This window comes from Camelus ferus, chromosome 10 (assembly GCF_009834535.1).
Source record: "Camelus ferus isolate YT-003-E chromosome 10, BCGSAC_Cfer_1.0, whole genome shotgun sequence".
In the NCBI taxonomy this organism is placed as follows: Eukaryota; Metazoa; Chordata; class Mammalia; order Artiodactyla; family Camelidae; genus Camelus; species Camelus ferus.
The window spans coordinates 12,916,108-12,988,196 of record NC_045705.1 but is presented as its reverse complement, the minus strand read 5'-3'; the positions used below and the strand labels follow the sequence as shown (position 1 = coordinate 12,988,196).

General features: G+C 38.9%; 1 protein-coding gene across 3 annotated transcripts; it reads right to left on the bottom strand.

Moving 5' to 3' along the window:
- Window positions 1-33,727: 33,727 nt before the first annotated feature.
- SLC17A6 (solute carrier family 17 member 6) lies at window positions 33,728-71,720 on the bottom strand. Of its 3 annotated transcripts, none has more exons than XM_006195094.3 (12): window positions 70,802-71,720; window positions 67,823-68,075; window positions 66,105-66,223; window positions 49,747-49,861; window positions 48,564-48,651; window positions 47,938-48,024; window positions 44,804-44,946; window positions 40,982-41,131; window positions 37,602-37,734; window positions 37,088-37,198; window positions 36,557-36,684; window positions 33,728-35,855 (listed from the first exon to the last, which is right to left on the bottom strand). In XM_006195094.3, exons 1-12 carry the CDS (start codon window positions 70,885-70,887, stop codon window positions 35,520-35,522), a joined length of 1,749 nt encoding a protein of 582 aa, XP_006195156.1. In that variant the 5' UTR covers window positions 70,888-71,720; the 3' UTR covers window positions 33,728-35,519. The 3 variants fall into 3 exon arrangements, with proteins under 3 accessions (XP_006195156.1, XP_032344263.1, XP_032344261.1); XM_032488372.1 differs by lacking the exon at window positions 70,802-71,720 and adding an exon at window positions 68,665-68,857 and having other exon boundaries at window positions 34,533-35,855; XM_032488370.1 differs by lacking the exon at window positions 70,802-71,720 and adding an exon at window positions 68,197-68,268 and having other exon boundaries at window positions 34,533-35,855.
- Window positions 71,721-72,089: the final 369 nt, after the last annotated feature.

The window sequence follows — 72,089 nt, the reverse complement described above, 5'->3', positions numbered from 1 at the left end:
ATTTTGTTCTTGTTCTCTGGCTCTAGAATTGCATATTGAAAAGCAGTTTTGTTGGTTTAAAATGGAATTTCATGAGTGATGATGAGGGGCCTGGCTCCCACACCAGAATGTGCTCAAAAAAGACTCCTTCAAAACAGCCTTCTCTGTGGTCCCAGGAGCCAGGCCACAGAACAGCAGCAAAGGGCCTGTCCTCTCATTCACATGCGATGACTTGATCTTTTATGGAAACTGCTCTCTTCTCACCCTGGGGAGAATAAATCTGGTGTTTGTCAAGCAACTTGTGAGAAGCCCCGCAGAAGTACACTCAAGGCACCTCATTTCTGAGGAAGAACCCAGGCCTGACCAACGATTGCAAAGAAACTGAGCCCTTTTAAGGCTTGAGAACTGCCCCTTGTAAATTATCCTGAGGAAAATAAATCATAGGCTGGGCAAAGATATAGTTATCAGAATGTTTGTTATTATACTATCTTATAACAGTGAAATTTTAGACTCCACATAAATGTCCAAGAGCTAAAGAAATTACATACAGCTGGATGATACAACTGTATGTTGCCATTAAGACTGAGGACAGAGAATAATATTCAGTGAGGCAGCAAAGTGCTCACAGTGTAGGGTTAAGTGAAAAGAAAGGCACATTAAATATAGAATGTGCAATGTGACCTCGTTCTTATAAAATATTTCATGTTACACACAATATTTAATGCATTACATACATAACTGAAAGTGTAAGCTCCAAAATTATGGGTTGCCAGTTATTTTTATTTTAACATCTTTCATAAATCCATTCATAATAAGCTATTCAAGGTTAAGGGATTATTTTTAAAGTATTAATGGGAAAAAATATGTTTTTATTAGAAGCTGGGGAAGGGTATTATAGCCTCTGATGACTTTTCAGATATGCATTTGCAGGTGCCTGGAAACACTTCCACAGCATACATTTTATTAGCTCAGCAATTAGAGGATGATACACCGCCCGGGTCACATCACCCACCTCACATATCCGTTCCTCTGGACTAAAGTTCTCAGACCCTGTCTCTCCAACCTAATTGTTAGAGCAGTTAAGACACCATTCGACTGACGACATCTGTTTGCACCATTGAAAAGATGAAGTTGAGCTAAAGGTCGCTGAGTAAGCACGTTCTGTGCGTGCTCAGAGTGCATTCGTGCTCTGGATTCTAGTCTGATTTTCCATAAACCTCTCTTTTATAAACAGAGAAACAAACGGTTGGCCATATGACTCTCTAATGGACAGTCCATAAGCGCTATCCCCTCAGGGTACAGGGCTAAGCTTTTCAGGCTTGAGAAGTGTTTATTGCCTGGTCCCTGCCCAACCAGTGGCACATCAAGTCCCTGCCCTGCCTTTCCCACTCCTGAGCTCAGCCACAGCGAGACTACAACAGCCAACCCAAATGGAGTCTTATTACCCCCTGGACATTGTCCTAGTTCTCCTAGCAAACCCATGGGCTAAATATTACTCTAAGAGTTCTCTTCCCATTTTACAGATGAAGAAACTAAGGCACAGAGAGGGTAACTAATCTCATCTTCCACAGCTCCCATCATCTGTGGTTAATGAGCATTAGGATGTAAACCCAGGAAGCCTGGCTCCAGCTCTTAACTGTTAAACCACCACCCGAATAACGAATAGAATGCGCCAAATGTCATTAGCTTCAGTGACTCTCTGCCTTTGTCTCACTTCTTCTCTCTGTGCAGATGGCCTCTCCACTTAGCCAAACTCTAACCCTTCTTTCACAACACAGATGTAGTGTATCGCCTCTGAAAACTTTTCCTCAATCATGTTAGGCAGACTTAAGGATTTTCCTCTATGCTCCCATATGTACCTCATTTATGGTGCTAATCACATTGCCGTAAGGCATGCTTGTTTAGCTGCTTCCCCCATTAATCTGGGAGCCCTTCAAAGTCAGGATTCCAATATCTGTTACTCTTTATGCTGCCAGTGTTGCTCTTTATTCTCCCCTAACGTATCTGACATGGAGGTTCTTAATAATTGATCTACGTATGAATGATGACCAAGAATACCACATAGTTCTGCCTGCCCAACTGTGTGGTCTTCAGTGTCTCACCATGACAGCCACCGTCCCTCCACTAGAGTAGGTGCTGTGTAGGTGAACACTGGCTAGTAGCCAGAAGACCGGTGCAACGTCAGCTTGGCTCCTAAAGTACAGTCTTTGTCTTGCTGGGGCTTCATGTTCACTGTGGATCTATCCTTAGGGAGGGAAGGGAGAACGTTAGGAGGACCTATTCAAATATTATCGGATTTTCATTTTGATACTTTTCAGCTAGTATATTAGGAAAGAGGACCCCAATAGTGTGGGACAGAGGATGCCTAAGTGATAAAGGGCTTAGGGCTCAGCATGTGGCCACAAGGGAGCTCACCTTGGTGAGACTCTGCACTTGGCCATCTGAAGACATCACCAGATCTTTCTGCTTTGGGCAGCTCCCTCTTCCCTTCCTCACAAGCTGCACCAACACAGGCATGAAACTCATGGTTTATCAATGTTAACGTTCGTGAATAATGAAAGATTATTCTTGCTGATTTCAGTCAGGCCACTAGTGGGATTGCTTGATGTAGAAAAAGTAACCAATATTTATGCATTAAAATCGAAGCATAATGAATATTTAACTTGACATATTTCAGTTTGCATCATTACTATTTGCATCATCTTAAAGTGGTGCCAGCATATTTTTTTAAAGCCATCTTAAATCTCTTTTGGAACAAACCTGGGAATAAATAACTACATAAGCTGAAAATAAACATCACTTTAAGTTCTGATTTGAACTTTGCTTGGAGTTTCTAGGTTTATTTGGACCACATTTCTCAGAGAATGTAGGATATCCTCACAGAAATCAAAAGATATGCTTTGAAAGAGAGGCTCAAAATCCCAGGAGCCTCTTCTCCACTCATGTGGAGAGAAATAAAATTAATTTCACCCCCAAATATTTCCTACCTTCTAATCATACATATTGAGGTTTGGCTATTTAGACGTTCATTTGACCATCATGGAAAACTAGCTTATGTTACAGTGTTATTGCATTTTTAACTAAGGGCTCTTTTTTGAAGTTTTGCAAAGTTCTCATAGATATCTAGTGACTCCTTGTGGAGTTTTCTTTCTACATGTAGCAAGTCACTAAAAAGTTCAGAAATCATAGAATTTCAGAATCGAAGTTGTCGTATAAGTATTTAATGCTAACTTCCACCCAGTTGGGAATCGATTTTGCAAAAACCATGGAAGAGGGTTGAAAATATCTGATGACAAAGAGGCATCTTTTGGATTGCTGCCTCTTCTCTTCTTCTCCAGTGGTAAAATAGCTTTGCAGACAATGTGGCAGTTTTCCTGGGGTTTTGCCACAGAAGTGCCCATTTCAAAAGGACCAGAATGAAGCCAAAAAAAAAGGGGGGGGGGGAGGAAAAGAAGGGAATTTCATACTGTCAGAGTCTATGATGCCCATTGTGATTCTATGGAGGAATTAGATTCTCAAGGTGGTTGGTCTTAGTCGGTGGCCAAGTAATCAATGTTCCAAGTACAACGAGATGTCTCTAAAATCCTCCACCCCCACATCCTCCCGATATTCCTCTTACTCTGAAATTTCGTCATTACCATATGTTTTGGGTATTTTATTAATATCCAACAATCTTGGTTGTAGGCATTAGTCATTTGGATCTCAGTACCTAGTCTCCTACCCCGATAGCACTCTATTTGTCTTTTGGGGAACAACTTTCTCCCACATCGTGTATAGTCTATGTGGGGGGGTAAAACTGGTTGCCCTCTTCTTACTCTCAAAGGCTTGATACAGCCAGGTGGTTGTTACAGCTGACTAGACAGTTCCTCCGAGACGCTGAACTCTGGGCAACGTAATTAAGACCCTGAGAAGCCCGTCTGAGACTGTCATGGCTGCAGTGGTGCCCTGCCACACTCTTCCAGCTCTGAGGCCATCTCTGCACCCTGCAGAGTTTTCTTGGATCTTGGCTAGCTCCAAGCCCAGTTCCATCATTTCATGGCATTCTTAATATATTTTTAATATGGCTTCCTTTTTTTTTTTTTAAAGTAAGCCAGATTCTAAAATTGACTGTAGTGATAGTTGCACTAATCTGTGAATATCCTCAAACAAACAAAAACATTGAATCATGCACTTTAAGCAGGTAAATTATTGCATACATAAGTTATATTTCAGTAAAGCTCTTCTCCCCTAAAAAAAGTCAACCAGAGTTGGTTTCCATAGCTCCATAACAAGATCTGACTGATATAATCTTCCTGTCAGAATGCAAATATCTAAGTGTAAAAGATTACACATTCTTGAATCTCTTTAATAGTGAATTTACCAAGAAAAAGAAATAGGGCACTAGTTTTTAATGAGGGTTGAACAAGGCTGGCAAATACGGTGCTATTCTGAGGGGGCCAGGCAATAATGAGGAATCACATGGGAGAGGTTTTGGATGCCCAGACTAGCACAAGGGCATTGAATGATGGGCGGTTGGTGTCAAAGGTGTGGACAAGTGTTGTGGTAGTCTGTGAGGGGAGGTAAGTTTTGCTGTTATTGGTCCTAAATCCATATTTATCTGAAGTCATGTACCGAGTGCCACGTTGATTACTCCTCCCCTGAAAAGCCTTTATTACCCACCCCATTATTTCTAATAACAAGTGTAGTATTTAAAGGTAAAGGGCACACATGTGAAAAACACATAATTAGCAATTCATGCACATTACAAACCCTGCAGTAAAATCTTTCTGTGTTTTATTTTATTTACAACTCATAACAAGTCTGTATTTCTACCAACAACAACTTGGTGGTTTTTCTCAAGGTGACAGGGCCAGGAAGTAAGGGAGGTGAAATGCAAACTGAGGCCCATCTGATTCCAAAGGACGCGCTCTCTCCTCGTGTCCCCCGTAAGCTTGCTCTTTCAGCCTTCTGAGGTGAGCCCTCAGCCGTCACTGAGGGCGAGAAGAACTAGACAACTATGTACATATATATAAATTCCAACCCATAGAATATTAATTTTCAATGAAGTGACGTGGTGAGGGATATTTTGTACTTTTTCACACACACCCCCCCCAAAACCCCCCCCCAGTTTCTAGGAATATAAGATTCATGTAATTTGTCCTTTGCTTACCGCTTAGCCTCATTTCTTCTTCCCTGCATCTGGTACACTCCATACGCCATGAATTATTTACATGCCATGCTTACTGTAGTTTACAGATACTTTCCTCTCTGCCCCAAATACCCTTTCTCAGCTGCCTCCATTTTTGCTTACTCATTTCAAGGAAAATGACTCAGTTCATTTTCCCTTAGCTAGCCCCTCACAGCAGATGAACTCAACACTTCCTACCTACTACAGACTTCTGAAGTATCCCGTGTGCCCCTCTCACACGGGACGTTTTAGTCTGTGTTATGTTGGTGACCCACCTCTTTCCTCCATTAAAGGGCACATTACTTGAGTCTAGAAACTGCATCTATTTGTCTTTAAACTTCAGTCCCCACCCAGTGCCCGGAATATATTAAGTACCGAATAAATGCCTGTTGTTGAATTAAATAACCAATCATTCAGTAGTTCGAAAAATTAAAATTTTTTTTCCCCAAAGTCTAATAAACTCCATTTAGTGTATGATAGGATATTCTGGTCAAGCAAGTAATCTGTGTAGGAGATTATCTGTTAGCATAACTGTTATCAAAGAACCGCCGTGTCATGAAATACATGAAAACCCCACTAAACATAACTTACTGTTTCCTTGATGAAATAATTTTGGATATTATGATGGTTGGGGACATCCTTGGTCCCCACTGGTTGTCCTCAGTAGGCATGCTCCAACATCATTTAATAAAGAGATCTGGTCAGCAGGGTGTCAAATGCCAGGGAACTTATTATACAGTGTTGTCGCTTATTATATAGCGGTGGTGGTGTTGTAATTCCAAGAATTGATCCAACAGTATTTCTAAACCTAAGGAAAAAAATGCTTATTTTAGAAGAAACTGAAAGATTATACTCAGTAATTTTCTGGCCATCTGATATTGTCACCCTGATGCATTGACCTTGACAAGCATGTCACCAATCTTTAGGCTGTCCTAGGCAAAAGCTCATGCTTGGAGGATAAGCCAATGACCACCTGCCTATGTTTTCCCAATTTACTTATTCTATTTTTATCAACCAGGTCACAACTCTTACTTTGAGATCCTGACTTGATACCACATTTTGCCTCCTCCAGTTTTATAATCTTTCAGACTCTGTCCCTGGCATTTAGGAATTCAGTGATCAGAAAGGGTGTTGACCGGGTCCCTTTTTAAGTTTTAACACTGCCTGTTGCCTATGATGGGGACTCTACCTCGGCTCCCTGTGGACATTTCTTTGTCTGGGCACACCCCCTCCCTGGCTTCCTCCAAGGACAGTGGAAAGATAGAGGGACTAGACAGGCAAAGTTTTGACGAGTTTGTTCTTCCTTTTTGCCGTCGTAAATATAGGCTTAGTCCTTTGTCACAGGAACCCAGTTGACTCTTCGCCAAAATTGAAAGGTAGACAATTAACAGTGAGCTTTGCATGGGGAAGAACTGTGTTCCCAGCATTTCCTGAATCCTAATCCTTACTTTGACTATTTGTATGTGTACACAAACAAGACAGTTATCTTTTGTGTCTTAATGTCACTATCTGTAAAATTGATTATAAGAACAGCTATCTCCTAGAAAAGAATAGCTACCTAGATTAATTTGTTTATGAAGAGTTAGAATTAAAAAAAAAATCTCTGTGTACTAAAATTATGGTATTTATCCTATTTCATTTGGGGGAACACCAGGAAGTCTTGCTGGGATTTTAGTGCATCGTGTGCATGTGTTTAATGCCATGAAATACTTATATATTAAATTATGTCATAGGAACTGGACATAATTTTTAGCAAAAATTATGACTCTATTATATATGTGCCATAAAATCCCAACCATGGGTGTCCTGGGGTCGGGAGTCAGGCTTGAAGACAAGCAGTCAAAGCAAGAGTTACTTTCCATTTCTCAGTTTGCCCTCATGCTTGTTCCTCAGTCATTCTTGTTTTTAAAGACAAGCTGTGGAAAGTATCAAATGTGGAGAAATATACATGGAAGAAATTTTAAAATTTGAGCCAATGCTTGTCTCAGAGAATCATTGCTCACTTTGAAAGAGAACGCTCCAGTTGAGTTCACTGAGCTCCTAATTTCCATACCAGTGTAATTTCAGAACCACTGTGCTCACATCTCAAGACCAGCTTCGAAGGCAAATGTTCTCTCTCCTTTTTTCTTAACATGATCTGCAAGTTAAAATAAATGAGGATTGAGATACTAATATTTCCAAAGAGAATAAACCCAGAGTTTAGCATAAATACATAAAATGTACATTTCTCATTCTTAAGAGTCTTTTAAATGTCGACATAGAACATTCACATTGCACTCATTCATGGAATCGGTGCCTAATTTGAACCATATTTTCTGTTGGAGAGATGATTTTATATGGAAAAGGAAATAACTCCCTTAGTCCCTCTGTGTATATTGAAAGAGAAATCTGCAGCCATTATATAGTTTATGCTTAAGTTTTGATTAAAAGCTACCATGAAAATCCCAGGAGAGCTCAGCCCAAGGTGGAGGATTTGATTTGAGCATATTGAAAAAAGATTGGGTACCCAAATACCAGTTTTAAGTATCTTTTCTTACTGAACTGTGTAATAAACAATCCACATGAATGTAAAAACCAGCAACTTCCTTAATAATGGCCACATCTGTTTTCCAGTCAAACGTAAATCCCCTATCTCTAAATTTAGTGAATAATTCATTTTAGAGCTGGAAGAGAATTTAGTCCAATTCCCTCATATTACAGATGAGGAAATTTAGGCACAGGGAGACTCCTGCTTAATAACCTTTACTAACCCCTCCAGTCTCAGCCTAAGAGTAATTCTTTGGGGAAACCTTCCTTGATTCCTGCCACCACCAAAAAATTAGGTCCCTCTATTTTATACCCATGAATTCCTCTGAATTTTTTCTTCATAGTATTTAACATAATTTGCAATTGTTCATCACGATATTTTGGTTTAGGGTCTGTTGCCACATGTGAAAATTCCATGAGGCTCCGTGACTGCTCACTGACTAGCACATGCCAGGACCATAGCGGGTGCCGAGTAAATATTTAATAAATAAATGCTCAAGCAACATGCGACGACATAAATGTATGTATTACTTCACTTATAAAGTGAGAGGCTAGACTAGAAGAGCTTTAAAATTTATACCAACTAAAAATACTTTATGAATGCTCAGTTAAGTCTGAGGTTCTCAGAAAAAGTGAAAAAGTAAAGGAATGGGTCAAATATCCCAAAATGCATTTGCCTCTTAAGACTCATAAGTTCAACTTACAGTAAACACACCCCATTCAAACAGTGGAAAGTGTGCTGGGAGGTTCAGAGGGGAGACTTGGTCTATGTATGTGTGGAGAGAATTCGCCTTAGTTGCAGTCACTGGTGAAACTTCATACCCTGGAGGCTTTAGGGTGAGCCAGTGTCTGATCCATGTAAATTACAAGTCAGATACACAGAGCACTCGTGCGATGGGGGCAAGAAGTCTTGTGCGATTATACTGAGGGAGCAGATGTAATTGGCGTTTTGAGAAGGATACACATGTTCCCAGGAGGAACCATTTTGAAGCAAACTACTGAGTAGAGATTGAAAGTGAGACACAAATAAACACGACTTTCATCTTTGACTCCAGAGAAGCTTGATTTGTTAAGAGCATAGGAAAACAGAAGGATGTGATTCCCAGTGTCAGCACAGGCATTGAAGTAGAGTCATGGAAGAAAGAAAAGTGGACTTGTTTTAATCCATTTTACCTTATCCCTCTGTGGGTGAGCCTCCAGGCTTTCCTTGCACAAGAGAGAAGTGTTGATTAAATCTTAGGACAGAATTCTTCTGCTTGCCACCTCCCACTCTGTGACTCTCTTGTGAAGAATGAATACCCTTTGAATTAAGAAACAGGTGAGAGTGAGGAAGAGGTGTAAACTGGACTTTTTTGAACATGAAAAAAGTCAGAAAGATAAAGATAAGGAAGGCTATGTGACTGAATGCTGCCTTGTATTGTGGAGAGTTCAGATTAGAAGGAAAATACTTGTTTTGTTCCTTAAGTCCAATTTCATTTTAACAACAAACAGGGAATGGTAATTAAGAAAGTATAAATGTTGGATATGCTAAGGTTATTTCTGGCCTGAGCAAGTAAAATAGTTATACAAAGATTGTAACGTTTACCACTCTTTCCTCAGACTTCAAACTTTACTTCACAACTGTGTGTTAAGACCTGAACTCATGCACCAGGACAAAAACACAGGATATACGCCGGACGCCATTTGTCACCTATCTGTTATGCCATCCTGCCAAACTCATTGGATGTGACCATTTTGAAGGGTCCGTATATATCAGCTGTTTGCTAGCAACAACATTTATATTCATTAATTCTTCATTCTTGCATTTCTTGACATGTTCATTTTCTCAAAGGGTTTTTTTTTGAGAATCTTTCAAATTCCAGGTACTGTTCTAGAAACCTAAGCTATAATGAGGCAAAGAAAAAGAAGAAGGATGAGGAGAGGGAAGAAGGGAAGAAGAGAAAAAGTTAATTAAGATCTTTTGGAACACTTCATTTTACTGAACACTCAGTGTAGTAGTTAAATTTATGTGTCAACTTGGCTAGTCTACGGTGCCCAGGTGTTTGGCCAAACCTTAGTCTGGATGTTGCTGTGAAGGTATACTGTAGCTGTAATTTAATACTTTAAAATTAGTTGACTTTAAATAAAGGAGATCACCTTTGATAATGCAGTGAAACTCATCCGATCTGCTGAAGGCCTTAAGAGCAAAAACTGAGTTCCCCAGGAAGGAAGGAATTCTTCTTCCAGACTGTAACATGGAAGTCCTACCTGAAATTTCCTGCATACCAGCCAGATTTCAGGCTGAAGATTACAATATCATTTTCTTCCCCTGAGTTTTCAGCCTGCTGTCCAACTCTAGAAATTTTGAATTTGCCAGCCTCCACAATCATGGGGGCCAATTCCTTAAAATTCCTCTCTCTCTCTCCCTTCTTCACATAAGATACATTCCTACTTAATATCTCATTTAATTTTTGTAGCCAGAGGCAGATCCAGATATTATATGGCTTGAAGGTAATCAAATTAGGAGTCCCTTCTTAAGAAAAACAGTACAAAATTACAAATATAAAATCAGATACTCAGTTTGGAGAAAATCTACACAAATGATTACTTAAAACTTATCCTTTACTTGTGTCATGGTAAATCTGCTTCTTTTATAACAACCTATAAGAATAGCACTATTATTTTTATTTTTCCCAATGGATATATGAGGGAAATGAGATTCAGAAGAGTAATTTGCCCCATGTTTTGGAGCTCAGGAGAGGGCAATGTAAAATTCTAGGATAAATTGTACCTCATGCTTGAGGCTTAAGGTTCTTCACGGTACGTATACCAGGTCACATTTCAAATAGGAAGTTTCTATTTTTGGTTGAAGAGAGGCAGTTCTGAGAAGTCGGCACCCTCCAATTTGATGTACCTTTTAACATTTCTAGCTCCAAAATGTACCATCACCACCCCTGACCAAACAGAGAACATAGAGAAACAATGCACTATGTACCCAAAGCTTTGAAACCCACATGGTTCTGACACATTAGGGTTTATGAGCACAAAATGGTAATTAAATATTAAAAAAAAAAAACTAAGCAAAATGGTGTGGTTTTAGTACTTCTGGGAATTTCCTTTTCTATTATTCTTTATTCCCAACCAAATGTTGCATATTAAAAGCAAGATACTTGGCTTTAAAACAAATGCCTATGTACCTACAATAAGCTTTGAACAAATTTTAATATTTTGCCATATTTGCTTCAAATTTATAAATAAAATACTACACATAAAAGTTAAGCCACCATTGTATCCCCCTCTGCAGTAACATTTCTCTCCACCTCAATAACTATTTGTTGAGTAAATGAGTAAATGAATGAATACACTTGCAATATCTTCCCCCTTTCATTCTCAATGAAGCCGTAAGTGTTTCCATCCTCTGCTCTACTGAAACACCAATAAATGAACACACCTTGCAAATTCAAGTGAAGAAAACTTGAGATAGATATTCGGATCCACCCAAAATGTCAAAGAAACTAAATTGAGCAGTACATTCAGTTATTGTAAAACCTTGTTGGGAACCTGTGAATCAACTCACACTCGGTCCATTCCTTAATCTATGATCAACCTGCAGGCACTGGATGCATCTGTCTTTTTAAAATTGCTATCAGAATCTCCCCACGTCCATTTTTAGAATCATAGAACCACATCTCTTTAATTTCTGGGGAGATCTATAGGTTTAGGTGATGACTAACACCACCGAAGTTTATGAAAAGTCAGCATCCGTATGGGAAAGCCACTTTTAGCATGAAAGCTGTGGTATTTTGAACTCTGTTGGGAAGAAAAAGATGATATAGACATGGGTAACAAAATCACATCAAAGTTGTGTGGCCTACAACATCTAAAGAACTCCTGTCTTTGAGTTCTGCTCTGGTTTCATGTTCATGGAAAAATTGCTTGCAACCTCTGGCTGGCCTTGGACACTGGAGAGAGAGAGAGAGAAAGAGAGAGAGAGAGAGAGAGAGAGAGAGAGAAATGAGCTGTTTCCCACCTCCCCAGGGTTCAGAATTCTTCTGCTCAGTGAAGGGAAATAGAAGTCTGGTCTGTAGCTGGACAGAGACATTTATTAAGTTAAATCTCCATAACAGTCCACAGCTCAATGTCTGAGCCAGGAAAGCTTAGTTTGGAATCCTGACTTTTCACCTTAATAGCTGTATGAAGCCTGAGCAAGTCACCTCTTCACTGTAATTTAGTTTCTTCATCTGTGCTATAGCGATATTAATAGTAACTACCTCATTAGGTAACCATTTAAGTAGATCTTTTGTCTAAAGTTTGTTGCTTTGTGCATGTATTTTATTGTATTAGCTCATTGCATTATGCAAGATATTTTATTATGACTATTACTATAATTAGGATTTTTAAGAACCAGGGATTTAACCGACCGTCTTAACTCCCTTCTCCTTTTGGAAACTCTTCCACCATCAAAGTCACTTCAGGAAACTCCACGGGAATACGTCATGACCTCACTCCCTGGCCACTGCTGATGGTAGAGGGGTGGGCATCTGACCATTCCTTTCCTAAGAATTTTGGAACTAGAAATGAAAGAAGCAGACTCTCTTTGAGTAGCTTCTGCCAAAGATGTAAAACTCAGAAGCTAGTTTCTTGGAAGGCCATGATTATCTACTGTGAATAAAAAGCTGGTGTTCAGTGGGAGGGAGATAGAACATCCACATGCACAGGAAAGTGGATATGAGAAGCAACAGTGTCCTAATGGCATTTGAGTTTCTGATTGCAGTTGGTTCTGAGATACAGCCACACCCTTGCATTCTGTAACGTCTTCATGGTCTATGGCATGTCCCAGGGACCTTTCTATCCCTTTATATTTAAACTAGTTGCCCTTAAGTTTCTATCTCTTGCTAATAATGGCAGCTCTCTGTACATATTATCTCATTTACCTTTCAGTAATGCTGAGATAAATGCTATTATCCACATTTTACAGCTAAAAAACTAAAACAAAACAAAAAAACCCTGAGGTTCAAAGAAGGTAAGTGGTTGTCCAAGGTCAAACCACTAATAAATGGTGGAACCAGAATGGGATGTGATCTCTCTGCTTCCAAACCTTTATTCCTGCGTCTCCATTCCATCCATCATGTTCTTGTTTTTTCTTTCCTTTCACCTAACTTCTGTTGGTCCTTCAGGTAGTAACCTATCATTTCTTCAGGAAGCTTCCCTTGACTCCAAGGACCAGGTAAGGGTTTCCGCCTTATGGTGCATAGCTTCTGTGCTCCCCTTTGTCATAACATGTGCACCACCTTGTACCCTGAATGTCTCTCTTCCTTTCTGTAAGCTCCACCACACCGTCAACTATCTAAAGGTAGAGAAGGTCTCTTTCCCATCTTTGTACCTCATACCAGGCACAGTCCCTGGCCAAAAGCATACATGCATTATGAACTGAATGAATAAAAAATATATTTAGAGGAGGAAGAAGGGAGACTTCCATGTCTCCAAAATCACACAGCAGAGAGAGCCACCCACTTTCTCATATGGAAGATCAGCCAAGTAGTCAGAACCTTCTTTTCTTGGACTGAATGCTCATACCAAATAAAATAATACAAACCATCCTTTGGCTTAGCAGACCCTCTCCCACGCTCTGCCCAATCCCCTGCAACCCTGAAGCTCTGCTCTAATTGGGAGGTGAGAGTGAAAGTAACAAAGACAGTTTATACACCCTGAGACATCTCGCGACAGTTCCACAGCACAGAAAAGTGTGCCGTGTGTCTTGGGCTCATAAGGCTCACAGCATTTCTGGCTTTAAATTCAGTCACGTTGCCTTTTAATCATCAAGAACAGAGCTATTATTTTCATTTTTATTCCAGAATATCAGATACAGCTGGTTTGTGTATCTTTTCTTGAAATCCAAGGAAATACATGCATAAACATAGCACACACATGAAAAGAGAGAGAAAGAGAGAGAATGTATATTTTAAATAAAATAGTTTAAATCTAAAATAATTACAATATTATCAAAGAGTTTTCAAAATTAACTCAATCATAATAAAGAAGGGTAAAAGACTAAAATTTAAGTGGATACATTTTTAATGAGCATGGTCTGCACCTAATTAAACTTTTCTCCTCAGAAATGTTCTCAAGCAACAGAAGAGCCATTGAAATGGATGCTAAAATGAGTTTTCAGATATGAGACTTTTTTTTTTTTTTTGGTATTTTATTTGACAAGCCTCACTTCTCAGCTTGATAGAGAAGTCAGGGTGTCTTTTTGTAAGAGACCACACTGAAATGATTTTGAATTATTAGGACTTCAGGTAAAAAGTGCCTATTTTGGACAGGTGAAGCTGCTCTGAAGCTGTGAGTCTGTCACCATCCTCATTAAATAAAATCCTGAAAGATCAAGTCCTCACGCAGGTTGGGACCAGAAGGTTTCAAACAGCTGCTGAGCAGTGAGGGGCCCACTGTGCGGCCAGTAGCCATCCGAGTTGTTCTTTTAAAGCATTGTCCCCCGAGCAAATGGAAGGAAGAGGACAAGAGCCCTTCAGCACTGCAGAGGGGCCAGCAAACAAAGAGACGTGTAGTGTGAGTGCTTTCAGAGAAGTGCAGCTTAGCTCTGGACCGCATGAGATGCTGTCTTTCTTCTTGCAGGATGGGGGGATGGGGGAATGGAAAAAGTCACAGATACACAGAGGGTTTACGTAATTACACCAAACCTCTCATAGCATAGGGATTGAGTTTTAGTGAAGAATCATGTTTTTCAATCACTGTCAAAACTATTTTGCACAGGAAGCTTTTTGGTCCTCAAGTCCAGAAGACTTATGATTTTTAAAACCTTCCACAAGCTACATTCACCCTTCATTCATCTTTTTTTTTTTTTTTCACTGAAAGGTACTGTTTCTAAATTTGGGTGGGATGGAAGGATCTGTGCAGTGGTGGCTCTTCATTTACTGATTATAATAAGAAAAGTGTTCGTTGTTTTACAAGTACGGTTTATCATGAAAGGTGCTAACTCCAAGAGATAAATTAAATTGATGTTTGTATTTATTGCCACGAAGATGAAAAGAGTTACTTGGAAATAAGCTGCAAAACTGCTCCAATCAGAATGCAAGTGAAAATCAATAATTCATTCTCATACATCTTCCTGTACTTTGTTGGCAATTGCAGACAAAATTAACGGCAGTCCTGACAGCCAAAAGGAATGGCTCTGCCATGTTTCCCCCAGGAGGCCTGCACCGTTTCAGTCCCAGTGACATAGTCCCTACATTTTTCACACTCTTGGCTCTGGGAACTTATGAGTCAGATCTTTCTGGTGATTTAGCTTTATCTATAGTCTGGGCAGTTATTATTTTTACATAGCCAAAAATAATAAGTTTCCATTTGCAAGGAACAGTCATTCCTTGACTGTACCAGAAGCAAAATTCAGTAAAATCGAATCAGTCAAGACCACTTAGGAGCTGTAGGAAGAGGCATCAATATTTCACAAGGTTTGTGGGCTACAGAAAAAGAGGGGTCATCAGGTGTCATAAGCAGAGATCACTTGATTGTCAAGAACAGAAACCCATTCAAGCCAATCTAGGTGGAACAGAGTTCAGATTAAGAAATAAAGCAGCAGTCTCACAAGCACCTCAGGACGAGAAAGCATCCTAGAGTGACAGAAATGTCATCGGCAACTGTATTCTCTTTGTCCCTTTTTCTTTCTTTTGAGGTCATCTCACAGAAACAGAGTGGACTGCCTGTTTAAAATTCAGTTCTGACACTGAGACTGATAAGACCACACACACCCCCCCCATGAGATTATGAAAAGATTTATTATTCACATAAGAAAGCTATCTAGGGAGAGGAGGGCGGGGTCTCAAGAAGTTCCCCAAACAGCCTGGGAAGGCAGGATGGAGAAGAGGCCTTGCAGTTTATTATGGTTGGGGGTGGGGCTGGAGTGAAGGTTCTCAAACCGAGCCTTGCATGTGTGGACTTTCTACCAGTGCCAGCGGAGGGAGTACCTGGGTTTGCTTCCCAGCTTGCTTAGATGTGGGCAGAAGAGAAAGGCGGGGGATGCTTAAAAGCTTGTTGCAGTCAAACATGAAAAATGTGGCCACGGTCTTTATTACTCTCTCCCTCTCCCATTGGGTCCAAATACTCTGATTTCAGCTTCTCTCTGCACATCTGTTCCTTTATCTTCTTTGAAGAGCTGCTTCTGCGGTAAGTCTCTTGTTTTCCGTGTGTCTCTGGGGGATGTGTTAGCGATGGAAAAACTGTAGCCATAATTCTCAGTGACCTGTTAATGTTAGTGCCAATCACACTGTAAATGGCTACACCTCTGAGTCTGAATTCAGGAATGAGAGAAAGAAACAGAGACTGGGAACTAAAGAAACAGAGGTAGAAAGAATGCATCTTCTGTTTGGATTTCCCCTGGGCACTCTGGTCCATTCTGTTCTGTCCAGTGAGGTAGAGTCATGTGGTCCAAATATGGCCACTCAAGTGCCCTCTTTCAAAAGGTCCTGTGGTTCAGGTCAATTTTACCAAAAGGATTGCCGACAGGGAGGCTATTATGGTATCTTTAATATACCAAGTCAACACCAAGAATTGCATTGCAAGATCAAATTAGAGGACCATTATACGAACATTGATCACAGAAGATGGGAGAACAGAAAGAGAGATGGTTGACTGAATGCGTGATAATTCAATATACAGCATGGTATGTTGTACAAATTAGGCACAGGATAACTGATTGAGATTATTGATTGAGTGAGGTCAGAAATAAGCAAAAGGTCAGTCATATTAGTAATGAGAGACAGAAAGATCCATGATTCAATAAATGCTTTGCTGAGAACCAACTATGTTTCAAGTATTGTTCCAAGCACTAGGAATATATCAGTAAACTAAATAGAAAATATTGTGCCCACATGGAGCTCTGATCAGGAAAAGGAGATAGTTAATAAACAAGTAAACAATTTGTAATATAATGTACTATATTATATATAGCGATAAGAATATTTTTATGAAACATAAACAACAGAGTTCTTTGAAGGTTAATTGGTTGGCTCCAGTCAGTAGCCTTCAAAGCCAAATGGTATAATCCGGTTTGGGGACCAAACTCTAGGTCACTCAGAAGCTCTTTTTTTTGCATTCTTTTTTGAGGGAGACTTAAAAATCTTTGAACCTGGGTAAGTAAACCATGGTTAAATTGGAAAAAAGATGTACTCTTTAAAATTGCCCAGATTTCTTTGGGATTTGGGAAAACTGATTTATAACCATATGGCTTCTTATATAGGACTTGAAACAAATTTGTGGAGTTGACCATCACATGGAGCCCCCAACAAATACAAACCCACTAATGGTCAGAACTTCCCTTCATACTCCTTGGAAATTTCCTCTCCCAAAATTGAGTCTTTACAGACTAACTTCTTACCTGGTGAGGTGACAATGCTAAAAGGAGAGGACAGAGTACATCCATTTCTGTTTGGTTTTTTTTTTTTTTTTTCAATAGAGAACAACTGAATAAAGTACAAAAACACATTTGTTCAAAGGCAAGAGTGAGCTGCTAAGGCAGCTACAACTTGAAGTACCAAGACCTTGGAAAGACGTGAAGTTCATTGTGGTGAGTTTAACGTCATTTCTCCAGTTAAAATGTGATTTGTAGCCCTTTCCAGATTCAGCCCTGTGGCTCACATTAAGGAAGAGGAATTATCATTAAGATAAAATACAAGTGAATGTTGATGTTTGTCCTTAGGGATTTCATCATCTGGTGACATTTGTCTTCTTTCCTGAGTCCTTCATAAGCCATGATATCCAGGCCCAAAGAACTCCCTTGGAGACCCTAATTTAGACTAGGGCTTCTGAGGTGTCTTGGCCCCAGGGATACTGCTCAGAGTTTTGGGTGTACCCCACAATGTCCACCTAAAATACATCAAGTTTCAAAGAGCAAACAGAATAAAAGGTTTTTAAAAATCCATATACTATGCATTTATAATAATCTAATGAAAACAGGAAACTAAAACAAGGAACACAGGATATCAGAGGAAACAGTTATCTTCCCATCAAATCTGCTGTTCTCCAGGCTTTCCTCCTCAGTGAATGTACCCTCATCCAACCCGTCGCCTATGCCAGAAACTTGGAAGTAAACTTTGATATCTCCTCAGCGCTCAACTCTATCATTATAAATCCCTGTCAACTCCACAACAAAAACATATCCAATTTTAATAAAGTCCAATTAACAATGCTTTCTTTTACAAGAATGCTTTTTATCATCTGTTTAAGAAATGATTGCTTAATTCTCCTGTATTTTTCCTAGAAAATTTATTGTTTAAATTTTGACATTTTCCATTGTTAGTCAATTTGCCCATTTTGCTTATTGAAAAGAACTGTCTTTTCTCTGTTGATTTAAAAGTGACAAATTTGTAGCAAACTAGATGACTTAATATGTGTGAGTATGTTTCTACGCAGTCTACTCTATTCCACTAATCAATACCACACTGTCTTAAGTGCTGGGACTTTATAATAAAATCTTGGCATCTGCTTATGTAAGACCTCCAGCTTTGTTCTTTTCAGTTTGTCTTGGCTAATCTAATATCTTTTCATTTCTTAATAGAACCAGGGGGTCAATTTCCAGGAAAATATGATGGAATTGTAATTGAGATTATATCAAACCTACAGACCAATTTGAGGAGAATTGACCTATAAAGAATACTGAGTTTTCCAATACATCAATAAGGTATATACTTCCATTTATTTAGGTCTCTCTTAGTTTTTCTTATTAAAAGACAGATTTGAGGAAGTAAAATTCAAAGTATTAATTAAAGGCAAAGATATTTGCAGTTCATATGTCTGACAAAAGACTGTATCCATCATAGACTAAAAAAACTCCTCAAATCAATAAATGGGAATTTAAACTTAATTTAAATGGGAAAAAACTTCAACAAGTATGTCATAAAATAATATTCACATGAAAATAAACATATACAAGACTCAACATCATTAGTTATCATTGGAAATGCAAATCAAAACTACAGTGTGATATCACTACCTCCCACCAGGACAGTTAAAAATAAAATCTGTAGCAATACCAAACAGTGGTGAGTATGTAAAGCAACTGGACCTATTTCTTTGATGTAAGTATTTTGAATGTAAATTTGTACAATTACTTTAGAAAACCATTTAACAGTATCTACTAAAGGTAAACATGGATGTCATATGACCTAACAATTCTACTCCAGAGTATATACCCAACAGAAATGAGTGCTTACGTGTACCTAAAGACATGTACAGGACATTCATAGCAGTATTACTCATAATGGCTAAAAGTAGAAGCAACAGAAAGAGTCACAAATAGTAGACTGAATAAATAAAATACAGCGTATCTATGCAATGGAATACTATACAGAGACAAAAAAGGATGAAATCTTGCTATATTCCATAACATGGATGGATCTCACATAAATATACAAATAAATCAGATATGGAAGAAGGCATACTATATGGTTTCATTTATATGAAGATCAAAAGTAGGAAAATCTATGGTGGTAGCCATCAAACAGTCACTAACTCTGCAGGGGTACTGAGTGGGAGGGGACTTGAAGTGATGTTCTGTGGTGCAGAAAATGTTCTATCTCTCTAGCTGATTGGTAGATTATATAATTTAAATATATGTAAAGGTCACTGGGCTGTACACTTGAGTTTTTTTCTGTATGCCAGTTGTATGTCATTAAAAGATATACATGCAATATATAATCTCCACTGTTCTCAATAAACAGTGCCACAGCAATACGGCAACTGCTCTATGATAATCCATTTCTGCCCCTCCCTCCAATCCAGTAGCCATGTTGATAATTTTAACATGTAAATATATTACCTTACCTTATGCTCAAAATCCTTCAATGGCTTCCATTGAATTTAGGACAAAACTCAACATTTTAACATGGCCCACAAAGCTTTATCTAATTTGTCACCTGGCCCATGGTAGCTCTAGAAATTCTGTATAGAAAGGGCTTTGGTGTAAGGTTCATAATTTGTTTTGATCTGCTTATATATGACTTACATAGATTTGATAAAATGTCAAGAATAAGATAAAATCTTATAATGAAGATTATAAGGTGTGGTAGATTGAATTGTTGACTCTAATTCCTCACCTTGTCCTCCATTCATGTTCATTGCCATGCAACTTTGGAGTTCCTCCCACAAATATTGGAGGGCCCCTTCCTTGTCTTTGGCCTCAGTTATGTGACTTACTTTAGCCAGTGAGATGTTAGCAGACATGGGGCTTAGCATGTGCATGGGCAGTGGGGCTTTCCCTCTTGCATTTCTGCCAGCACCATGAGCTTACTGGTCCCAGAGGGAGGATAAAAGACCTGGGCAGATCTGTCTCAGTCCATTCATACACCCATAAGCCAGAAATAAATGTTTTTTGTTGTATTCCACTGAGATTATATAGTTGTTTGTAAGTAGAATTATTATTGTAACATTGATGTTCTGTGCGTAGTTTGTATCTGCTAATCTTATACTCCCAATTTATCCCTCCCTTCCCCCTTCCCCCGTAACCATAAGTTTGTTTTCTATGTCTGTGAGTCTCTTTCTATTTTATAAATAATAAACTTCATTTTTTTAGCCAGTCCTACTGCACACTTAATAGACTACAGAATAACGTAAACAACTTTCATACACACTGGGAAACCAGAAACTTTGTGTGACTCAATTTATTGCAATAGTCACTTCATTGCTGTTGTCTGGAACCGAACCCACAGTATCTCTGAGGTATGCAGGTATATATACATATTTAAAGCAACAGAGGCATCTTGAAATTGTTGCTTAAATAAATGCAAATATTAATCTGACTTTCCATCTCATGTGGATAAGCTCAAAATTTAAAACTGATTATTCAACTGTCAAGAAACACTTTCAATTTGCAATGAAGTCAAATAGTAAGTATTTCTGTAGTTAGTTCTGACATCTTAAGAGATTAAGCCCTAGGTTATAATGTACACATCATTGTGCTAATCAGAAAGACTGTTCTGAACATTAATAATGCTCCTGTGACACCAGTCAGAATGGCCATCATTCAAAAGTCCACAAATGACAAATGCTGGAGAGGCTGTGGAGAAAAGGGAACCCTCCTACACTGCTGGTGGGAATGCAGTTTGGTGCAGCCACTGTGGAAAACAGTATGGAGATTCCTTAAAAGATTAGGAATAGACTTACCATATGACCCAGTAATCCCACTCCTGGGCATATATCCAAAAGGAACCCTACTTCAAAAAGACACCTGCACCCCAATGTTCATAGCAGCACTATTTACAATAGCCAAGACATGGAAACAGCCTAAATGTCCATCAACAGATGACTGGATAAAGAAGAGGTGGTATATTTATACAATGGAATACTATTTAGCCATAAAAATGACAACACAACACCATTTGCAGCAGCATGGATGTTCCTGGAGAATGTCATTCTAAGTGAAGTAAGCCCGAAAGAGAAAGAAAAATACCATATCAGATCACTCATATGTGGAATCTAAAAAAGTAAAAAACAAAAAACAAACAAAAAAAACAAATAGAAACAGACTCATACACATAGAATACAAACTTGTGGTTGCCAAGGGGGAGAGGGGTGGGAAGGGACAGACTGGGAGTTCAAAATTTGTAGATACTGACAGGCGTATGTGGAAAAGATAAACAAGATTATACTGTATAGCACAGGGAAATATATATACAAGATCTGTGGTAGCTCACAGCGAAAAAAAATGTGACAGTGAATATATGTATGTTCATGTATAACTGAAAAATTGTGCTCTACACTGGAATTTGACACAACATTGTAAAATGACTATAACTCAATTAAAAAATGTTTTAAAAAATGCTCCTGTGCTTAAATATTTATTTTATCTCACTATATTGTCATGTGTAGAATATCTGATTTGTAGAATTGCTATTTTTTATTAAGTACTTTCCCTGTAAATTCAAGGAATAGCTATACTGTTCAGTTTAATTATTGCTGATGCTGTCTGCAGACCTGGAATCTTACAGGAGAACAGGGAACAGGGAAAGACAAGACAACAAAGAAAAGACTTGTCATACCCAGCCTCAGTTCTAGCCCTCAGAAACACTGTGAATTAAACAAAGTCTTCTCAGTTCAGACTTAACTGTCTTCCCATCGCATGCTTAACATCCTTTTTTTCTCTCTCAACCTTCTCTCAAAACCTAGTCTCAGTCCTTTGATTCTCATTCAGATTTTATTATCTGATAAAACTTAAAATTCCATCTTAAATAATTTATTTCAGTATTCTCCCCTATGTCCTTAAATCTTCTTAATACTGGCCCATCAAACCTCCCTCCTCCCCAAAGCCAGGAATCCTGTCTTTTATCACTGAATCTCCAAGTCATAGCACCATTTTATACACATAACCTTCATTCACTGAATACCTACTATATAAGCCAGCCTCCTCCCTAAGTCCTTCGTGCATTCTCTCACATTTAATCTTCACAAAGGCTATCACGTAGACACTCTGATTACCCCTACCTTATAAGTGAGGTTTCTGAGGAAACAAAGAGGTCTTCTGCTCAAGCTTCACAGCTTTTAAGTGGCTGCACTAGTAAAAGAGCATGGGTGTCCTTAATGGGCCCAAGAGAGTGCACTTAAATTCTGTGTTGTCTTGTGGTCTTCAGAAGATGTCCAACACACGTTTGCTTAATATCTAGCTTCTGATGTCAATGACCAGTTCATCCTGATGAGAAACCTGGAGAAACTCTTAACTGGTAAACAATCTCTGTTCCAAAAGAACCTGGATTTCTCTTCTTTAGTCCAGTTGTTTTTGCAAAGAAGAGACAAAGTACCTTTGTGAGCCCAAGAACTAACTGGGAAATCTCTCTTGATCATGATTTTACAGACAATATCATTGACACCAAGTGGTCATTTGAAAAGTCACTGAACTTTAAATTGTCTGTCTTAATCAAACCTTTTAAATATAACGCTCTTCTCTAGTATTTAAAGAACGCATATGGCCGTGGTTGTTAAGCTTATCAAAAGGTCACACCAAGATAAATTGTAAGTGGAAGAGGGGAGAAAGGGCAAGGGAGAGGGGTGGGGACCTGTAACAGGGGGAAACAGCAGCCCCAGCGGGGAGATGTTCGGATCAGTGGGGAACAGTTAGAGTTGATGAATGTAAGAAGGAAAGTAACCTAATTCCTCTCAATGTCCATATTTGTAGGACTGAAAAGGGCAGGTCCCAAGCACAGTCCCTCCCTAGGAGAGGCTTTCTTAGGTCTGGAAAAAGATCCTACCTGAAAAGGGTCTGAATCCTCCCTAAGTCGGGTCTGCCACTTACCAGACGAAGTCTCGCCTGGGGGAGTTACGTCTTTCCAGGATGAGGTGCTGTGTATAAAGATCACAGAGGCTGAGAAGCAGCAGTTTGGCATCCAGGTCTTTTCTTTGTTTCACCTGTCTTGGCTACCAAAAGGTATTCTCGGTGTACCAGAAAGCATTTCTTTGTTTCTCTGAAAGTCCTAGCTAATATCTCTCAGACCCTTTGACCTCTGCCATGTCAGCAACTGAGTCCCCCCAAAGCTCCGCTTGGCTAATAAGTGACGTGCCTGGAATTCATGGCAGGAGTCAATACAGTCCAACAATGCCATTTATCAATGTATAGCAATATTCTCAAGATTTCTTTCACTCACCTAAGACTTTGAAAGTCATAAAATCTATCCTGAGAACTCCTTTTTTTAACAAGAATGACAATTTTAATACAACTACGTGCAATGAAGAATGAATAATACACAGTGTACATTTAATTTTAAATTTTCTTCTTTTTTTTTAAACTGCTGTATGTCTAGTCTGTCTGACTTTTTCTAATTCTTTCTCTTCTCTAACTGAGCAGGATCTTTTTCTGTATATGGTATAATGCTAATTAATTCCTAATACTCATTTTTCCTTTTTTTTTTTAATAAAAGAAGTTTTAGCTGAAAATCCAGATACTTAGGTGATAGCTCACATTTATTTTTTTAATGTTGGCAAATCTAATGGCAATGTAACAATCACTGTGAGCTTAGCAAAATGTCTCCAGGCCAATTTGGCCCTCAGATTCACACTTGGAAAATTTCTGGACTAACAGTTTTAGAGGTTGTGTGACTTGGAAATTCCTCAGGCATCTCATAGGATGCCCCACACTCATTGCAGACCTGATTTGCTGGCAAATCTCACCTGCCCTTTTGTAACTCATTAGCCAAGGGCAGGCCGTGTGTCGAAGCTGTGCCTATGGGAGAGCCATACCCCATCAGGCCAGTGTGGTGGTAGCAGGAGGAACCCCTGCTGGATCTTCCAGCAACAGCACCTGGCAGTCACCCACGAGTGGATCAGCTCCCTGGCACTGAACGCAGCAGAGGCCCCATCATGACTCAGGTGCATATGGCAGCCCAAGGGAAGCTCCCCCAAAAGAAACTTAGACATTGAACCAGAAGATGATTTCAGGTTTAACTACTAAGTGACCTCATTTGACCCCAGAAGCAGAATAACCTAGAGGCATTGTGATTTTATTTGATTTTAGGCAACTTTTCAGTTTCATATACTTTGCACATCTCACATTGAGATATACACTGTTGTTGATTCTTAAGTAAATACTTATACCAGGTAGTTGCTTTTCCTCCTGCAGTGACTGGTGCTGCCATTTTATACTGAATAGCTTCACTGAATTTTCTGAGTGATGTTAAGCGTAGACTAAGACACAAACTGCCACGTGGAGGAAGTCAGCCTCTTGAGTGATTTGAGATACCAGTCACACAGCCAAGTACGCTTGTTTCATGCCCTTGTCTTCAGTGCTCATTTTATTTCTTGCCCTTTGATCTAGGACTCCTGCCATCTGATCCGTGAGAGGCTTGACAACGTGTCTTGTCAGATGGACTCCTTGTCAGCAGAATGGCCGTGCAGCGTCTCTGTGATGTCTTCCTTGCTGTCCAGAATGTGTGTTCACATTCCCATTTCTGGCCGTGTTAGTGGTGGGATCAGATGGCCACATTCCTGCATGTTTTGGAGAAAATGCTGGGAAACCAAAGCCCACAATAAGCCAAGTGTCACAACATTTTTCAAGAGTCTTATTACCCACAGTAAAAAGAGAGATCGTGAGAATATTAAAAATAGCTGTTTTGTGATCACTAGTTGAAGAAGCTCTGAAAAGCTGAGAGCCTGGTAGGCTGTCTTAAGACCAGGTGGAGGTTGTTATAAGTTGAATTGTGTCCCCCTCCACCCCACTCAAATTCGTATGTAGAAGTCCTAACCTCTAGTACCTCAGAATGGGAACTTAATCAGAAATAGCACCATTGTGAATATAACTAGTCAAGCTGAGGTCATACTGAACTAGAGTGGGTTCCCAATCCAATGTGACTGGTATCTTTATAAATAGGATGCCATGTAAAGAGACAAATACACACACAAGGAAAAGAATGCCATGTGAAGATTGAAGTTATGCTGCTGTAAGCCAAGGAACCGCCCCAAACCTGGAGAGAGACCTGGAACAGATCACTCCCTAGTGCTTTCAGAAAGAACCAGGTCCTGCTGATTTCAGGAACACCTTGATTTCAGGCTTCTGACCTCCAGAACTGTGAGGCAAGAAACTTCTGCTGTTCCGAGCCACCCAGTTTCCGTTACTTCATTACAACAGCCCGAAGAAGTGAATACAGAGGTGTTCTGAGCTTCCCTCCTCTTCATTCTGTATTTATTAGTTGGGGGGCATAGTTTGGGGTAATGTGGAGATAATATGGAAAGAAATAAGACATGATTCCTACCTTCAGCGAGTTTGGTGGGGAGCACAGATTTAAGCGACACGAGACAATGATCACCTAAGGACTATGTGGAAATAGAAGTAACTTGCTGTCAGTGAGCAGAAGAGAGCATGAGGTACCATGAGTACCCTTTCTTCTTGGTGCGACCTTTCTCCTCACCCCACGGGGGGTTCCACGCAGCCACGTGGCTGCTCCTGCCCACCCCCACCCAAGGGTCTCCTTACTGAACCTACCCTTCCTGGAGAGCAGCTCTTCGCAATTACCACCCTTCTTGAGACTTATCTCACATGGGTCTACCCCATCTATGAATGTGTACTGTAGTGTTGGCTGAATTAGCCCTAGCCTTGCGTTCTAGCCCCAGATTGGACAAATCAAAGACCCTCTCTGGGTCTTTTTTTTTTTATTTGAAAAAGATGGGAATAATGACTGTTCTCCATTCTACCTTACAGTGAGGATAATAGGAGAGGTTGTCTGGAGACACTTTGCAAGCCTGTAATATACCACGAAATACTCATGGTTACTAGTGGTCTAATATGCTTGCATCTAGTTACATCCTCCCCTTTTACTGGGCTCCTCTGGGACAGCTATGACCTTCATCCTAATGGAGGAACTTGAAGTCCCTGTATTTGTTTGGCACTTTATACAGATTTACAAAGCTTGCAAATCAAATTATCTTACTTAATTTTTTTTTAACCAGAATTCAGTGCATTGTTACACCCATTTTGCAGATGTGGATACTGAGCTCAGAGAAATGAAGTGGTTTGCTTATACATGATCATGGATGTGATGTGTGATGTGTGTGTTGGTCTCATTGCACTTGGCAACCTCTAGTGAGAGGGCTATTTCAGATCACCCAGCATCTTTCTATTTTTTTTTTTTAAATCCTAATACAGGTAATCATAATGTCCATCATTAGTTATGAAGAACAATTTTGAGCTTGAAAGCCTTCTGGTGATACAGCAAGTTTTCATTTATATTTCTAGACACATCATAATGAACTATGTTCTGTCAAGAAAAAAAGAAGAAATATAATGAAAAGAAGTACAAAATATGATGAGGATATGGTCAGAGCTTCAGGTGAATCAACTGTAAAGATGAGCCTGTTGTTCCTAGGTTGAATACATCAATCTCCTTGAGGAAAGAGACTAACTGGGGGACACCTCTGGGATAAATACACCCCCTCATATATGATAACACCGAGTCACCTTTCCTTTTTGTGCATAACCTTGAGTTTCAGACAGAATCTTGAAAAAGAAGAAAGAGAAAAGTTTTGTAAATGTTGTGCATGGTTCTTTCTGCCTAGAATTGCAGACATCAGGGACAAGTGGATCACTCTGCCTTGGAATCATTATTCAAGGTGCAGACAGCATGAGTTGTGTATCTGCTCATGTATTTTGATTATCCATATCTTGTTCTGGGGTTTGAGTTGTGAATGGGTAGATATGGAAAAAGTGAATAGTCCAAGCTTTTGTCTTGACATCTGTAAGTACTCTGTGGTCCCCAGCACACACCATGTCCCCCAGCCACCCCCCTTTTCTTGGCACTCTTGTACAGAACCTGCTTCCAGTCTCTCCCCACTCCTGTGCCACATTCTACCAGACAGATCCAACCACTCAGGCCCCACTTAAAATTCCTTCAACTATAAGATAACATCTGAACACTTTAGTCTGGCATCCAAGACACTGCACAGCCAGCTTAATCATCCTATCTAGCCTCATATCTGCTACTAAGCACACTTCATAGTCCAACCACACTCACTCCTCCAGACACACCATGGTAGATACCTCTCCATGATCTGCTAACAATGTGGCCTCTGCCTCTATGTCTGTTCTCCGGTTATAAGGTGGACAAATGTCTATTCCACTTTCAAAGTCTTATTCTATGTCTTCTTTCTCTGGTTTCCCTTCAGAAAAGAAGTATTAACTTAGTGAGGAGAATAACACCATTCTGCCTACCTATGTAATTTTCTGTGCCTGTCAAATATGACCATGTATTTTTCTATTCATTAAGTATTAGTTGAGTTCTTAACTCTTGTTAGGCCTTGGATGTAATATAGAGAACAAAAGATATCCTTCATGTGTTTATGGTTTAGAGGGAGAAACATATGCTAAAGTTATAAACAAATAAATGTCTAAGTGTGATAAATTGTGATAAATCATATGTAAAAGTGTTCTGGAAACTTTTAAGTGTTATGTACAGAATGGTTGTGAACTTTTGTTAATATGCAGCATTTGTTGCCTAAATGAGAGATTCTACATACGTGAAATTCTCTTTCATTTGCTCTGATGGCATTCTATACCTGTTTCTTTTTATATTCTTCCTCTCCTCTAAACTGTGAGTTCCTCAAGAACAGAGACCATGTTTAATTCGGTTTTGTGTCCTCACAGTGACACACAGGCCTGCATGTAACTTACTAGATTTGAATGAGGTAATGAATAGGCAAACACTGTAACTCTTGAAAAAAATGTTTTAGTATGCACAATGTCAGCTTATTTGATTAGTATATTAAGTTTGATTAGCATATTAAATAAATCCCACTTGTCCTGTATGTATACACACTAACATTTGGGGGCTGCTAACACTGAAATATGAAGACACTTGCCAACCTCTTCCCACCTTTGCACTTACTATTTCCTCTTCCTGAAACTGTCTTACTGCCGTGCTCTGCCAGTCTAACTCATTCTCACTTCTGGGGTCTCACGCTGTGTGTCACATCTCTGAAGAAAATTTCCTCAACCCACAGACTAGATCAAGACCCCCGTCTGAAATCCTCAGAGCACCGATACTTTGTCAGCATCTGCCACAATCACAACAGATTTTTCTCTTCTTGTTTTCTTTTTTACCGTCTTCACCCCACTGTATAAGCGTTCTATGAAGGCAGGATCCATTTCGTCATCGTCCCCACTGTATTCCTAGGACTGGCCACATAGTACATTATCAATAAATATTTATTGCTTGAAAAACTAACTTACTGAAGGAAAGAGTGGTTCTTTATCTCAAAGGCACTGTTGTGAATGCCAAATACAGGTTCAACGTACCCCTCTGCCACTAACCGGTTGGGCAGACGCAGACCCGTCACTGCGCTTTGCTAGCTGCCGCGTCCCCACCTATGAAAGGAAGGGGTCTGAGCATGTAGTTCAGCCCTTCCCAGTGCCGGGACTCTACACTATCTTCCACTAAACCGGTAAAAGGTGAGTGTGACCTGCTGCCGGAACTTAGGCTCATGTTTATCGCCCAAGTATTTCAACTCGCTGCAGGGTGTTTAGTTAATAAATGGTTTCGTGAAATTCTCAAATCTCAACACCGGGAGGACAGGAGCCTCCGGCGTTGTCCATCCTGTTAGCTATTGAGATGGGTGGCTAACTGAAAAAAAAAACAGTCAACAGGAACGTGAGCAGAAAATAAACGTTTGGTCGTATAGAGCAGAATTCTGAGAACAATCGTGATGTTTCTTCAAGTTGACGTGAGGAACTCAGCTATTTGTCAGCGAGAATAAAGTCAGAAAATTTCAGAGCCTCAGAGCTCGGAGGATCTTCAAGAACCATCGAGGCTAGACAATCCCTTTATTTTCCAGATAAGGAAGCCCAAGTCCAGGGAGTGGACTGGACTTGCCCTGGATCATACAAAGAGGCAGCGACAGGTCTGGGGCTTGGACCCAAACAATTCTGTTCTTTTCTGCAATCCCATTGCAACTGGAATTGGGAGAATTAATGTGCCTTTAGTCTAATAGCAAGATACAAATTTCCACCCTGAATCACGGAGCTAGACGTGCCCTTCTACTCCCCCACACTCTTTTTTTTTCCTTTAAATCTTTGAGAAGCCGTCCAATAGACTCTGATGAGATCTGTCAGAATAATGGCTTTCATCTGTGACATTTATTCTCATGCACACTTTTGTTGGCTTTGTGCAGAAGAACTTCATTTGGATTCATAAACCTGTTCATAAATGTGTCTATTTCTACCTTTACCATGACTTTCTAAAATAAAAACCATTCCCCAAAGCTGTTGTATTAAATTCTGCGGCTCCAGAAAACTGTCAAATACCCTTGAAGATCATGACAATATCTTCACTGGCAACCCAGAGATTTAAAAAGAAAGAAAGAAAGAAAGAAAAAAGACTGGAGAGAAGTAAGACTTGTGCTCTTTGGGAAATACATCTTAATCAGGTTTGCTTGTTTTTGTACTTAAAAATACATAAAAGTACTGTGAAAAATATAACAAAAAGCCATATGTAAATTGTGAGAGTAAACAAATAATAGTATTTTCTCATAAATGCTTTAGATGTTCTTTCAAATTGAAAGATGATAAATTTGACATTTCTTTTATGCTTTTCCCAGGTCCATTCTCTTCCTTCCTCTCCAGGTGCAACCACTATGAATACTTTTGTGTGTAGCCTTCCAATCCATGTCTTACCCTTTTACTATGCAGTATATAGTTTCTTAATATTTTTTATAAATATGTATGTTTTATTTAGCTAAATAGCATCCTATAGTGTCTATTGTTCTGCACTTGTTTGTGTCACATAACATTGATAACATATAAATACAAAAGAATCATTCAAAGAACCAACCTGAGTAATTTAGTGATGGTAAAAATAAAAGTATCTCTAGAGAGAGTTTCCAGAATGGCCCATTTTGATGAACCTGTGTACTTTGATTTAATCACAAGTCCAGCTAACAATGAGGTGTCAGAGTGCTGTTTTATGAACGGAAAGAGCTGAGCCTCAGGGAAATTGAGTGACTTCCCAACGTCACACAACTACTTAGAGGCAGTGGAGGTGGTGATGGAGAGTTCAGGGTCTGGAGCCAGACAGCTTGTGGTCACTTTCTAACTTTACCCCATTAGTTGCATGACCTTGGGCAAGTTATTTACCTTCTTTGTGCCTAAGTTCCCTCATTTATAAAATGGAGTTCACAGTAGGATCTACCACAAAGAGTTATTGTGAACATTACCTGACTTCATGCATATAAAGCCCTGAGAATTGTGTCTGGCATTTCATAAACTATAAATAATTCCTATTATTATGGTTATTATACTTGATCCCTCATTCACCTCCTCCTTCAAAGTAAAATTGAAGGTAAACAACACCTAAACAAACCAACAGACGGTGAAAAAAAGAAACTAAATGAAAAGGAGGAAGGGAGACAAAAACAGCAATTGAGCCAAAAATTATGTTTCTAAGCCTCTTGGGAAGCAGACAAAGGAGACAGGGGGCTCAGGTCCCCTCCTATCTGACTGTTGGCAGTGCTCTAATGCATCAGGAAAACCAGTCCTCAAACTTAGAAATGCAAAGATCTTTATCTAATGCATATCGAGTGAAGTAATAAAACTTGCCCTGGAATGTGATTTAACAAAACTGGACAGGTTTCTTCATTTTCTTTGCTCTTGGTGAAGGCTGAGGGTTTCATTCAGTAAAAGCTGCTGAATTTGGACAGGGGAGCGGGTGATAGTCCAGATTATGCGGCTCTGAGGTTCTTGCTGAATTCAGGGGAAAGATTGGAGAAACTTGAGGATTTTAAGGGATTGCATAGCATAGACGAACCCTCACAAATGAAAGGTTTTGACAGCAGCTGGATGAAAATTCAGGTTTGAGATCTTGCGTGAGGATGGAGAGAAAAAAAAAACCTGCTAATTATATCACTGCAGTAGAATTAAATCTCAATAGCCACTATTTGTGGTTAAAACTTAGGGAGGCAGCATGAAGGTAAAGGAAGAAAATGAAAAGAGAAGATGTATAGGTCATTAGAAACCCAGGGGAGGGACACAAACAGAAAGGTATTTGGAGAATTGGAAAATGCCCTTAGTTCAGTCCACCCATCTCCCCTCCTGCAGGCAGTCAGGCCTGGAGATAGTTGGTGCCGACCTACCCCGTCTCCTGCAGCATGGGGAAGCCTGAGCCTGACAACAGCTTCCTCATCTGAAACTAAAAAAAAAAAAAAAAAACAAACATGGAGAACACATTGTATGCAGCCCACTTTAGATCTTTGGACATTAAGAAAAATCCTTTATCTTGTGCTCTACACTGGAATTTGACACAACATTGTAAAATGATTATAAATCAATAAAAAATGTTAAAAAAAAAAAATCCTTTCTCAGGGAGGTTGGCAGGGGCCTGGTGTCCAGGAGCCTCTTCTCTCGATCACATCCGTGTGGCCTGACTGGGCAGCTGCGGATGCCACCTACACTTCAGGGAGGGGACTGGACTTTAGGGTCTATGAGAACAGGAGCTGTTTTCTCCCCACCCTGTATCCCCAGTGATTGCACAGTGTATGTGCTTCATGGACATTTACTGAGTGAATATATGAACTAGTAAATAAACCCCGGAAAAGCCAACTGCAATTGCTGGTAGCACTCTCTGTAGAGGAACACAGGAACAATCATCTACAAAAATAACTGAAATGTCCATTATGGTTATAGAAGTTAAATCTGTGTGTGTCTGTAACTTCACATTTCCCCGAAACACTGCGCAAGCAAAGATAAAGGGAAAAGGGCGCAAGGATGAAACGGTCATAAAGAAGGTATTGAGTAAATAAATAGATTAAATGTAGCTCATGTCAAGTAATAGAATATTAGACCATAGAACTCTGCTACTCAAGTAGGAAAATACACATGCTATACTGTTAAGTGGAAAAAGTAAGTTGCAACAGTAAATCAAGTATGATTTCAAATTACAAATTACAAAGTATATGTGAGCTTTCTGCATATTTTTCATAGAAAAGATTCTAAAAAGGTTAACAGTGCTTATCTCTGGGTAGTAAGACTATCCATTATCCTTATTTTCATTATTTTTAATACTGTTCTTTACTTAAGGAAAATTATCTCCCCTCCCTTATTCTACACTTATAATCAGAAGAGTAATAAAGCGATTTAAAAGTAAAAATGAAATTTCTCTCCTGCTATAGCCACATAGTCTGTATTCTTGTTCTAATCTTGCCTGGGGAATATTTAGGAAGTTAACTACATTGCTTAGACCCAGTTCCCTTTCTTGGAGAATAGAACTACTAACACTGGTATGTGTCCTTTGAATTTTACAAGGTGTGGTTGGAATGAGGGAATGTGTGGGAAAGCATTTTGCAAATTGCAAAATACTGGATGCATACAACAGTATCGATGAGGGTGGGTGTTGGGACAAGGAGGAAACTGAAAGGGGAGATAACTTTGCATGATTGAGATCAGTGCAAATGAACGTGGTCAGTGGTAATATTTAGAGACATCACTAGAACAATTTTCTTCTAAGAACTGTAACCTTTTGTATTATGGAGTTGGGGAAATTATATAGTGTTAGATTATGATGTGTTCATTCCTGTCATCAAGTTATGCAAAGATGGCATTGAGTTGCCTTAAAAATTAAGCCAAGCCTCTGGCTGTTGTTTATGTAGAGGATTGCAGGAAGAGAAAATATATTCCCTCGTCTCCCACTCTGAAGTTATGTGAGCAGTGGATATAAGGTAGAGGTTGAACCAATAACCATTCCTTAATCAATTCCTTAAATAAAAACCTGGTTAAAAAAATAAAAATGGAAGCAAAAGCACAGCTAATCAGAACAGCTCCTTTGCAAATGCGTTATATCCTCTGAATCCTCTTGATCAAGTCAGCTTCTCTTATTGACCTTCAGCATCTTCATTTGTTAAATAGGGATGTCAACTAAATCACCCCATAAGTCCCTTAAAGTAATAGATTCCATGAATCTCAATTACCAATACCATATAAGTATGGTCTCCTCTGTCCACACATTTGTAAAATAGGGAATCAGAGCAAATGATCATCTTTTCAGGGACATCGACATTCCATTGGCTTCCTTGGTAAATCTTGCTCACTGTTCACTGATTTGGCTGACACATGATACTAACGTCATGGCTCAGTTTTACCTTGGGAACATTATTTAAACTTTCTGAGCTTCGGTTCCTTCCTTTGTGATCTGGGAATAGAGAGACTACCTACTCTGGAGGATCCTTGTGGAGTTATGTAAGATGCTCCACTTAAAGTGATTGGGACAGTCCAAGCACAGCGTGTGTGTACAATCAAATTTGGGTAGCATCGTTGAATTGACAAGTTTTGAGTTTTTCCTAAGGTTTCTTTTTTTTTTAAGTTTAGCATAAATTGTGAGAAGACTGTCATTGAAAGATAGAGTTTGACTCAGAGACCAATTTCTTGATGTAAAACTCTTTCTGCAGAACCACATCCCACACAATGTAAAGAATGCCATGTTCTTCAGTTAAATCTCAAGTAGCTAGAAAGGCTGATATTCTTGAGCCTAGATTTAACTCCATTGACGTATACACAAGCTAAATTCACATTTACAAACAAAGTTACAAACAAAATAGAATCAGCCCAAATTAATGTATTGGTTTTTTGCAAAAGGATAAATAGAGCATTTTATTAACACTTTTTTTTTTGCAGCAACAAAATGATAGTCTACATCTTTTCATTCAACACAACAAAAGCTATGATCACATTACATCACTTTGAGACACAAAGCAAAAGATATTTTTATTTTCTTAATGTCAAGAATGGTGTGCATCTTAAAAACAGACTTTATGTTTTATATTTGCATTAGCAGGGCCTCCAGTCACCAGCACTATACAATGAACAGATCAAATATCCAGAATAGACAATTAAACATACCAATGATATTTTGAGTTGAACTGGGAAATGCATCATTGTCATTTTAGAACATTATAAAGAGGTCTGATGTTAACTTTTTTAAAAGAAAAAAAATCATCATTCCAACCACCCAAACAGCTACCATAAGCGAAGTAAAGATAATACGCACACAGGAAATTTTATGCATTGCACTTATTGCTTGATACACAAATGTCGCAATTCCTGTTGAGTTATATTAAGAAATGACAAGCAAAACGCCTCTGCCCCATCTAAAATTCTATGACTCTATGAAAGTAGAAATTGCAGTCCCCTAACCCAACATTAGGTGTATGCTATTTTTGGTTTTTTGGTGAAGATTGTTTATTATGTATCTGTGTATGGATACGTATAAGATATACAGATATATATAGATATTTTCATATAATTTATTGTCCTATATATTTGACAAATATTTTTAATGGGACTTTAAATAATAAAATTGTCTACTTACAATATCTCTATTAAGTTTATCTTTTCATATTATATATAGCTCTGTGGCACATTTCATATAGTATTTAATTATTAAGGAAGAAAGATACCTATATCGCTTCTATTTTGTTTGTCATGAATATTGCATTTTAAGGGCTATATCTCCATAGTAAACATATTAGATTCTTTATGGTGTATGCATTTTTTTTCCTAATGCAAGTTACAACCAGTACAAAGTTGTAATAAAAAATACATTGAAGTCTATTTATTGTTTATTTTTGCAAAAAAGTTGTGCGATATGCTACATGAAAAGTCAGATTTTACTGAAATGTGAAGTGTTTCATACTGTTAGGTAAATGAATGGAAGAACATGAAGCATACCCCTCACTTTACAAGTTCTTTGTCATAGATGTGTTTGTGCCCAAGCATCTCATAGAAAACACTGCAAGATATTCCTCTTGAAAACCAACAAAATATTCTACATTATGTAATAACAGTAATTGCTAGTTGCTAGCCCACAACATTCTTCTCTGCATGAGAGATATCCCAACTCCATGATTTATACTCAATAAATGTTGCCAACACCTGATGCAGCCAACATGACTTCACTTTTTTTTTTTTTTTAAACAGGACTTCTGCACCGTATCTTGCAATGCAGTGTAACAAATATATAAGTGCATTTTGCATGATCAAGTAGCTTTGGCTTCCTAACCTTTGTAGGATGGGATGTACCAACTCTTTCAGTTGTGCTTTATTAAATGGTGATGAGTTTTAGCTCATATGAATCCGATGAGTAACTACTTGCTTCTACAATTTTGACCAGTCAACCTTTAAATCACAAACGAATAGATGACTCGAATGGAAAGGATGGCATCTCACAACTTCTACAGATTGCACTTGATGGTAACTTCATGAGTTTGTTTTGATTTCATTTTTACAGCAAGACTTGCCTGATTGATATGTTTACATGTTTACATTACATTTTTTTTAAAATTTTTGTGCAATCACAATTAATTTAATCACAAACACTAAAAAGAAATCCAGCAATTAGCTTTGTTATGAATAATCATCTCGGTCCTTATAAGTGTATGAGTCTTGTACTTCTTCTTGTACAAATTCCTCTTTCTTTTCCCAACCATTGGGCCAACCTCCATTGGCTTGTGTTGTGGCACCGTAAGACTTGGTGGGACCATAATTTATATAATTTTGAGTAATGTCCCCTGTTTCTTCATCAAGCTCATCTTCGTGGATAAATCCACATTTTTCTTCACTTGTTTCCTCAGGATCTGCCCAGGGTTGCTTCTCTCCTGAGGCGAATATTGCATAAAATATAACTCCGCCGTAGTGGACTAGGGCAGCGATCAGGAAGACATACTGCCACTCTTCACGTGACTGCAGTGACAAAAAGTGGCACTGTGAGAACAACTGCCTGCGTTTGAAAAGCCTAACATCTTCTCTGAATGTTCCACTATCAAGCTTTTCATAAAACACTATCTTTAGGGAAATCCTTGCTCTGATTATGTAAGGTCAATATTGTGATAGAAGCTTCTTATAATACTCTGACGTCTATTATTTTTAAAAAATTTAAAGTTTTAAAATAAAACTCCAAATATATCTATGGTCTGCTAATTTCTAAAATACTAATAATCTCCCTTTTAATTTCCATTGAGTGGCTTATTTTTTTTCTCACACTTCTTTGGTTTATTTCCTTTTTGTAAGCCATAATTTTCAAGCTCTACATATAAAGACAAATAGCTGATAATGATTTTCTCCTAACAGTTACTGCGGAGGTCCACAAGACTTTCATTTGCCTGTTCTAATGAGCTGGGAGAAAAAGGGTTTGTTGTTGTTTTGCCACACTGGGGTTAGCAGAGATATTAAAAGGTGCTGAAAAGCATATTGCTTATTGGTTAGGGAAGAGGGCTCCCTCAGAGTTCTTGGAGGGAGATTATCTTCTGGGCCTCAATTTTCTCCTCTACTCAGAGGTGTGGGGACTAGACCACAAAGAGAATGCCAAAGAGAACATATTAGTGCTTTTCTCAACCGTGAGAGAGAATCTTCTACAGATGAACACCTCGTTTGCTCCATCTTACCTTATTCTTCGTCATTGCACCAACGATAATAGGACAAACCATGCCTGACAATGTGCCAACACCATTTGAGATGCCCATTAAGATACTGGCGTATCTCGGAGCAATATCCAAGTGGTTAACATTGAAACCTGAAATGCACACAGAAGAACTGACTCAGAGCATCCCAAAACTCTAAGAAGTGGGAGACTATAGACCATCCTCTATCACACTCACCACCCTCCTTAAAAGATACCAGGTTCATAACACATGCTTAATAACTATTTTTAGATAATTTAGCTCAGGGAAATGTGAATGGAAGGAGGTATAATGTCTTATTCAATGCTTAATATGTAATATTCATTCCACAGAGAGGAAGAGAAAATCAATTTAAAAAAAAAAAAGGAAGGATAAGCAGAGAGAAAGTCAGTAATGAGTAGTAACAAATGCAAATAATGATTTCTAAATTATCTGGTTTTTTTTATTTTCTAGTGGGAATATGGTGAGTAAACACTCTGAACAGTCAAAAGGTTAAAGAGGAAAGTCTAATCTTACCAGAAATAGCAAATCCACTGAACCCCACCGCAAGTACCAAGAACGAGATAGCGACCCCTCTAGTATGAGAATAGCCGACAACCAGAAGCAGTGTAGCCTCCATGCCAAAACCTTCAAGAACAAACGCATGAAAATACTTGAGAAACTCATGTAAATGTTTTCAGCGAGTCAAAACTTAAAAATCCTCACACTTATTTGACCTAGTAAACCACCTCAGGGAGTCTTTTTTAAAAATAATAATAACAGTAATAATTTATGCACAGAGATTCCTGAAGCCTTCCTTGTGTTTTAATAAAAACAGCAAAAACAACCTGAAGTTTCAAGGGTAGGAAGGGTAAAGTTAGTTATGCAGTGATTTAAAACTAGGAGTTATGAACATTTGAAGGTGGGAGAATGAATATGAGTGAACAATGCAGGCACAAATTTAACAGAAATTTGATATGCATAGAAAAAGTTACTAATGTTGGTTAAAACTTGGTTAAACACACGTTCTTAACATCACTAATGTACTTACCACCGCAATTCATGATCTTTCTGACTGTCGTAGTTGAAAGAATTTGCTTGCTTCTTAGAAAATCTGCAATCTGCCCTCCAATCGGCACAATAATTGTCATTACCAAGTGTGGCACAGCAGATAGCATGCCAACCTGATGAAAAACAAAAAGGGGAGAAATACACAGGACTGTAAGTAACGTGGGCAATTTAATGGTCTCATAACCTCTTTATGGAAAATGGAAGGAAAAAATACTCTTTCCAAATGACCACTTACTCATTCCTTGGAGAAGCAATCACTTCCACAGAATAAAAGAGAAAAGTTAGTAAATTTACATTGATTTCTTTCCATCTTCTAGAAGACAATACTGTTTCTCTGTTATGAGTCAGGAAATGTTGAGTTTATGAGTAAATTATCCTGAATCTTATCGCAGGGTGATTCACATTTATGTGCTCATTTTATAGTCTTAAAGGACATTTGCAAAAATTCATCATTAGTGAGGGGGGTAGAGAAAGACAGTGATGGAGACAGTCAGAGAGAAGAGAAATACATATGACAAACTTTGAAGAGGCTGTATTTCAAAATTCATTTTTTAATTCATAATAAGTCTAAAACCTTACCTGCACTTTAAATGTATATCTCTTACGAATTTTATATTTAGTTTCTACAGATTAAGAGGCCAGAAAATTCAGATCAATTCTCAATTTTAGGCATTTTCCATGTTAAATATCAATATTTGGTCACATTGTCATACAGCAGTATATAGTTTTTATAATAATTTCATACTAAATGGCCCAGTCTAAAATCTAACCTTCCAGCATTAATTCGACACACAGTTCTTCATCAATAATTATGTGTAAGGCACTGTTCCTAGGGCATTATGGAGGAAGAAATTGTGAATAAAATACATTTAGTTGTATATTACCTCACATATGGACATAGCACATTTTGTAGAAGCAAACACATAAGGAAGATTTTTACTGAGTATAATTCGTAGTGCAATTCCTGGCAATTGGTAAATACTAAATGTTTATTATTTGTATAAATATATCTTTCAAACTGGATTATTGAAGATTTGAGAAAAGATTCTGTTTTATTTATTTATTATTTATTTTTACAATAAAACCTGTGTGTCATTACCATGGGCTTTGGATGTTTAATGCTTAACTGACATATTAAATGACTATACAATAGCTTAAAAGTCCAAGCAATTTAATTCTTTCACTTCAAATGGAAACTTTTTATATTATTATTCTCACTGCACTGATGCTGTGACTTAGAAGGGTTATGCCATTCTCAAAGGGTTGAGAAGTTTTATGTATGGGCACAGGCTGAGATTATACCTATGTAATATAATATATATTACACATATAATATACATTACATATGTAATATGATATACATTATATATAATATATATGATAAAATATAATATAATATATAATGACTAAGTCATTGCACTTGTGGTTTTGTCTGTAGGATACTCAGTTTAAATAAGGTTGGAAAGAATCATCTCCCCTCTCCCATGTAAAGATTTTAGTTCACTTAAATTTTGTTGCACTTCTGAAAGATGGTGTTAATATCTTTGTTTACAGGTAAGATAACTGAGGATGACAATTATTCAAAAACAGGCCCAAGGTTATGTTTCAATAGTCTCTTATAGAGCTTGGATTTGGAAACCTGTCAGCCAGGATCTGGCTATTTCCTCCATTACTTCCTTTTCACATTTTTCAGGTAAGTCAGTAATCTTTTTTTTTTTTTAACCAGTATAATCAAAATCTCCAGGCCAATCTGTGTGTGTAGAATTTCTCCAAAATTTTAGTTAAAATATAATAAGTGAATCAAACCAATTCATCTGATTATTATATTTAATTTTTATAAAATATCATTGCTTTTACTCAAGCATTTTCAATTAACTGGAGCTACAGGGTCAGGACAACCATACAGTTTTATTAACATCAGTTGGCTCCTTCACTCTCCCCCACGAGACCTGACTTTATTAATAGCCTCTCAGTGTCATATTTGTCCTAGATTACGAAAATGGACTCACACCTCCAGCAGCCTTTGCTGAGAACTATAACACCTCTCTGAGCCTCCAAAGGCTACCCTGCAATGTTTGATCTGCTCCAGAGAGAAGAGCCCTGTCTAAAGCAAGCCATTCTTCTCAGGAATGGAGGAAACAGTTTCCTTAGAAACAAGGATTACAAAAGAGCTCTTAGAATAGCTACTCCTAAACTCAGGTTTTCTTCAGTTCCAAGCCTCAGATAGTCTTTCAAGCAGAGACATAATATGAATAGTGAGCCCAGCTGGACTTATGTAATGACATGGAGAGAAATGGCAAGTCCATGGCCAGTTCAGACAAGAGTATTCAGGACTCAGCAGAGGGCTTGGCCCAGAGAGGGAATTCAACAAATACTTGCTAAAGGCTTAAATGAATTATGGTTTACCTGAATTTGCCTGGCAGAGTAAAGGGAATTGAAACGTAAATCAAAGGATATGGGCTTAAACTTGATTGCCATTTATTGCCAGGTTGCCCTTAGGCAATTTAAATACTTACCCTAGTTTCTGTTTCTCCAACATTTCAATAGAAATGATGACAGTTATCCAGCTGGTTAACCAAACAAGGTTGTTCATGCATATGAAATGATTTTGTAAATTTCCAACCCTTATATAAATATAAAGCAATATTTTTAAGTTCAACTTATCCTTATAGAAAATCTCAAAATGATTATATTTTCATAGCTACAAATAAAAGTCTGTAGCATTTAGCATGGTCTGCTGCAATTGGTAATTTAATGCTTTTGTCTATATCACCAAGCTGTGAACTCTTGAGGAAAGGAACCACATTTTTATTTCTAAATCTAACACGTAAAGTTTCACATATCATGTTCAAAGAAAGCTTGCTAAATGAATAAGTTGGATAAACAACATACAAGAATGTTTTCAGATATTTTTGCTACCCTCAAATCTTTTAGACAGATTTCTGAGAGCATTGAGGAAGAGTCTGATTGGTAATTATATAAATAGAACTCCATTTTAATAAACATACTTTTCCCACTCACTGTTATATAATCTCTGACCTGAGACTTAACAGGAGTTATGTTTATTTACAGGGAAAAGGCTACATTGCTGCCCACCTCAACCAAGATGGAATCTCCATGAGGGCAGAGACTGGTTTTGTTTTGTCTGTATCCCCAGCAACAAAAAGCAGCTTCTAGCAGGCAGTTGAATGCAGTAGGCACTCAAGCACGTTACTTAGTCTTTGTTTCCCAGAAGTTATTTGCTGAATGAATAAATTAATAACTCATGATGTTGAGAAGACAAAGTCTTGCCAAAGGCACTCAAGAGCCACTTGAATACAAAAATGATGCTCTAGTTAAAAAAGGATAATTTTTACATACCTTGCTGATTTCAAATCCAAAGACTTCCTCAAAATACGCTGGCTGACTAATTAGCAGCAAATAAAAAGTCCAGCTTCTGCAGAAGTTTGCAACAATTATTGCATAGACTGGCATAGATGTAAAAAATTTCCTCCACGGAGTCTTGAATTTCTGAAATCCCAAAAAGCGAGCCATTATGACCATTTTAAATATTCTCGAACTTAGATGGGAATAACAGATGCTTTGTATTTTCAGGATGTGTATGTTGGGGCATGAGTTGGAGGGAGGCAGAATGTAGTAGATCATTAATTGCAACAGTCCGGTTAACCTTAGCTGAGTGAATAATTGTTGGAAGTGGGGCAAAAAAAACCCATCAGCCTCTCCTTCTGATTAAATTGTTTCAGTTTTAGAAACACACAAGATTCTGTATTTATGGAAAAGTAATTCCAGAAGCACAGATCCTAGTTTCCAAGATTTTTCTGTTTTGCTTTGGCGGCGATAGGTCGGGCCTCAGCTAAAACTCACTGCCAAATCGATGACCTTGTTGGCATCCAAAATATTGTATTTAAAATGTTGAAAATTCAATGTAATTAGGAGGAGAAAAATAGGAAAAATTAAGAATGTGATATTCTGGGCTCTGTCAAAATGCAATGATACCACTACCTATCTACAAGTTCTCTTGACAGCCAGGGCATATCAGTATAAAGTCCGTGACACCGGAGTGCAAAGTCTTGTAAAATTCATGTGGTATACATCTTGGTTAAAGCATTTAGCCACCTGGCACACCATGGGCATATCATAATTAGTTATTTATGATATTCAAGACATTCAAAATTAACCTAAATATGATTGGCTTTGCTTATGACACTCATTAAAAAATTACACCCAGCATACTTAAAGATCCTATGCATGCCCAGATATAAAACCAAGTATCTTCCTCCAAGACTAATATTTTTCAATCTTAAAGTATCTCTCATAGTTCCAAACACTTTCTCAATACTTTATTTTGAACACTAAAATGCTGCTCAGTGAAAAAAAGAATAGCCTAACATCCCTTTGTTTAATACTAGCTTGGGATTCTTAACCTGACCAAATTAGTAAAAGAGGTAGCAAACTTTTTTACACAGATTTAGAAATTATTCTTGGATGTAGAACCTCATAATTGCTAGCACTGTTTGTGAGTCTATTGAATTTTTTCAAAGACCACTTTAAAGCAATATGGTAGGAAGTTATATTGTGGCTTTGGATAAAATTTTCTAGTGACAGGATCAGAGATGGGCTCAAAAAGTCCAAATTTAAAAACATTTTTGATGTATTCTGAAAAAATGGTGCAAGATGAATATACTTATTTCACAGATAATAAAAATGGCCAAATACGCTAGTGTCTATTCTAGTATTATATTTGAATAAAAAATAACTTCAGAACGTTATTAGAAGTAAATAATTTTCTCCTCCTGAGAAAGTATTTTTTAAATTCATACCAGGATTATCTCCATTAAGTCATTTTTCCTTTGGTCTGCAAAACAATTCACCAAATGTAAGAGAAAATTGTCTAATCACATACTGTAAAAATTTATGGGAGGGAGGCCACAGATGGGCACATAGCATTCTGATAATATTCTATTTATTGAACTGGCTATTTGCTTCACAGGTGTGTTTAGTTTATAAAAATTCAGCAAGCTGTTTGCTTATGGTTTGTAAATTTTTCTGCATGTATGTTATATTTAGTTTTCTAAAGAAAAAAGAGATTAAAAAGACATTACAGTCTACTGTAATCAATATATGATCCTTAATTGGATCCAGACTCAAAACAAATAGCTACAAAGACATGAATATAGAATAGGTATTAGGATCTGAATTGGGGGGTCAGAAATTTGAATATGAACTTGGTATTAGATAATGTCAGGGACTTAGTTTTAGTTGTGTTAGGTATGACAATAGTACTTATATTATGAAGGAGAATATTATTTTAGTAGAGATGCCTGTGAAATATTTGTGGGGCAAGGGTTATGATAGCTCACTTACTTTAAAATCATTCAGCAAAAAGAAAAGTGAAACAAACAAGGCAAGACATTAAAAACTTTTGCTTCCATGCAGTGGGTCTGTGGATGTTCCTGTGCCCATTCTTTCTGCTGTATATTGAACTTGATCACAATAAAAAGTTCAAAATAACTAAAGTACAAGTCACAGTCCCATTTGATCTCATTTTAAAATTTACTTCAAAGCTACAGGAAGGTAAAAAACAAAAATCAGTAAGAAGTAAAATATTGTGTTTAGAAAAACAATAAGGTCTAGGAAATGAGGAGTTTAAGACATCTATGCTGTTTTAGCAACCTGCCAATTGTTTTTCCTTGGTTCATTTCCAGAAATTGATTTTCACTTAGACTAAATTTCTCATTGTTTTAAAAAATTCTTGCCTGACATAGGCACACGATCTCTCAAGAACTTGTAAATAAAAGAAGCATATTTGACTAATGGAGACATGGGCTGATCAGATTATTTTTCACTAGAAACTGAAGCTACATATTGAACACACCACATCACCTATATTTAAATTCTGTTCAGAGCAACTGGAGCTGGTGGGCACCAGAGCACATTGCCAGCCTCCACCCCATTCCCACATCACCACTTGTGTCTTGAGTAGCTACCGTCTGGAAAAAATTATCAGTCCATTTACAGAAGGAAACAGGAAGGAGAAAGGTCTAATGCCAGTCTATTCAGCTAATGGAGCAACTATAATGTAAGATTTTTTTTTTTTTGAAGTACTGGTTTAACTTCTAAATGATACACAATACAGCATTTTTCTTACATATTGAAGGCCAAGAAGATACCCTCAGCAACACTGGGTGACAGACATTTTCACTTAGGATGAGATGTCAAAGACAAGCATTCTCTAACAAATGAAGCAGAGTATCAGAGCTGGAATAAAATACAATCAAAGATGAGGGAAAAGCCTTTAAAAGAAGGAGGAGAAGCCTAATGTACACGGGGGCATTTGTTCCTTAGCCAGCCCATAGTGCCTTCAACTCTTAGCATAAGGAGATTGGATTACTGATTAGGTGCTGGATTACTGAACCTGTCTAAATACATTACTTTTGCTTAAAAGTCATTTTTTGTAGTATCAGATGGCTATTTATTAATTACTATTTATGATCTATTAGTATCACATATGCTAAAAGATTTGCATTGTTGACATAGAACTGCATTTCTCTCTCCATAGGCAAATCTTGCTGAATAAATCAAATTGGAATCAGAAAAAAACTACATAACATTATGTTTATAATACTTAATCTTCATGATAATAATCTTAAAAAATGGTAACATTTTATTAATAAAATGATTATAGTCTAATAAGAATAATTTTCATGTTAGCTACCTATGGTTGGTATTCTAATGCCTTAGTATTTACTAAATTATATACAAATACACATGCATAAAACTTACATTTAGGAGAGTCAGTAAACAAAAAATACCCCATTTCATGACTTGTTAGGTGATTTGGCATTTTCTATAATCTACAATTACTAAATATTGGTTGAATTTGCTTAAATTATGAACCATATTGAACTATTTTCAAAACTTGTTTAGGTTTACGGTTATAGCTGCTATCCAGGTAAAATTTGAAATGCTTAAGACAAGATAAAGAAAATAAAAAGAAATTATAGATGGAGGAAGTAGCAATCATTTGTCAGGAAGTCAGGGAATGTGGATGGATTAAAGAAAACAATCATGATTGATACCAAATTACTTTCATTGGACAGGGACTCGTAAAATAGTTTGGTTGGTTGAAGGGAGGTGAGATGGAGAATAGAATAGGAATATACACCATAATAAAGTTCTTACTTCCATTGCACCTAAAAGATTTGCACTCTCTCCAATGCTTTCTTCTATGTACCTACGTTCTTCATCTGTTATAGTAGGATGCTTTGCAGGACTCTCGTAAGACACCAAAAGCCAAAACATGTACCAGATCATCCCAAAGCTTCCTGAAAGCAGAAGTTCGAAAGGAGGAAGTCAAGGAAAGCCATTGTAAATACTTCCATTTAAACAGTCATTTGCTAGAATAAGACTACAATAACCTAGCAACATTCTGTACAGTGTGAATTTGAGCTTGTGTTTCTCCAAATGACTCTGGCCCTCTCTGCTTGTATTTTGCCACTAGGCTTCAAGCATCCTGAAGTATGGTCCTGTAGTTCTATCTCTTTGTCACTATCAAATAATGGTGATACATCAGGAAACTCACTATAATTATCGAATGGTGTGGTTTAGAACATGCACATACATGCAACAAATTTTTACTGAGCAGTGACTGTTTCAGGCACTCTGCTAAGTGAGAGAAATATTATAAACAAGACAAAATTCCTGTCCTCAAAAAATTTGGCTGGGAGTAATGCTTTTATTTTGTCTGTCTTGAATATGTGAGAGTGGTCTGCATTTCCAGGGAAAAGAAATGTTTGCTTCCCTCTCCTGTTAGCACATCCAGATCTAGTAAACAGACAATTAAATAAAATTTAGAAGGTTATTTTAGCCTGAATGGTTATTGTACATGAGAAATGGGCTTCTGTAATTAATGTGGTAACATTTAACATTTTATGTGACTGCATACCACATTGCCTACTAAAATCATTGTTCAGGCAGATGAAAGTTATAAATGCCAATATAATAAACTGTTTGCACGTTCTATTTCACCCCTTTATTTAGCTCTCTCACCATTAAAATATGCCCTTATAGTACAACATAAATCTGAATCATTAATAATAGAAATAATTTCACATAATTTATTCTGGTTTCCCAGCAACTGGCCATTTCATTTTTGTCTCATACTGTTCTATATTCTCCTGGTAACAACCTAAATGTCCCTGATCTCTCGAATATTGGTTTTTGTTTGTTTGTTTGTTTGTTTGTTTGTTTTGCTTGCTTGTTCAATCTTTAAGAAGTGCTCCTTAATACTACAACTTCTGATGGGCTATGCCAGTTTTAATTACTGGACATGATAGCAAACACAATTTGGGGTCACACAGTGTGTGAAAATTTAGTATAGGGTGGTGGTTATGGAATATGGCTCTCCCAGATTCAAATCCTGGCTGTGTCACTCTGAGCTGCATCCTCGAATTAGTAACTAAATCTCTGAAAATCTCCACTATAAAATGAAATAATTCCTTTTCTATGAGACTGTAACAAAGAAAAGTTAAAGGAGATAATGGGTAAAGTGACAGCACAGTGAATGGCACAAAATAAGCACTCAATGAGTGAGAGTGCTTGTAATCTAGTAATAATTATCATTACCACTAACCGAATCTATCTACAGTGCCAGACACTCAGCTAGTTGCTATACATGCATTAATTTTTTTAACTTAAGCCACATGGGTTTTATCTCATTAATTTGTAAAATATGAATATTGAATGTGTGGCTCAAAGACCAAGTTTTTGTTACACACAGCACATAAGCAAGTACTGTTGTACGGTATTTTCAGATTATCTAATATTTAAACTTCATACCATTCGATGATAAATATTATATGAGACATAACTTGAAATAATGAGATTGGTTTTCACGGGTACTTTGTGGAAATTAGTATTCTCACTTTAACATCACATCATATCTTCAATTCAGTAATGGACTAAGGCTCAAATCAGAGGATTTAATGGATGGCCAGGCCATCCCAATTTGTGCTGTATATGCTACACATAAGTGCTTTAAACCTTTATGTGTTATGGGCCCCTTTAGAAATTAAGTAAAATATATGGATTAAAATCTGATTTAAAAAAAAAAAAGACCTTCCTAGGAAACAAAAATACGGACAATTGCACGTATGGCTCACCATTTAGGGCATTCCTGAATCCAAAACCCGTCCATGGCTTTCGGACTAGAATAAGAGCCCCTACTGTCAAGTACATTTAATAATATTCTGCAAGCATAAGAGTTTGCCTTGATAAGAATATTTCAAAATGGGAATGGATCATAGCAAATTTGGAAGCAGCCACATACTGCTCTGCTCTGCTCTGCCACGCGACAGCATTAATCTTCCAGGTTCTCCTGCCCATGTCCAAAGATGGTTTTAATCAGTGACAGCATCGGCTGGAATCCAGATCTCTTACATTTCTTTTTTCCTCGCTATTAAAAAAGTGTCTTTTAGAGAGAGACTGTAAGGGTACTTTCCAGTAATCCAGCTTCTGGTTAGAAAGAGAATAGAAGGAGTCTGGACTTTGGGTTTCTTGTCATTTTTTCACTTCCACTTGGGGGCTTCATCTTTTTAATTCTGGGGAAAAGCAGATTAAACTGTGCTGCTGCTGGAGCTGACGGCTAGTATTTCGTCACACAATTGAATCACTGCGTTAGCACTACTGCGACCTTCCAGCTCCCTGCCCCTAACCAGTCTCAGGGAGGCAGGAGCAGGGAAACGACCGAGAAAGCTGTAGCTGAAGAGGGGCTACGAAAAGTGACTATTCAAAAAGGGTGCTGCCTGGCTGCTTCCTCTTAATTAGCTTTGAATCAAGAGCTAATTTAATTTTTTCATAATCAAGGATAATATATGTTATATATTACAAAGTTTCCATCAGCAATGTGGTTGCTTTTAAAAATGATAAATATTTATGTAGGGAAAATCACAGAGATAGGATATTTTCCTTCTCAGAATATAAGGAAAGGATTCCTAATGAAAAAAAATTAGCGAGTAAACACAGAAGTATATTCACCAATCTATCACACTGTTTTAAACGCTATTGTATTCCTTTTTTTTTCTTTTTAGTTGAAGTGTAGTTGATTTACAATATTAGTTTCAGGTGCACAGCAAAGAGATTCAGTTATACATATACATACATACATATTTTTTTCAGATTATTTTTCATTATGTTATTGCATGAAATTGCATATAGTTCTCTGTGCTATACAGCAGGTCCTTGTTGTTTATCTATTTTATATATAGTAATGTGTATCTGCATTTCTTTTAACTCTATGGTATAGAAATGCAACATACCATAGACATAGAAAACGGAAGACCAGCCAGTATACTGTACAAGAATGCCAGCTAAAGGCATTGCAATCACAGCTCCAGCGTAGGAACCTAAAGTAGAAGAGAAAATGGTAAGCGAAATCAATGGAAATTCTTGACTTCATCCTAGGTTTCTCAGTTGGCTCACACAAACACACCCTTCCCTTGGGTTCATGCACACTCACACCCACACACACCTGAACGCATGTATATGCCTACACACTCAGCCACGAATACAAGACTACACAAGCAAATGTAACCTACTTATCCAAGACAAAAATTAAAAAATAAATAAATAAGATACTATAATAAAAAAGAAATGTAAAAGACTACAATAAAAATTATTCATGAATATATTCGAAAATCCAGATGAAATTGATAAACCCCTAGAAAAATACAAAACACAAGAAGAAAGAGAAGATTTGAGGATCCCAGTGGAGATTAAAGAAATTGGAATAGTGGGTCAAAAACCTCTCCTCACGTACACGCAGACACACACCTACAGACACACCCTAAATGGTTTTACAGGTGAGATTTGCCAACTGCAAATTCTTATTGAAGTTGTTTGGAAGCTTCCACTGACCATAACTGTATCGGCACGTAACACTCACCACAAAAGGAGGTGGTTGCCAGTCTACTCCTCTCTAGAGGAGGGGCCCATTTGCTCCATATTCCATGACATGCTGGGTAGGTTACACCCTGTGATGGGGGAAGATATATATAACCATTTGGGATCCAGGGTCATCGGAAAATCAGCATATTCCCATCTGTGATACTGTTTCTTTAGAACTGCACAAGGTGTTAGGGAAAGCTGCTACTCGTGGGCCTTTCTTTGCTGATTCCCTGAAATTCCATTTTAAAAACATCCAACCCAGACCAGGTAAGTCATGGCCTCTTTTCGGTAACCTGTTTAAATTCTCCCCACCCTCCAGTCTTCCTTCCACCTCAATTTTCTTCTGATTAAGTGCAAAGGAAAGACCTTATATTACTCAGTTCATCTTCAATTCTGAACACTGTGGGAAATTTGGGAGACCCTTTTGTGAGATGTTAAACTCAGTGATTCCCAAATATAAAATAATCCATAAAAGGAATGTGAAATGTAGATTCTTGAAGGTCCTATTTCCTGAAAATAGTGTCTAGAAATTAAGACCTTTAACACAATTATCCTTTTTCTATTATTTTGATCCTATCATTTTCTCTTTTTAGAGAGGCAGGAAATTGTTTTCAGTGTCTTATTATATTCTCTGACTTATCTACTCCCACCATAATCCAAGGAAAAAGAAGAGGGAACAGACACAGCACTCTCAAGTTTTTAAATAGTACTCTTTCAAAGGCTAAAGGCCAATGAAGCAAAAGTCAATCATTAGAGTTAAATGCTCAGATAATACATTCAATGAAATATTTTAGTGAAAACTCAAATCATGATTCAAGGCCACAGGGACTGGGTATAAAACTCCCCAAAGGTATTAATTCAGTGTTATCACCAGCAAAGGACGGACTCAAAATTCTTATCACAGCACACTAACAAAAGTGCCATTTTTTTTTTTTAGGTCAAATAGTCACTAAACATTTCTTTAACACTGCTCAAGTCTAGAGAACAGGGGGTAAGCAGTCACAGTTGTAGTGTGTCACCACTCAAAGGCAAAATATCTAATTGGTTAACTTTTCCATTTTTTCAACACTCAGTAGACACAATCTAATAAAATACAGTTGTGTATAGATCAGGACAAAGATGATCTTCTGATTCTTATGAGCATGCCGACCTTAAGATGACATCCCCCTGCAGTTCCGTACCTCAACAAGTCCCTGCAGTATCCTAACAAAGATGACACACCCATAATGCACTCTGGCTGCTGATGGGATTAGCATATTCAGGGTAGAGGTAAGAAGTATGGCAGCTCCAAAAACCCTGAAAAAGAAAAAGAATAAATAGATCTACATTTCTCAGATCAAGTTAATCACAAGAAATTTAAGGTAGATTTTTTTTTCTTTTAAGATTCAAATATGTTCTGGATTTGATTGGCTAGCCATTGCAAATAGATACTTGGACTATCTTGAACTGCTAATTATTTGAAGCACAAGAAATAAAAGAATGATCCAATAAATCTGGTTATGCTCACTTTTATTTGTGCTCTTCATAGATTTAGTTACAAATTGCAAGTATTCAGTGAATCATTGTATATGTTTTCAGTCTAAATCTTAGTCTACAAAGCAATCTGCTTAAGAGCAACAGCTTGTTTTCCAGATACACTGTTATATCCCTAATGCATAGCACAGTGCCTGATAAACAGTAGATACTCATTGAAGAGTTGGTGAAAAAATAACAAATACCCAAGGTGTTACACTTCACATGATACAACTATTTGTGACTTCTCTAGAAGCTGCATATACATAAAAATTTTATGAATGGAATTATATTTAATTGCCCCAAGAAATGCTATGATAAAATCTCCCAGAACATGTTTTTATAATAGAAACAATGATTACTTAATATATCTAGCTCAAGTTTGTCTTTTGTGTATGTGTGTGGGTATGTGTGGGGAATTCTGTATGAGGCACACTTATAATTGCATATGTGTGTGTGTGTAATATATATATATATTACACACACACACAAGAGTTCAAGAAAGAATTGCTGGAAATATGGTGCTCACATCTTTATCCATCAGCAAGTAAAAATTTCATTCTATCATTAACAAAAAAATCTTCCATCATTTTAATACTAAGCAAGAAAAATATCCCCTTAAGTGAGTAACTTTAGAAATATCCTCTTGCAGCGGAGTTTGGGGGTATACTATCTCTAATGAGCTAAGCTATGTGTTCTGAGCAAGTTTTCTCAAGTTGAATATTGAGCCTTGAATTCAGTCAAGATTAGTTGTCTCACAGAAGCTCTCATTCTTCAAAGGGGCACATTTAAATGTAACCATTAAAGACCTGAGTCTCTGACAGAGGCCTTGATCATTATTCTGCTACTGAAATTTGAGAAATTAACTTGTAAAGGGTTGAAATGGATCAGCTTTTCTGTGAATCACAGACTGGGTCAAATACTTTTGTTTATTTGATGCAGCCTAGTATCTGCCTGTCCTCAATGCTTCTATTCATTGAAATAGAGTCACTCAGGAGGTGAGTGTTCTGTTCCATTCTTCCTCTGAGCTGTTGGCTGAAAAGGTATCTTTGGGTTTGAGTCAAAGAAAAACTTATTTCCTAAATGTCTGGCACAAAATAGAAACTTCCTATTTCTAGAAGTCATTACTCCCATTAAAATGCCACACACCCACTGATACTAACCTTCTGCCAAATATGGATTTATTTTTTCAGAAAGTAAATGTAAAAATTCCATAACCTGGTACTTATGAAATAAAAATCCAAAATTGTTATTAAAATTGATATAACATGTATATTCATGCTTGATTGCTTTCAAGTTAAAAGAATTTTCACAGGTTCTTGTGTGCAAACCCCGGAATACTTTGGGGGTTTTCCTCAGGGCTGAGAGGAACCAGAAGGTAGCGTAGGGGGCATGGTTCCTGGACCTAGTGGTAAATGGTGCCTGATCCCAATGACCAGTGAGGTGAACACACCTTTCTGCTATTCTGGGAGTTGGAATGTTGTACCGGTGCAATAGAGAGGATGAAGGCAAGAAGGGCAAAGGACACAGGAGTTCTGGACATATGGTGTCTGGGTACTGGCAAACTGGTGTTGAGAGTATCTTTCTGTAGATCCATTCTACTTTACTTATTATCCTGGATAATAATGAGACTGAGACCTAAGATTTTAAGGATAAAGAGAACCAGAGCTACATAATGCTACTGGATTTGTGAAAGTGTCTATATGAGTTGTGTATTCACATCATTCAGCCCTTTGGAAGAATTCCCTCAAACCGTTGCCCATGAACCAGCTGCATTAGAGTTCCCTGGAGTGCTTATTAAAAACACAGCTTTCTCACTCCAGACTTTCCAAATCAGAATGTGCTAGGAGTGAAGCCTAGAACTCTGTTTTAATAAATAGTCCAGGTGATTATTTTGCATGCAAAGGTTTGGAAAAAAAAAAAAAACACTGCAAGTTTTTATTTTTAACCAGGTTTATCAAACATGTGTGTTCTCTTTTTTAATAATTATTTTGAAGGAATAATGCATGAAGTTTATTTTCTATGAATATCGCTTTCAATCATCACTTTTCTTTCTCTCTATCTTGAAGAGTTTAAAATATTGCTATCTCTACATAGCCTGGAGAGAGATCAGTTTTACTCATTCTTATCTCAGGATTTCTCAGCCTCACACTATTGGTACTTCAGGATGTTTGCTGTGAGATGTAGTCTCGTGCATGCGTGGTGCTAACGGCACCCCTGACCTGTATGTGCCAGGTGACAGTAGCATATGCCCTCAAGTTGTGACAACCAAAAATGTCTCCAGCAATTGCAAAATGTCCCGTGGGGACAGAATCACCTGCCAGTATAGCAAAATCAGTTATGAACTATTTGTTGAGTACACACTATAGTCAGAGATAAATTTAATGGGTGATTATTCAACTTGCTAGACACCAGCTAAAATTCATAAAACCATAAAATCCACAATCATCTAGCAACTCAATGACACGGGCATTACTGATATACCCATTTTATAGATGAAGAAACTAAGCCTGAGATAAGTGAAATCACTTGCCCAAGTTGTGCATCAGTTCTAAGTAGAGGAGCCCTGTTTCAACTCTAGTCTGTCTGATTCCAGTGCCAGTGGGTTTTGCCATTGGGATTTACATTTTATTCTGCACATAAATATGTAGTTAGTAATGTATTTTAAGATTCTAACTATAAATTTAAATAATCATCTTCACAAAACTGCTTGAAATCATACTACTACTCCTGAGATAAAATACCAATAGATTGCTTTCAGTGTTTACTTTCCACTCTTACCCTGAATAGTGTTTCCAGTTATATAATCTGTGGCATTTCTAACTGCTTCATACTTTTAAATTTCTTAATTTGTTCAACCATCCTTTTTTATTATTAGTGGCCATTGTGTCAAATAAAATGGATTGACTCTTTTTTTGTAACTATTTAAGAATAAAATTCATATAACTTTTCAGAACCTCATTTTCTTTTTTAATGTTATTAAAATGCTATCCAAATCAATATCCCCAAGTAATTAAAATTCTGATTATCAAAATTCTTGGCCAGTGTGGGAAGTGTTTAAACTTTTTCTTGATGCACTCCCACAGTCAAAATTGAAGCAGCCACCTCATTCAACATTCATTTATGCATTCACACTCTAAACCTCTGTGAGACTATATTTAGGGCACTGTGTTGAGGAGGAGAAGGGAGCTAAAAGTTACAGAGCACTTACTATACCATCTCCACCTACATTAATTCATTTAATCCTCAGAACAGCTCTCTAAGTTACACTTCCTTTTCATTTTACAAATCAGAGACTAGAGACAGATGGTGCAAGAAAAAAGCAAGCAGTAGAGCTTTTGAATCCAGAGCTCTCTGACATAAAAATCTATTGTCTGTCTTCTTTCATCTACATGAAGCTACTGGGCACTTAGAAAAAGATAAGGATGCCCTGGTGTAGCAGAAGAGAAAGAGACAAGTAGCCAAGAGACAATACATGCCAAAGGCCATAACAGGAGCACAAATGGAAAGCCAAGGAGGGAAAAATCCATCCCAGCTGGGATGACCAGGACACAGGTCCTTCGTGGGGAAACTTGCAAATCGGGCCTTGGAAAATTTATATAAAAAGGAATGAAGAATTTCCAATGAGGAAATGGATCAGCAAAAATAGTCCAAAAAAATGGAAGCAATTACATTATAAATCAGAAACTAGGGCAGTGTTGGAAATGGCTGGACATGGTGGTACGAGTGAGCAGAAGCAAGAACAGTGGAAGTGAGAAAACGAACAAGAAGGTTGTGAGGAGGATTTGGGAAATGTAGACAGGACAAGGAGGGGAAGAGAAGAGTCCATAAGACCATGGCATCTTGGGGATGATGGAGTTTAGGATAATCAATGATTATGTCCCTAAAGTCAACTAAATACGACGCTTCCTGAAATTGAGGGGAGAGGGAACTATGAAGCCAGGGAGACAGAAGATGATCAAGAGTCATGTAAGTTCAGGCAAGATAATGGCTCTCAGAAGAAGGCGTAAAGGGACCAAAGTCACTAAAGGTGGTAGAGAACAAAGTAAGGTGACATAAATATTGTACAGAAATTTTTATAAGACTCTAGCTTTGTTGCTTAATAACTATGTGCCTGGAAAGTTACTTAACGTCTCTAGGCTTCTGATTTCTTGCCTATAAAAAGGCAGTGCTATATGATTGTCAAAAGCATGTTACCAGGGCCAGACAGACTGGTTCAGAGGTCAGTTCTGTCACTTATTTCATGAGTGATCTTGAACAGTTTATTTTATGGTCTTTGCTTCCTTCCTCATCTACAAAATGGGGATATTAGCAGAACCTGTGAGATATTACAGGTCAATCATTCAGAAGAATGTCTGGCATATCCTCCGCATTTAAGGGGTGTTAGGACTTGGACAATGATATTACTCGGTTATGTTTCATAGGATCACTGTGAGGCTAAATGAAAGAATACAGCTAAAAGGCTTTAGTCTGGTGCCTGGAACATAAAAATAAATTCATAAATGTGAGTCAGTCAAGGAGAAACCATCGTAGCCAAAGGTTATTGACTTGTTAGTAAGTGCCAGTCGCTGTTCTAAGTTCTCCTTTTGAACTAACAACAGCTCTCCTCGAGGGCTGTTACTGCCATTCTTATTTCACAGGTGGAACAACCCAGTCCTAGCGAGTCACGTAAGCTGCTAAGGTCACACAGACTGTAAACGGGGAACGATGGTTTATAGTGACTCAGTCTGGTTGTAGATCCTTGCTACTTAACCACACAGCTCTAGTGAACTCAAACAGGGGCAGAACTCACACTAGCCACAGCGGATAAAACTCTGATAGACAAAGGCATTATTGAAAGATGGGTGGTCACAGCGGTGAGGAATGAGAGCTGGATTCCACCCTGTCCCTCCTGTGGTTGGTTTGCTTCGTTGTTTATTTATTTTTTCGGTATAGTTGACTTACAATATTATACGTTTCAGGTGTACAACAGCGGGATTATGGTGATTCAGCATTTTTATAGATTACACTCCATACAAAGGTTTTATAAAATGTGACCCTTATTCCCTATGCTGTGCATTACATCCTTGTAGCTGATTTACTTTATATCGAGTGGTTTGCTTTGAAGTAAGTAGTTAAATGGAGAGGCTCAATTAGGGAGGGTTTTGTCTTTTTATGAACAAAGTCAAGTTTCTGAAAAAGAAATGGGAGAAATAGAAATGAGTTTGGAAAAGAAGTTCCAAAACATAGCATAGTTCAGCACCGTGATTTCCAGGCTTGCTCATGTGTGATCATCACCTTGGGGGATTTGTTCAAACAGGGAGCGCTGGGTGCCAGAGCTCCTGATTCCGCGGGTATGTGTGGGGCCTGAGAATCTGCGTTTGTAACAAGTTCCCTAGTGATGATGATGTTGCTTTTCCTGATGTGAGAACCATTGGTTTAGCAGTGCTGTGCTGGATATTCCCCTCGGGCATCACGAAAGAGGCAGACCTGGAGCGAGGAGCAGCCCAGAAGGAACAGAGCTAGTTATAGCTGAAGTGGGGGCCTTACCTTTTATTGGAGAGGGGCAGCAAGGATGGAATGGAAACACCTGCTTAAAGGGATAACGTCCTTTACGAAACACAAATCATTCGATCAAGACCCGAAGTGAAGTTCTCTGGCCTGGTTTTGACTGTCCTCACTGACCTAATTGACCAAGCTGCTGTCTTATTTTTTTGGGGGGAGGGACATGTAAACAGCACAACAAAACATTATTTGGCAATACACTGTCTGTGCTTACAGGGTATGAATTCAAAGTCCAACTCTAATTTCTTACCAGGTCTGATCTTGGGCAAGTTGCTACTACTTAAATTCTCTAAGCCTTACCTTCTCCACCTGTAAAATGGAGATAATAAATTTCCATACTTCAAGGGAGTATCACAAAGATTAAGTGAATCAATCATGAAAGGGGACAGAATCTGATGAATAGTGTATGGTTTATAATATCAGCTATCATGACATAGAAATTTCCTAACATTCAACAGTTTTCAGAGAATCATTATTCTTTGTCCTTTTCTTCCAGAATGTTTTTGCCCTGATTAAATAATGCTATTTCTGCGACTGTGGATTCAAAGTTGTTCTGTAGCATCCTGAAATTCTAGCAGCTTAAAGTGTATGAATTCCAGCTCTATTCTGGGGGAATATGGAACTGATCAAAATGCATCAACCCCTCAGTCTGTGCCTCAGTAACCTATCCAAAATATCTGACAGAAAACAAACAAACAAACAAAATGACAGCCTCTCCAAATCAAGTATACCTGTCTTGGTATTCCTCCCCCAACCTTTGCCTGCAATGCCTACTTTCCAAACACACACACACACACACCCCACTTTCTTTTCCAGCTACTAGCCTCTCTCAGATATTCCAAAAGCACTACAGATCCCTTCCATAAGACTTAATTTAAGAGATCATGTGTTTCTCCACCCCCCACACACACGCTATTTGTGTCTCTTGGAGAACACAGTCCAGGTCTTTTATTTCTTCAAACTCCATGATGGTAGAAGAATACTTTGCACATGGCATGCTCTTAAGAAATGACTACTAGTTACTTTTGTATAAAGACTTTGCATAGAGGGCAATGATGTCTTCCCTTCCTGGGGTATATGTAGGTTGATAACAGGTCTTTCTTCTCTGAACCGCCTTTATCTCAATACCCTTTTAAATCAACTGACCATTTTTTTTCTTGAGTTTTTAATGGGAACAAACCCCTTTGGGGTATCCTAACAAACTTTGGACGCTGAGTTACCTTCACAGAATAACTGTAAGATGGCAGCTGTGGACTAGAATTAAGATTTACTCCTGTGAGTAATCCCTCACTTGAGATATTTCCTGAGTTCAAGTACATAGCCCAGTCTGGCCTCATCCTGAAGCCTTCCAAACAACACTCTGGTATCTCCTAAAACCAACTGCCATTACACTTTCTGTTCATCACAGCCTACTCATTAGCTTCTGAAACTACTGTCTTTGAAGCTCTGCCTTAAAAATTAAATTAGGTGGGGAGGCTTCAGAGGTGATATATTGTTCTCTTAAAGAATCTCCCCATTAATCAGTATTTAATGTAGTTATGTATGTTGTATTATGCTTGACAGTCATCATCTTTGTTTGGACTGATGTTATAAAAACAAATGAACAACCATAAACAATGAATATATTTTTGATATCTCAACAGACAAGGAAATAGATTATGTACTAAGAAACATTGACTATTCATGAGTTATATTATTCCTAGTACTAGTCTCTACTTTGACACATAATTGCATTTCACAGCAATGTTGCCCTGAATATAATGCCCATCATTACAGGTTTTTCAAGTTTATCTGCTGATTAAGTCTAAAAATCAAAACCATGCAAATAAATAAATAATTTAAATTATTCCACAGCTATGCACTTTCCAATGGACTTAGCCCAGCACAAAGTAATACCGTATTTTTTTTAACAAAGAGACTATAAAAGTTTTTTTTTAAGAACACACAGAAATCTATTCAATAGGAGAAATATACTTAGTAAAGAAGCACATTGTTTGAAATCAGACATACTGGGGTTCATACCCCAGATCTTCCTCTTACCAGGTTGTGATCTTTGGGAAAATAACTCTGGTATTCTGTTTTCAGTTCTCTCATCAGTAAAACAAGTATAAGAATGCCTGCCTTATAGAGTTGCTGTAAGGAAGAATGATAATATATATAAAAAGTTTAGTGATACGCATTTATTATTCTATTTAATTCTAATTGCATCTGCCTACTGAGATGGAGAACTAAGGAAATTATGAAGATGACATATTTCATATCTTCTCTCTTTCTTCCACCCGCTACAAGTGTACTGTTTAGGGAAAGGTAGAAATTTCATCTCTGAATGATCTACTTCAACTTGATCGGAAAGCTCTTCTGCTGGTCATTCACCCCTCTCCACATTTCATGATTAGAGCATCTTGTCAACGTTTCCCTGCCAAGGAGCTGACTTTCTATTTTCCCCCTACTTTATATCTAAAAGCTGGATTTCTGGACCCTTTTGAACTCTGGGGAAGGAGATGGCTGTCTTCTACTCCAGCATAAAATGAAGCAGGCTTGCTACTGCTTGAATTCATGGAGCATAAAGAGAACGTGTGTGCTGTTTTCCAGGTTTGTTTTTAGAACCCTTTTGTCTTTTGAAATTCCACTGTGGATTTTTTCAGGAGCAATTTCATTGTTTCTCTATAGGCTAAATGTTAACATTTAAATCATATAAAATAATAACGTAGTTTATCTGAGAATGTTTTAGTGAGTTGGTGATTCTAGAACAGAGCTTTAAGAATCTAGTCAATATAATTCACCAATTACACACTTGTAAAATTAATCTGACTTCTGATTTGTATTTTGGGTTTTGTTTTGTTTTTTACTTTATAATCCATTTCAATTAAGAAAACTCGCTAAAGGTCTGATCACTGCTTCTAAGTAAAGGTCAATAATGTGTGGGGAAATAAAGAAATACTATATTTTCATTAAAAAAAAAAGCCATCAGTGAAAATCTTAGCAAATGACACTAATTTTTAAGCCATAAACTAAACTAAAATATTGCTTTTGCTGAACAAATAGTCAAACTATATAATTATTAGATAAATATTACTGAACTTGAAGTTCTAAATAGTAAGATGAATCTGAACTAAAGTGACATTTCATTCTGTTTAAAGCCCCTCTCCATATAATTGGCAGCTAAAGTGGTGCCTTAAAGACCCACTCCTGGTGTGAACATAAGTCAGAGATGGGCTATCAGTAATTGAATTGAGAAAAAGAAAAGCGAAGAAATATGCTTACTAAATATGAAAATCTTAATTTTTCTATCTTCTCACAAGATTGGAAACTGGTAGGTGCTCTCAGTTTCTCAAAGAACATCATTACAATCTCTGAGAGATAAAGTAAGGGCCATTTCCTTATTAAGATTGCTTTTCGAAATGATAAACCACTTGAAAGCTACTTAAAATTGTTGTTTGCCTCATGACTTCCTCTGCAGCAAGTGACATGCTAAAATGAATACAATTTGCTTATTTTCAAGTTAAAATCTAATTTTGCTTTTTCCCTGCTTGTTACACACACACACACACACACACACACACACACACACTCCAGAGTTCTTAAAATGATTATATGTAAGAGAATATTATTTCACACTGTAAGACATAGAAAAGAAGTGTGTGTTTGTGTGTGTGTGTGTGTGTGTGCACTTTTGAAAGGGGCTTGGGGAGAGAAGGCGCTATATTACTAGACAGATGCCAGATTTGCAAGGCATATAGTATTCCTGATACAGAAATGTTTAGAAAGCGAATGCAGTTGCTGAAAACCAGCATCACACTCTGTCTGATGATTAACATTCATTGTGACCCAGAGTGAGCTGGCTGTGAAATCCCCAGTCATATTCTTTTTCTGTGACCCATAGCCACAAACACCCTCACATATCAAGGCCACCCCACAAGAATTTGCCCAGAAGAGGTGACAAGAACACTGGGGACTTGTCACTTCTACCGATAATATCTATTTTCCTGGAATCAATCCATCAATTTCCGTTTGGGCAAGGGCTTGTCACTTAACAGGGAACTAGTGTTCCTCACCCCAGGTGTGGCACTAATCCTCTCCTACAGGGTCTGTACGAATAGACTGATTCAGGCTGTTTAATGGATTTAATCTAATCAAATCAGGGCTAGGGTGCCTCCCTTTGTCACATCTGACGGCCCCACTCCCAAATTAAAAAAGGAATACACAAGCACAAGCCAGCCCTCTGGGTCCCTTGATACATCATTATGCTGTAAAAATGACTTCATCACTCATGACAGAGAAATGAGACAGCCCCAACAGTGGCATATGGTAGCAGAGAATCATTTTGCCAGCTGCCCACCGGACTCTCTCCACCCTCAAAATCATGTCCCTCCCATCGAGAGGCTGCTTCTGCACTGCGGTTGAAGGATGTGGCAGCCGCAGGGAAGCCAGAGCTGGTCGGGGGAGAGGAGAGGAGGATGGAAAGAGAGGGAAGCTCATGGCAGCAAACCACGTGCAAGCCCTCAGGGAGCCCCTCCTCCCCGATACATCTATTCATCTCCCGGAAAGGGTATTTTCTTTTGTCAGAAAAAGAAGGCCTCTTCTGCATCGCCCCAGATCCCTAACCTACAGAGTCCACAACGGGGAGACCACTTGATGTTTTTGATAGGCAGCTAGGTGGGTGAAATAGAGATAGGCACCTCTGTCTCTGAAAGACTGGATGACTAGAAACCCATTCCATCATAGCAGGGTGGTGTTTCTTGCAGTAGACTTTGTGTTCATAGTCTGAATTATTTTCTCATCAAAAGGAATCTGCAAATGTTTCTCACTGGAAGGGTTAAGAAGCTCCTGCTTGCAATAGATGTTGCAATAGATGGGTAAGTATAGAGGGGAAAAGATGATTAGATAGATAGATAGATAGATAGATAGATAGATAGATAGATAATAGTTTGGTGATGAGACTTAAAAATTAATTTCCCATACTTATTCTAATAAATAAAGCACATCTTCATTATCTTTATTTCTGTGAAAGAAAAAGACAAAACAACCAGCAAAATTATTCCTTTCTAGGCTTAAATATGAAGATGTTGTGTTTAAAATATCTTTGCTCCTCTTTCTGAAAATCATTCTCACAAGAGGATTTTTCATAATAAGGCAAGCCAGAATATTTACCTAAAGCATATCAGATTTCACTTTTATAAATGCAAATGCACATTAGTAAACAGTTTCATAATCCATGCATTAGAACTTGTTCACTTTTAAGTATAAATCCTCTCTCTTCTATATCAGGAGTACGAATTGAGTTGTATCAATCAAAAGCACAAGGAAGAACCTCTTCTTTCTTGTAGGAAAAAAGGTCTACACTATCCCAGTCACTTTCAAACCTCAGCAGTCTTCAAGGAGCTCAAACTGCCAAATAGTTGGGTCAGAAGAAAAGTTCCAAATACCACATTTTCTCCCTCAGGAAAAAACCACACTATTTGTTTAAGTCATTATCAAGTTTGGATTTTGCCTTTTGCAGGGGACAGAAGAGAATCACTCACGTTATGGCCAAATCATTTGGGAGCCAGCACACACACAAAAATACAGTGTGTTTCTCCTGCCACAAAAATCTAAGGATCCCTTGGGCCTGCTAAGGCTTCTGTCTCTAATTCGTGGCTTTCTGTCCTGGATTTGGGGTGTGATAGATTGTATGTACTCATTCAGAGAGCAGAGGGCTCAGCTTGCTGCTGAAAGCGAACTTGGTGATGAAGCAGAAAACAGGAGGTAGAGGTGGTAAATGTCAATGTAGAGCTAGCCTGTGGTCGTGCACTACTAGACACCTGAGCTTCGATCAAAATTCCTTTGTGACTTTGATCAAGTCACCACCTCCCTGATGCTCTGTTTCCTTCCCTGGTCTATAAAGTGAAAGGCCTAGATTAGACGAGCCCTGTCCAGTTCTAATATGGTTTTTTTTCTGTTACAGAGACTTCACTATATGCTGTAGATACATGTGATCCTCATTTTCTTACCTGAAAAAAATAACTATTTTCTCTTTATCAAATAGTAAAGTTAGAAACCCAAGAAATACCTGAAAAGATAAATTGTCGTACTAGAAAGTGAAACCTTGTTGAATAAAGGATAGGGGTGGGGGAAAGTCATCTGTAATTTTCAACAGTGAAGTCCACCCTCAGACTTAAATGGATTTCTCTAAGTGCAATTATAATGCCTGGCTAGAATTCAAAGACTGCTTACACTGAGTTACTACACTGTCTCTACACCCTTGGCTAAAAATATTTTTTGAGACAGCTCTTTACAAAGCCTCCGAATGAGACAAATAGCATTTTCAGTGAATAATAATTTTACTGTGAATAATGTGTATGGAAAGGTAATTTTAAAAGCATAAATATGACATGTGAGAAGAGGTGTTTTTTTAATCACAATAGAAATAATCTTTTTACATTACTATTACTTAGGGCAAATTTAAACACAAGTGATTCTGAATGATCATAAAAATTTCTTCTTTCAATTTTTTTTTCTGAATTTAAGATGTTATTAGAAATAAATGATAACAGCCAATGATTATTGAGTGTCAGGCATTTCTAAGAACCTTACACGTATTCTCTTATTTATTGCTCATGATGCTTATATCAGGCAGATACTTTTATTAGCCCTCTTTCGTAGAAATATAAACTGAGGTTCGGAGAAGTTAAATACTGTTCTATGTTACTCAGTTATGAAGTAATACATTCAGGAGTATCAACCCATATGATTGGGCTTTAGAGCCTGAATCTTAACCACTATGTGATATTACCTTTTTTTTTTTTTTAAGCCCAGAACAGTTTATTGTGATGTTTATTTTATTTACTTCCCAAGTATCTGTCATGGGCCGGGGACTTTTTGAGATGCTAGACATGAAGTGGTGAAAATGCATGGATAAAACTACCTGCACTGGTATAGCTTATATTTTATTGGCAGTCATTAAACAAACAGATAAATAAGTAAAATATTGGTATGACAGTTGGCAATTAAGTGCTCCATAAAAAAAAATTAAAGCAAGTTTGGGAAATCAGGACAGGCGCAGAATGAGGAAATTTTAAAAATAGGGCTTAAATAATACTACCACCTAGACAGAAGCAGGAATAGTCCTTGTGAATAAGATGTTGTCCATTAAAAACATAATGTTGACCAATCTTCCTTTGGTAAATCTGACCTTGGTTGGTTATGCCTTTGTGAAAATTCTGTCATTTCTCCCATTAAATACTTGCCCAGGCTCCTCATCAATCTCTAAATGCAAGACAGAGTTTTTAGCAATTTCACTTTTGTCAGTATCTGGATTACTTTAAGCCCTATGCTCTTTATTGCTTAAAGACAAAGTTAATTTTCCCCCAATACCTTTTTATCGCTGTATTAAATATGTTTTCATCTAAAAACATTTCAGATTTTGTAAGGAGTCTCTCTTTGATTCCCCACCCTAAGGCCCTCCCTGGAGATGACCAAGTTTTCCTTCCCAGGTTGTGCAATAGCCCCTTAAGGAAAAACAAAAGGAAAAAATGACATAAGAGCTCCCTTGGGAGACCCAGTTTCCTTTCCCTGTGACTCGCCCTCTTCCTTCTCTCAATGAGCAGGAAAGCAAGACTCCTTAGAGTTTGAACAGAACAAGGACCAAGGATCTGTATTCTGACTGAGGGTGGGGCTGCTCTTGTTTAATCCACGAAATGCAGCAGCCAAATCATGGATGCTTGTTTTTCACTGAGAAATTTGCCGGGAGGTGTAACCTGAAGCCCTTCTCTCTGGAGGAGCTGTCTCCACACACCTTGGTTCCTCTACTCCAGTTCCGCCCACAACGGTGATGGCAAACACTTTCCAAAGTGAGCTTCTTTTACACCTAGAGGGAAAGGAATCTGTCCCCAGTATCCCACTCTGGGGAAATCTTGTTCTATTATTAAGTGATCTATAGGGAGACTGGGCATACGCATATTGGTGGAAAACTGGCCTTGCTGTGTTGTTTTTACTGTTTGTGGAAAAGGATCAAAATAAGAAATATACATCTTTCAAACCAATTCTAAAAATCTCTCAGATTTTGTGTTAAAAAAAAAGAGTCTTCTAAGATAAAATTTTATGTAGCATGCACAGGACTAATTGGACATTCACCAACATTTTAATAATAGATGTCCTGGGTGATTAAATTATTTATTGTTTTTTAAATTATCCTCCTTAATGTGCTTTTCTTATTTGTTATGTAACACTTGTATAATTGGAAAAGGTAGTGTTAGACATTTGTAAGCCTGTTTTCACAGGAGGCTTCCACTGTATTTAAAATGTTTTGTTATAGTCTTCAGACAATGAAGCAAATATGTAAAAATCCTAAAATGTAATTGGGAAGTGAGTCTTTAATCTTCTATTGGTTCATAATATTTTACAATAATAAATTTTGACTCTATTTTTCTCATTCTTGGAGAACACAAAACATTGTATGTAAAAATATTAAGTTTCTCTCTCTTAAGTACTCATTTAAATGTGAGGTGATTTGGGACACAAATGAGAATCCTAAAATTTAAAAATTTTTCCTTTGAGGAAAATCTACCAAATAAATTAAAACCTGAGTCAGCATCAGTCTGTTCTTTCCTAGACAGGACACAAATGATAGCAATGAGCTTGCATTTTTTTTTTTTTTTAAACAGGAAAACCTGTTTACTGACCTCCCAGTGTTAGAAAGAGGGAAACCAAGAGCATCCCTGGTGTTTTTTCCTGGCAGGAATATGTTAGCATTTTAACATTTGGCAAGCTGAAGACTTCGACACTGAAAAAAACTTAAAGGCATAGCCATTATATTTTTATTTCATATTACATTGTGTTTCCTACTTTGTGGGCTTCCCCCCCCCCCTTTTTGGTGAATTGTTGGATCTTTTTTTTCCACTGAAGTGAGAATATTTTATATACATATGTTTGGAGTATTTCTCTGGGAAGTTTATTTTGTTTTAGAAAATATATTTAGGAAATATCAATCAATATCAAAATCAAGACACTATGCATTAGGGATATAAAAGCCCAAAATGTAGCATGTTCATTACCAGTAATATTTAAGGGGTTACTTCCTTTCAATTTTTCTGCCCTTTATCAATTTCTTCTTTGATTTTTCCTATCCATACAATTGGGTTCTCTATACAGTTAATAATTTTCGATTTAAACTGATACCTTTCTTAAAAGAATGTTTTGTCTCCTGTTGGGACTGAGTACTACCCATCATAATGTCAGGGTAAAGACAATATTCAAAAGGCACTATTCCTCATCTATTGCACTCTCCTTTTGACATTTTGAAGGACAGTCCAAAAATCCTCACCCTAGGAGCATTAAGCCTAAAATAAATTTCCAAGAACTTCTCCCAAGGCTTTGGAGATGACTGAGAAATCTTGGGCAGGAAGACACTTCGAGTGAATGGAACTGTAGGTGACAAAAGCCACGGACAGGCCTGGGAGATTTCACTGAGAGATATGGATAGACCAGTTTAGGAAAGCAGAGAGAAGATCAAGACTAAAGAGGTGCCCAGTTTCAGATTACTTCCCAGGAAAGCTTAACCTTTTGGGGGGAGGGAGAGGGGAAAAGTCATAGGTACAGGGGCTAAAGGAAGACCAGAAGTCTTTACTTGGGCTCTCTATGCAGCAAGACCGGGAAGGGCCAGTGCATCCGTTCTTTCTTAGCTTAACATTTAGATTTAAGGAGCATTTAGTTTTTTATCATCCTACACACAATGAAGTGAATGAGGCTGCTTCTCTCTCTCCAATGGCCAGGCTGTGCTCCTTGACCCCAAACCCCATCAGTCCTTCTGTTTCATATTTCGAGGTGCCTCTGCAGGTGGCGCTGGGGGCACTCCTGAGAGCTGGCGCTAGGACCTCGGCTGCTGCCACCACCGCAGCCAGACTGGAGGCCGCTGGACGCAGCTGAGCTCCCTCCCCACCCCCGCCCCTACTCAGCGGAGCTCATTAACAGGTGGAATCGCACCCGGGCGCCTGAAATCCCGCCTGGCTCCATGGAAACAAATCTTACAGACCCACAGCTCCATGTGGGCGGGTTCCCCGGAGGGGCTTTCGACGCTCCCTACGGGCAGGTCGGCATCGCTGGGAGCAGGGACACCCGAGGGATGCGCAAACCAGAGCACAGTGACACCCCCCCCCCCACCTCTTTGTGCTTCGGCGGCTTTCTCAGCTCCGCCCGCTCCACGCCTACCCTCAGCTCCTACAGGACTTAAGCCACCGCGACCCTTTCGCCAAAAGCCAGTTCCGCGAGAGCAGTGAGGAGACGGCGGCAAGGTGCGCCCGCCCTGGAGAGCCCAAATCCTTTGGGGCACCTTATTGTGGAAGGAGGTATCGCGTTCCAAACCCGAGAGAGGGTTCCAGGGGACTAGGAGACCTCACTCGAGAGTTCCCAACCTCCACGAGGCTGTCATCCCTGCCCCCAGCCAATGCTGTCCCTCGGAGGGTACCAGTCCCACCTCCCCCTCCACCCGCCAGGCCCGGCGCGTTACCTGTTGGCTGCCAGCCGAGAAGCAATGTAGCCGCCCGGAATCTGGGTGATGATGTAGCCCCAAAAGAAGGAACCGTGGATCATTCCCACGGTTTCCGGGTCCCAGTTGAATTTGGCTTTCTACGGTAGTGGGGGAAAAAACAGGTGGAGGGAGAGAGTAGAGTCAGTGCTTGGGCTGAAATTCACGTTCCATATCTCGGGCTGAAGAGCCCTTCCCAACCGGGGATCTCCCTGCATTCCGGGCGTGGGGGTAACTTAATTTTCGTTTCCTAACAAAACTGACTCGATACCTTCTTACAAAGAATAAACGCCTCTTTTAACTTAAAAAAAATCGTGCTCATTTCAAACGGATTATGTAGTGAAGCTGGGCCCCCTGACTTTGCTCCCCGACAACTGTCAGGCAGGTCGGATCACCTCGATGAACGAGGAGTTATCAGGGCTTGGGTTTGGGAAATTACGACTCTCTACTAAGAGATTCCATTCTCTGGCTGAGGATAGAGACTCGTGGCGGGAGTTCCTTTAGCCGACGTCGACCCTGTGAGGACACAGTAGTGGAATCGCTTGGAGAATAGAAGCCAACTAGGGAAATTCTGAGGAAGGAAGGTGGGAGCTTGAGATGGGAGGTACAGAAGGAAGTCTGAGGAGCTAGTGGGAAGAATGGTCCCTGCAAAATGGAGATGGGCGTTGGCCTCCGGAAAGATTTGCAGTAGCCAGGGGAACTTGGGGGAGTCAGTGGAGAGGAAGGTGTTGTTCAGGGGTGGTCCTAATAGCCGGAGAGGGGTGTGTCTGAAGGTCTCGGCCTAACTCCGCCCTTGCCAGCCTGGGCCACCGCACAAGGTGAATGTTACAGTACACTGGGGCGAACTAGCTGCACAGGAAAGGTGACGAAGAGCCCTTATCCCGCCTGGGGAACTGGGGACGTCCTTTTATCCCCTTTGAATAAAATTTTGAAACTAAACACACTTTGCAGGGTCTCTCGGAATACCCGAATCCCACCATGGCTCTCCGCTTTGCATTCACAGCCCGTCCCAAATATCTTCTCTCAACCCTTGCTCTGCCTGGCTTACGGTCACTCTGATCTCTAAACAGGAAGTCCCAATCCAAGGGTTTCTGCGACCTTGAGGTTGATCCTCCTGTCCCTAGGCGTCACCCAACGCACATCATAAGGTTACGGACTGGATTCCCAGTGACCCCAGACTGTCCTGCGCTGCGGCTCCTCTCTCTCCCCGCCAGTCATGTGGGCGGCTCCCAAAGGCTGGGCTCGATGGAAACTGCCGATAAGGGTGCACAGTTGTTTTGATTTGTTTTCTGGTTCTGTTTCATTTTGATTACTAAGAATGTTTGGAGAGAACTGGTGGAAGTCAAGGGGAAATTATAATTAATCTGCTGTTCTATTCCTCCAAGTAAAAGAAAAATATTTCGATCTAGATTTAGCGGACAAGGTTAAGCACCAGCTCCTTGGATGAAGTCACTCTCCTCAAAACCATAACGAACCAGACCCTGTTTTCCACTTTGCAGGGGAGAAAAGGAAGGCCCAGGGAGCGGAAGAGACTTGCTGCAGCGTGAAAAGGCAGGAGATAGCGCTATCGTGGCCCATCTTAGAAGGGCAGTGCTAGAGGGAGGTTGAGGGGGCAGCCAGGCTTTCCTCATCCAGTGGGGAAAGTGGGGTTCAAACTGGTGAAGCGGCTTTGCGACACCACCCGGCCGGCGCTCGCCCACCTCCTTGATGACCTTGCCCCCGCGGTGGATGGTGCTGTTGTTGACCATGTCCACGATGGCCACGCCCAGGTTGCAGCGGATGCCGAAGGAGATGCAGAAGCCCAGGCCGCTCATGATGGCGATGATGTAGCGACGCGGCAGGCCGAAGCACGTGCAGTCGCACAGCGGCGCCTTCTTCTCAGGCACCTCCAGGGGCTTCCCATCCTCCGTCAGCTCGATGGTCTCCCCGGTCTCCTGCTTCTTCTCCAGCACCCTGCGCGGCAGAGCGTGGGGAGGTAAAGGTGCGGCGGGTTAGGCACCCCCGACGCCCGCCCATTCCCAGTTCCCAGGAGCAATCAGGACTGGGGGGAGGGGCGCTGACCAGCTCCCCCTACCTCAGGAGTTAAGGTGCTGGAGCGGTACCAGGCTTCAGGACCTCCTGGGCTCTCTAGCCTTCTCGCAGTCCCCCCCCCCCCCCCCCAGGCAGCATTAACTTTAAAACCTTCTAGCCCATGGCAGCCAGTCCCCATCCCCTCGGGATCCACCCTACGGGCGCCTTGATTCACAGACACCTCCTTGATTCACAGATAGCTCCTGGGCCCTTCTTGCTGGGTCTGCAGTTTGTGAGGGAAGGGGCAACCCGAAAGGCGCCTTCTCAGCACCTGGGTAGATGCCTCCCACCCGCAGCGTTCTGTCAGAGACAGCCACTCAGCCGCCCGAGGGCTGCTCCGCTGCAGGCCCACGCACAGTCCTGCACCGGCTCTACCCCTTCCCTCCCAGCCAAGTTGAAGCTCTCCGGGTTGAGGAAGCCGGGATCCCGCCCCCTAGCTGAGCCTGGGACCCCCCGGGGACCAAGGCCTTTCCTGTCCGATGGGGTGGTCCGGTAACCACGGAGAAGGTCTGTGAACGCTCTCTGAGTGTCACTCTCTCTCTTCCCCTTCCTCCTGCCCCAGGGTGCCAGTTCAACGTTTCCTATCCTGTTACACTTCTTACTCTTTTCTCCCTTGTAACTTGAGTTTGAATCAAAGGCCTCCGAAGCATATGGCCGACACCTAAGCGTCCTACCGCCAGAACATGAATAATTAATTATTCACAATCTCGCGTCATTACTATCTCTGTTACAAACACCGAAAAATGCCATGGGCCCATTTCCAAAGACGTAAAATGCGACTCTCAGATATACGAATGCGCCCCCAAATCAACGCTTGTAAGATGTTCCACACCAAGGTAGAAGATCTCACATTTATGTTTTGTTTTGTTGTGTGTGTGTGTGTGTGTGTGTGTTTAATTTGCATAGTATTTCACAAGATTTCACCCTCTGATTCAATTCCTTTTAGGCTTTCGTCCTTGGTCCTTGCGGGAAGGGGATAAAGGAAAGCAGAGTGATGGGGAATGGTTTTACTAAAAGCTGATAGTGTTGTTCTGGTCCACAATATATCTGTGAAATATCTATTAAAAAGAAAAATGTGAATAGTAACGTACTTTGGGCCCCTGAGATGGATATTTAAACAAAGAACCTCCCCATTTATAATTGGCAGGTGTTTTTCAATCCACCATATAACTTATTTTTATGTGTGCCCTTTTAAATGATTATATCCACATACAATCATTTTCATACACACGGTAAAACAAATGAAAATTTTAGATTAGTTTCAAGAATGCATAGCTTGGGAGATGACTGTCAATCAATTTGAGACTATTAGAAGAAAAAAAAAAGTCAGACTTCCAAATTCTACAAAAGACCACCTGGGGAATAGATCATAAAGGACTAGATAGTATTCCTAAAGTCTAATCCCAACGTTAGAACACCTGACAATTTATTTATTCTGGGAGAGAAAAATTCAACTAATATGAATTTTTTTCACATTGGCTTCATATGCTCGTATATGCAAAGTTGAACTCTGCACCTGAGCTCCCCACCTGATGGCAGCTGGGATGTGAAAGAACAGCTCTTTCCAGGGCAGTTGCGGAACCGCAGGGCCCTTGCAGTATCAACTGCCGCATAGGTGCATGATGCTGCTTACAAAAAGCCCACCAGAACCAGAGAGATTTGGAAAATAGGGAGGTGCACTGGTCATTTTCTTTATATTTCCTATACATTTCCAAAGGCTTCTGTTTCCCAAATGTGAAAATTAGCACTCTCTTGGAATCGTTTATTCTTTTGTTTCTGCAATTTCTTCTTGATTTTGCTCATATTATTAAGAAACTGTGTATTCGTGTAATATTTTTGATAGGATTTAAACTTGTGAAATTGACAACATAATTAGTACAGTGACTACTGGTAAAATAAAATGTAATCATTTCCAGTACGTTCAAAGTCATTTTCCTGGTTATTAGTAGGGCTTTTCTTAAAAGTACTGTGGTATTTCCCTTTAGACTTCTACAAGAGGTCCAATAATTAAAAATACATATACTTTTTTTCAGATTTAGAGAGGACCTGCTTTAGTTATCAATTATTGATATATTGTGATTCTTCTTCCTTCAGTACAGAAGGAAGATTCCACTGAGGGCTTCTCTACTCAAGTGGCTTTGAAGCTGAGATACAGATTTCTTTTTGCCACTACTCTTAGGAATTTTCTTGGTTAATTTTTTTAGATGGTTGTGATTTTTTAAATTCATTTTTCTGCATCAAAGGAATTTAATTTGGTGTCACTATAAGCAACAAAAGAAAGGTTCTTTGAATAGGTGCAGACTATTTCACAACGGTAAAAGGGATAAATCCTCAGTAGGAAAGGGTAAGAATCTGCAGGTACTAAAACAAAATCACACACAGACATAAACACACACACAAACACAAAAACAGACAGGTTCATTTAGTGCAACATTCCTGAATTAATATGTCGGTTTCCGGAGCAGCTCAGCTTCAGCAATAAGCCAGGGGGGAAAAAAAGACTTTCTGATCATATTACATTCTGCCTAAGCAACCAGGGTTTAAGAAAATAGCTCTGTAGATTTTTTTCATGCTGAGTCCCAGGCAAACATAGGTTTCCTTTCCCTTACCTGTAGATCTGGCCGAGGGATTTTCCAGCAAAATTCTTTAGCCCTTCTTTTCCTGGGGTCAAAATCCTTTGTTTTACAGACTCCATTCTTGCAAAGCTTGGTGTCGGCTCTTGCCAAATTTAAATAGTGATCGCTATGAAAGGCGGGAGTTGCGCATGTTGTATTAATCGCTTAAGGTAGTTGTAGGTTTTTTCCTTCTCAGCAGAAAGGTATCGGTGTGGCTCTTGCAAGAGTGTGAGTGAGAGAGGGGAGGGAGAGTGAGAATGAGAATACAACAGGATAGCTGCCTGCAGCCCACGGGTTTCCTAATAGGAGAGTTGGTAGACACAATCAGAAAGTCTCATTGGAAGGGGAGGATCCGGTGGCAAAGGGCGCACGCAGTGCCATGGTATTCGGGCGGGTGCAGATGAGTCCTTGTCCTGGAAGTCAGTTCACTGAAAAACAATGTAAATTCCGGGTTTTAAAAGTCTTGTTTCTGTCAAATCTTCTGCCTTTTAAACGCTGGCGGAAATACCACAGAACCCTTCTGTAAAGGCAAAGTCAAATGAATAGCACTTTTTAAAATGGTGTCTTTGCTGTAAGGAGCAGAGCACTTCCAAAACTCATGGGAGCATCTTAGGTCTCAGGTGAGCGATGCTGCTATTAGTTTTTTCCTCCTTGCCCGTGATCTCCTCCCATCACGCCGGCGCAAATCTGCTCTGCGGTAGAGTCGAATTAAGATGGAGAAACCTTGCTGCTCTTTGAGGACGTGAGTAAATAACACACAGTTCTGATTTGGGCAGCGTCAGGAGGGTTTTTTTTTTCCCCCTCCAGCACGGCTGACAGCGCCTGCCTGGGCGCTTCCCCGTAAAATGGTTCAGCACCACGGACAGAGTACGTTTCAGGAAAAGGTGAGGCTTCCTTTGGCTGGCCAGGACGCCAACTTTCTAGGGGAATTGGGAGGATTGCCCTGATCAAGGACCATACCGGGGATCTTCAGGAATGGATGCTATGGAAACCAAGTGGGAAGATGTCATCATCGCCAGGGGCTGCAGGGAGAATGGTGCATTTGGCTCTGCAAGGGAGGAAGACTTTATTAAACATTGACAAGTAACTTCTAGTTTCCTATGTTTTGCCCAGCACGCTGATGCCAGCTCTGACAGTGTTGCAGGGAAGGGAGATTACAGCATATTTTACTGATGTTTGTGGTATTTTGGGCAACTAGGCTCCTTTGAATACAAAATATATGTAACAAAATGCATAATTATATTGTTCATGTGTTTTGTTTTAACCCATGGTAGGTAAGAAA

Bases quoted from the DNA above. Each gene is read 5' to 3' on its own strand.
- SLC17A6 (XM_006195094.3), bottom strand. From the start codon at position 70,887: ATGGAGTCTGTAAAACAAAGGATTTTGACCCCAGGAAAAGAAGGGCTA. The intron at 37,735-40,981 runs GTATGTAAAAAT...GTTTTTCATCAG, and splicing joins TTGGATTTGAAATCAGCAAG to GTTGGCATGCTATCTGCTGT. The intron at 35,856-36,556 runs GTAAGATGGAGC...TTGTCACTGCAG, and splicing joins GTGCAATGACGAAGAATAAG to TCACGTGAAGAGTGGCAGTA.